Source organism: Chenopodium album, chromosome 18 (genome assembly GCF_948465745.1).
Source record: "Chenopodium album chromosome 18, dcCheAlbu1.1, whole genome shotgun sequence".
NCBI classification, from domain to species: domain Eukaryota; kingdom Viridiplantae; phylum Streptophyta; class Magnoliopsida; order Caryophyllales; family Amaranthaceae; genus Chenopodium; species Chenopodium album.
Window position 1 is genome coordinate 27,484,575 of NC_137851.1, and position 72,089 is coordinate 27,556,663.

The 72,089-nt window shown below is 38.5% G+C and overlaps 1 long non-coding RNA gene across 1 annotated transcript; it reads left to right on the plus strand.

The window, feature by feature from the left end:
- Nucleotides 1-21,713: 21,713 nt before the first annotated feature.
- Nucleotides 21,714-23,159, plus strand: LOC145590717 (uncharacterized). Its single transcript, XR_014102131.1, has 2 exons — nucleotides 21,714-22,181; nucleotides 22,813-23,159. It is a non-coding gene; the product is annotated as an uncharacterized LOC145590717 (long non-coding RNA).
- Nucleotides 23,160-72,089: the final 48,930 nt, after the last annotated feature.

A 72,089-nucleotide genomic window follows, 5' to 3' on the forward strand; every position in this document is an offset into this window, starting at 1 on the left:
TCCCATTTTTATTTTCTTTTTATTTTTATTGGGGAAGGTCGGTACCCTCCACTTATGAAAAATAACGGTTTTTTTTTTTCGCGTCATTAAATAAATACACAATCACACACAGTCAGTCTCAAGCACACAATAACATGCACACTAATTGAGTAAATAATGTCAAATACATAAAGTGTGAATAAAATTTACAAAGTGAGTCATGGTACATAAATAGCGTCAAGTGTCATCAACCAAGTACATAATGAAAACTCTCGCTCAAAACTGCTCAGATCCAGAACTGGGATCAGTGTCATCATGAGACCGCGAGTAAGGGAAGGGCGGACCAAAAAGACTGTGCATCATTCGAGTGTGAGGAGTAGCGTCCCTACTAGGACCAACAGCTCCAGCAGAAGACATACTCAAAGCAGGTCATGTCCAGCTGGTAAACTGCGTAGGCTGACCCCAAGATGTAGGAAGCGTCGGTGGAGGCATCATCCAAGACAATGGAACTGAAAATAAGCCCTGGTCCATAGGAGTAATGACCAGCCTAAACTTAGGCTGTGAAGGCTGGAATGGCTGAGAGGGCCGAGACTGCTGCCACTGAGTCTCTTGAAATGGCTGAGAAGGCCGAGTTTGTTCATTGAGTCTCTTGAAACGTCTGAGAAAACTGAGATTGCAGTCATCGAGTCTGAAGCTCCTGAAATGGCTGAGAAGTCTGAGGCTGCTGCCACTGCGTCTGAGAATGCCGACGAACCTCAGGGGATCGTCTGCGGTGACTAGGCTCCCCCTCGTCCGAGCCTCTATGCCACGAGCGCGAGCGAGACCTTTGTCGCCTCCGTCGCTCTTGAAAGACACAAAATGAAAAGATATCAGTGATGCAGGAAAAGGTAAACATGAGAAAGAAGATGAATATACCTCATGAGTATCATCTGAACCACTCCGACAACTCGCACCACGTCGTAGCTTGATGACACAATACTTCAAAGCATCAATCAACTTCATAAAGCCTATCATATCCGAATGAGTGACCTGAAACGAAAGAGTCAGTAACAAGCAGTAATAAGAAGAATGAAAGATGTGTCAGAAAGCTTACCGGGTCGAACTCATCAGGCAGGGACTCCTGCGCCTGTCTGAAACCCTCCGGTGCATCAGCAATATGATCCTCAGTCATGCCAATCGGCCCCAGGTAACGAACGGACTAAGGCGAGACCTCGATCTTCCCCCTATGACGAACAGTCGTCTAAAACATGATCGAATAATCAGGTTATTCGACGGTTTAAACAGGAACTAAGCAAAATAAAATTCTAAAAGAAAAGCAAACCTCGGGAAGATGGGGCGGAGGAGCCAAGTAAGGAAGCAAGTCCTGGGAATAATCGCGCGTCCGTGCGCACCAACTCCTGCTAAGGAAAATAGTAGTGCTCCCTGTTGTCCAACAGCTCCCCCAGCAAGCGTGAGTGCAACATAGACTCAGGCGAAGGCAATGGCACCACAAAGCGATCAGCGCTGTGCGGACAAACAACACGCTCTCCAAGGTACCAAACAAAGCGTAATGTGCCAAAGAAGACAGTACGGCACGCCGAAAGCTCCAAAGCCTTGGGAAGGTCAGCCATGCCAGCCCATGGCCGATACTGGATCTCGACAGCAACCTGAAAACCATAAGAGATTGCAATGAATGCCGAAGAATAACATCAAAGTAAAAAATAATACACTGTGAAATCGACCCTTACACCGACAGTAGAGGTGCCCCGACGCAGCAGCTCCTGCAGACTCGATACAGACTCCACTAGTGACTCGCCTCGGTCAAGCCAGCTGGCACCGACAGGAAAATTGTGGACCGCTCCACGACGCCGTCAAGGGGCTAATCCCAAAAAGTACTCATAGAACCACAGCTGCAACAAGAATAATCTCTAAGCACATGAGCTAAACCGGTAAAAACAAAACATGAAGAGGAAAAGATCGTCACCTCTACGACTCTCCACAGACCATAAACAGCAACAGGGGCCTGATTGTTCAGCTGCCTGCAGCCATGACTGTAGACACCCAAATGTATCTCCCCATAACCAAACCCAGTGATGAATACCTTTTGCGTCGAATGGTTATCGAATAAGGTGAAAGTGTGAAAAGTCAAGTGTTGCGGTTAGTTTTTATTAAAATTCTTTCTTTTTGTTTTCGAAAAATAACTCTATTTTATGAAAACAGCCAATCCAGTTTAGTTTAATCCACGACAAGGGTCCAATAATAGTGTAGTTGGATGGGGCTGGCAAAGAGCTTTCCAACAATATATTATAAGCCCAATTCCGATAAATAATGAGGAAGTTATGGCCAAAATACTAAATTGGGCCCGGTTTGATCTTTACATGCGGCCCAATGATCTGGGGGAGGGCCCAATGTTAATTATTATTCCTAAAGTTATTAGAATTAATTATAGTCTTCTAGAATTCTCTAGAAGGTTCTCTTTAGTCCTAATAAGATTAGAATTAATAATTATATTTTAATAAGTTTTATTTGGAATAAAATATTATTTTATGAAAAATACGATTTCAGTTTTCATACGGACTTTACAAATCGATTTTGATTGATAAGTGGACTCCGTGTTTGAAAGCGCGTAGGAATCCAGGCTGTCGCCAAACGAAAGGCTTGTCGCCACGCGACAGACCTTGTCGCCTGGCGACAAGGTCGGTTTTGCAGCGACATAGTGGAGTTTTATTCCTTATCAAATTCTACCTATTTCTGGACTGTTTTCTTATAAATAGGGTCCTGAACCTCCGTTTTTATTCATCAACGATCATCAATTCACAATAATCAATTCTCATTCATCAATCAATCATCTTCTCTCTCTATGCTCTCATCTCTCTAGCTTTTTACAAACAAAATTCCGCATTCACGAGATCTAGACACACCTAGTCGAGTTCGAAGTTGCCTTCGCCCTAGACGTGAAAGGTTATAATTTCTGAGGGTTTGGTCCCAAATCTCTCTTTCAATTATTTGATTTAATTGTTTGATTTTATATTTTCCTTAAAGTTACTAACGCGTGTATTTTGTTATTAGAAAGAGGTAGAGGCATTAAAGTATGTAATCTTGTTGCTCTATTCTTGTAGAAAGCATGTTTAAATTTGTTTAATTCCTAGTATCATGTTAGGATGTTATTATTGCTTTATAGTATCATGTTTAGGGTGCCTTTTACTCTTTTCTAATATCATGTTAGTACCATGTTAGGTCTAAAGCCTTGATTCTTAATGCTTAGTGACATGCTAGGGTTTGTTATTAATCTTGTTAATATCATGCCTAGGATCTTACTAATAATATTATGCTTTAACATGATTATTATTGTTATAATTATTGTTTTTATGATTACCATGTTGCTTGATGTTTATTTATTGTTGTGCTTGATCACGCCTTTTATGCATGTTTAAAGGGAATTTGTACTTGTAATCACGCTTAATAAGATAATTAATAATCTTGTTTAGGCTTATTTGATTATAATTTAAGTGATCGCCAATAATAGTTTTGTCTGTGCATTAAGTTCAACCAACATAGATAAACAGGTTTAGGGTTAACCTAATGTTTGCATGTTAGTCAGAAAGCGCACATGAATACGAGAAGAATGAAGTAGAGGCCTATTGAGGGCAGGTTCAATCTCTTTTAGGTTGGATTTGTACCTTCATCCCCGAACCCTATTTGGTTTAAAACCTTTTGGAGTTGACGATCTCCTGGATAGTTAAGGGGTGTAATCTTCACCTTGTGAACGGTTTACAAGTTCCTAAAAACTTGTTGGCGACTCTTGTGCTCTAGCTTCCTTCCCTTTGGACGCCACCATGCTTAAGTGTATGATCACAGTGGGGTTCAAGCTTGGGGTTAATGGCTTGAAATATTCCCTACAGTTTTTGGCGACTCCACTGGGGAGGATTTCTATTTTAATTCCTGAAATTTATTTTGGCAATGATTTAGAATGAGCGGATGAGACTCGAAAAGTTCTAAGTATTTCATGTGCGTAATTTTGATTAGCATTATTGTCATATGCATAAAAAAAAGGTCCTCATTGGATAGACCATCCGAAATGAGTCAAAAACATAGGATTTTTAAACGTAGGAAATTTGAGAAATATCTTTCACAACTAGAATTGAAATAATGCTGCGAAATCTGGAAAATTCTAAGAGCGTAGATACCTGCTGAGGCATGTAGGAACTAGCGCCTAGAAAACAGGGCTTGTCGCCTGTAAAGTGCTATTGTCGCTTGGCGACGGGGGTACTTTTGCGGCGACAGTCCATGTAGTCTGGCGCCAAGTTCTTCCAATACCGAGCCTGAACTCTGCCTTCTTGTTTTGACCATTTCTAGCACTGTTGGCTCGATTCTACTTCCTGATTGAGTTTTTCTCTCTTTTCTGAAACCCATATGTGTTCTACATGTGGACATAACCCTCTGGGGGTTCACGCTCCATCTACCCAATCGAACGCTCCTGGCAACGACGGGTACATCCGAGTTTGTGAATCCACCAAACCGTGGAGGCAAGTTTTTAACTTGCGGGGTCTCATCCACTCGCGCCAACCCTTCCAAAGGTAAGGCTTCCGCGCGGTGCATCCGGGCTCATAACCATGGACCCTCTTTGACTAACCCATATCCTGAACTTTAGAGAACTAGAGCCATGGTTAGGTTGCAAACTCATTGCATCATGTTGTGACTACTTGACTACTTGTGCATTCTTTACTTATGCATACCTTATATGTGCTAACTGTTTGTTTGACTTCTGTTTAAGTCTAAATAAACCAATTAATGACTAAAAAGGACTGTGTCTAATTAATTGATTCATTAATTAATTTGACTAATTAAAGACTAATAAAGTAATCAATCTGACTTAGTACGACTGTAGGCATGTCCCTTTAGAGTAAACTTACTGGAAACAGTCCCAGATTAATGTTCCAGCAATGGCGCAGGAGTTTGGGCTGTGGCGCCGCATTTTAATGTTTGTCGCCTGGCGACAAATTTGTCGTTTGGCGACAAGCTTCAAACTGTGGCGACAGTTCTGTTGTTCCGGCGACAGTCCAGATTCTTACTCGGGTCATCACGACGAGTCTAATTAAACAGTCTGCTAATCAGTTTAACCAATTTGTTAATGGCTTTAGCCATGTTTAAGTCCTTAATTGAGTCTAGACACTTAGTCCCATGGTCATACATAAGAGTCAAAGCATGTCACGTACACTCACTAGTGTTAGCACTCACTTTATATAGTCACCATGACCATGTCTTAGGTTCATGCATGAGTCGGTTTTTTCCGTCATTTGAGTGTGGGGTACATTCTATTCCTAATTTTTTCATATCTCCCCATCTACATCATCTTCCCATTCTCTACATGCTTTCCCCATATCACAATATTCATTCTTCCATCTATTGCATGTTGAATAGAGTTGAGTCAAATAATTAACAACGAATATCCCTTAATTTCCCTTTCCACAGTACTTGGTCAAAGAGAGAAGAGCACTTAACCAAGACAACACTTTTGATAAGGCATCACTTTTTTATAAAACAAAAGGGTTGTAGTAATGGCCGACGAAAAAGAAATTCTCTTAAGTAATATTAGTGAAAGCTCGTCAAGCCTGGAAGAGGATGTTCAGGAATTACGAAATACCGTTGTCACGCTTATGGGTGCAATAGAAGGACTAAAAGATTGGATAATGGTTATCGAACAGCGTTCTCATTACCAACACCATAGGGGCCATGATCACACTACCGAAGGACGCTTCATCCTCAAAGATCGCGTTCAAGGCCTCATTGATTCAAGTCTCCTTCATGTCCCTCCGCGCAACAAGAAGGCCCGGATTAGTAAAAATAAAAACAGTGGCTGCAAAGGAAAGAAGAACGACTATCCTTCTTCTTCCGAAAGCACCTACTCTAGCAACAGTGTTGATACTTCCGACCTTAATGAAATCTTAACCATGGATAATCGAGGATTTAGAAAGAAACTAAGAAAGGATTTCACCCCTATTGGAATTAGCTACGATGATGCTTTCGATCGACTCCATGCAGAGAAACTCATTACTCCTATTGGACCCATTCAAGATCCCCCACTTGAGAAAAGATTGCCTAGTTGGAACCCAAATGTACGCTGCAAGTACCACCAAGGTAGGGGTCATACTACTGAGAGTTGTTGGAAGCTAAAGGAAGCAATCCAATATTTGATCGACAATAACAAGCTTCCTATACCTCCAGTCGGCAAGAAGACCGAGTGATGATAAGGCATAAGACAAGAGGCGAGCTTCAACGACAAGATTTCGTGACCTCTTTTTCTATTTCTTTTTTATTCCTTTCCCCAATAAGTCTAGCATAGGCACCGTTTTATTCTCCTTAGATTTATTTTGTAGGATCATTATTTCTTCCCCTTTTAATAAAATGAGCATTTATTTTCTTACATATGATCATTGCATTGCATTCATAAAATAAAAAAATAAAAAAAATAAAAAAAATAAAAAAATAAAAAATAAAAAAAAAACATGTCGAACTAAGCATAAGGTATACCAATGATTTGAGGCACCCCTTGTAGCCACATCATATCACCTTTCACCCTTCAAATATGCTATCCTTGTTTGATAAACCACTTTGAGCCTCGTCTAACGATAGACCTTTCATTTTTCAACCCATATCTACCTAACCTTGGGATGGGATGGTGTGCAATTTATGCAATTTTCAATTTCATAAAAAGCTTGAGTGACTTCAAAAGATTAAAATAGCAAAATAGAAACAATAAAAGTGTAAAAAAGGGCAAGTGTTCCAATGTCATTGACATGAACATGTCTTTGATATGAACACGTCTCATATTGCGTTTCTTATCGAGTGCTCGGTACCATGCCTGAGAAACATGAATGCCAAGTGAGTGATAGACCGCATGATCGGGATTGCCCACACTTATAAAAATAAAAACAAAAAAAAATGCAAAAGCAAAAAAGAGTTAAAACACTCAAGCATAAAAATACAAAGATTCAAAAGCAAGGTTGCACACCTTGGGGGCTTATGTAGGGTCTTGAGCCTTTATCCCTTTCTTCTTCAACCTTTAGCCTAACCACTACAACCCTCAAAAGACCTCTTTGAGGTATACACACACTTGTGCGAGGTTCGGCTAGAGCTACGTTTGGCCTGATTCCTAACGGATACGTAGGCAACCTCACAAAGGGGTGTGGCCGTAATAAAAATGCATTCATATTTACGTTCATAATTGATCATATCAAGGGATTTCCAATGCTCATCCCTAACCATGTAGAGATAGACTTGGGGGCTTGATCCCTACATTATTAGCCTACCCAGCCTAAGAGTCACCATCATTTGACTCTTTTTAATATATTTTTCCACACACTTAGCCCTTGCGGCCTAACTTTAGTGTCACTTTCACACACTACACAGATACATGACCAAATATACTTCCCTTAGGAACCCTTTGTCATGAAATCTTAACACAACGTTGGAGCATGCCTTGTCATGTCAAAATCAAAATCAATCATCATTGCATCACAAAGTAAGAAGCACTTAGCCTCCGCGCCTAAGCTACCTAAATACTTTCATCTTTAAGTCAACTAGGATAGTCTAAGATGTTACAATCCTTGTACTGTGAGGGACAACGTTAACGGGATAAGCTCATTCAACATGAACCATAAAAAACTTCGCTTCTTTCTTTTTTCGCGTCTTTCTTTTTCGGGAGAAAGTCGGTACCCTCCACAAAAATGACGGAAATTTTTGCTTTTTTTGCATTTTCGAGTCGCACAATCACATTATAATGCACACACGAGTCATGTACGTTGAGTCATGTCACCTCGAATTGAGTCTAACGCATGTGTCAAAACACATTAAGTCACATAAGAGTCATACACTTGTCAAAACACATTGAGTCAACCTCAAGTCAGTCAATCACCTTAGGTCAACCCTAAGAAAAACACCAGCAAAGTCTTTTGGCAATCTTTTGATTTTTACAGGATACAACCATTCAGCAAAGCTCCTGTTCGCAGCCAACCGAACGATCTCAACAAACATTCAAGTATCAAAGCTCTCTGTTCAGAGACGCATGGACATAAAACGCTCTTTGTTCAGAGACGCGTGGGCATATCATTCAAAGCTCTTTTGTTCAGAGACGCGTGGACATTTCTTTTCAAGATCTTTTGCTCAGAGACGCGTGGGCATCCTATTAAAGCTCTTTGTTCAGAGACGCGTGGACATTTCTTTTCAAGCTCTTTGTTCAGAGACGTGTGGACATAAAAAGCTCTTTGTTCAGAGACGCGTGGACATATCATCAAAGCTCTTTGTTCAGAGACGCGTGGACATATCATCAAAGCTCTTTTGCTCAGAGACGCGTGGGCATATCATTTCAAGCTCTTTTGTTCAGAGACGCGTGGACATTTCTTTCAAGCTCTTTTTCTCAGAGACGCGTGGGCATCCTATCAAAGCTCTTTTGCTCAGAGACGCGTGGGCATCCTATCAAAACTCTTTTGTTCAGAGACGCGTGAACATTCCTCAAAAAGAAGCTCTTTTGTTCAAAAAACGAGTGAACATCAACGGCGACAAAGCCTGTCGCTTGGCGACAAGAATAAATAGCGGCGACAAGCAGTTCCGGCTAGCGCTGGAGCGGAGACAGAGTACAGGGCTCCATAATATGGTTATGAGAACCTTGTGCAGTAATTTCGGGTTCCTTGGTACGCCAGTTAGCCCCTATAAGCAATTTGACATGATTAAGTAATCGGCTCGATTACAATCGCAATAGGTGATCGACCTGATGAAAGATCGTCTCACTTAGCTTAAAGCGCCTGATCATTGGCTCACTACAAAGGCACCGACATAATGGTTCATAAGTAGCAGAAGGCCGACATAATGGTTCATAAAGTGTCGACATACTGGCATAGCGGAAGCAAAGTTCAAGCGAACTTTAAAGGATCAACAGGCATTGGTCTTCGGTGATATTCTTCGGAGTATTATCGCAACAATTGAAGATGGCTACAAGCAGAGTTATCTTCGATCGTGTTCCCTAGGATGTGGAAGATGGTCACAAAAAAAACTGAAGATGGCTACAAGCAGAGTTATCTTCGATCGTGTTCCCTAGGATGTGGAAGATGGTCACAAAAAAACTGAAGATGGCTACAAGCAGAGTTATCTTCGATCGTGTTCCCTAGGATGTGGAAGATGGTCACAAAAAAACTGAAGATGGCTACAAGCAGAGTTATCTTCGATCGTGTTCCCTAGGATGTGGAAGATGGTCACAAAAAAACTGAAGATGGCTACAAGCAGAGTTATCTTCGATCGTGTTCCCTAGGATGTGGAAGATGGTCACAAAAAAACTGAAGATGGCTACAAGCAGAGTTATCTTTGATCGTGTTCCCTAGGATGTTGAAGATGGTCACAAGCGGCGGAGAATGACTACAAGCAGAGTCATCTTCGATGAAATAGGAGGCAGCTATAAGTAGAGCGGTCTTCAACAACAATGCAACAACAAAAATCGATTACTTTCAGAGACGTGTGCTCGACGGTGCAAGATACACATTTCTTAACTCTTTTATCTGTTTAACTAACGCTAGTTTGCAGGTATCGGCGTTACAAGAATGTTTTAGGATCGCAGAACATTCTGAATCATTCTCCGTTTGTTCTCTACTTTGACTATCGTTTTCGAAACTTGCGTTTCTCCAAACTCAGTCAAAGTGGGGGCTTCTTTAGACACCCAAATGTGTCTCCCCAAAACCAAACCCAGTGATGAATACCTTTTGCGTCGAATGATTATAGAATAAGGTGAAAGTGTGAAAAGTCAAGTGTTACGGTTAGTTTTTATTAAAATTCTTTCTTTCTGTTTTCGAAAAACAACTCTATTTTATGAAAACAGCCAATCCAGTTTAGTTTGGTCCACGACAAGGGTCCAATAATAGTGTAGTTTGATGGGGCTTGCAAAGAGCTTTCCAACGATATATTATAAGCCCAATTACGATGAATAATGAGGAAGTTATGGCCAAAATACTAAACTGGGCCCGGTTTGATCTTTACATGCGGCCCAATGATCTGGGGGAGGGCCCAATGTTAATTATTATTCCTAAAGTTATTAGAATTAAGTATAGTCTTCTAGAATTCTCTAAAAGGTTCTCTTTAGTCCTAATAAGATTAGAATTAATAATTATATTTTAATAAGTTTTATTTGGAATAAAATATTATTTTATTAAAAATACGATTTCAGTTTTCATACGGACTTTACAAATCGATTTTGATTGATAAGTGGACTCCGTATTTGAAAGCGCGTAGGAATCCAGGCTGTCGCCAAACGACAGGCTTGTCGCCACGCGACAGACCTTGTCGCCTGGAGACAAGGTCGGTTTTGCAGCGACATAGTGGAGTTTTATTCCTTATCAAATTCTACCTATTTCCGGACTGTTTTCTTATAAATAGGGTCCTGAACCTCCGTTTTTATTCATCAACGATCATCAATTCACAATCATCAATTCTCATTTATCAATCAATCATCTTCTCTCTCTATGCCTCTCATCTCTCTAGCATTTTACAAACAAAATTCCGCATTCACGAGATCTAGACACACCTAGCCGAGTTCGAAGTTGCCTTCGCCCTAGACGTGAAAGGTTATAATTTCTGAGGGTTTGGTCCCAAATCTCTCTTTCAATTATTTGATTTAATTGTTTGATTTTATATTTTCCTTAAAGTTACTAACGCGTGTATTTTGTAATTAGAAAGAGGTACGAGGCATCAAAGTATGTAATCTTGTTGCTCTATTCTTGTAGAAAGCATGTTTAAATTTATTTAATTCCTAGTATCATGTTAGGATGTTATTATTGCTTTATAGTATCATGTTTAGGGTGCCTTTTACTCTTTTCTAATATCATGTTAGTACCATGTTAGGTCTAAAGCCTTGATTCTTAATGCTTAGTGACATGCTAGGGTTTGTTATTAATCTTGTTAGTATCATGCCTAGGATCTTGCTAATAATATTATGCTTTAACATGATTATTATTGTTATAATTATTGTGTTTATGATTATCATGTTGCTTGATGTTTATTTATTGTTGTTGCTTGATCACGCCTTTTATGCATGTTTAATTGGAATTTGTACTTGTAATCACGCTTAATAAGATAATTAATAATCTTGTTTAGGCTGATTTGATTATAATTCAAGTGATCGCCAATAATAGTTTTGTCTGTGCATTAATTTCAACCAACATAGATAAACAGGTTTAGGGTTAACCTATTGTTTGCATGTTAGTCAGAAAGCTCACATGAATACGAGAAGAATGAAGTAGAGGCCTATTTAGGGCAGGTTCAATCTCTTTTAGGTTGGATTTGTACCTTCATCCCCGAACCCTATTTGGTTCAAGACCTTTTGAAGTTGACGATCTCCTAGATCGTTAAGGGGTGTAATCTTCACCTTGTGAATTATTTACAAGTTCCTAAAAACTTGTTGGCGACTCTTTTGCTCTAGCTTCCTTCCCTTTGGACGCCACCATGCTTAAGTGTATGATCACAGTGGGGTTCAAGCTTGGGGTTAATGGCTTGAAATATTCCCTACAATGACGCAGTGACTAGAGCAGATCAGTATATCCTATACTAGCCCAACTGAAGGATCCTAGCTCACCAATCCTGATCAGAGACGGCAGGTAACAAACAAGCGCGTGAGAACTTCTATCATGAGAAAGAGTCCCGGAAATAAGGATCAAGATAAAGATCCGTACTCGCTGCTCAGGTGTCATCTCAACTATGTCAAAACCATGGGCAAGAACAGAAGCTACCTCTGATCACCCACTCCTAGGACCACCCTGAGGCACCGGTCGAGTCCTGATATGCTGAACGACAGGACCTAACAACTCCGATGCTTCACTCGCTTCCCAAGTGAGGTCAGGAATCTGCCGGACGGGCCGCTCGGTGAAGCGCAAGCCACTAATCATGCTGAAATCAAGAGGAGTCACCGTCATCTCCCCCAAGCGAAGTGGAAAGTGTTGGTAGTATCCTAGAAATACTCCAACAGCGCTCGGACGACTATCGAACCACAGCCTCGGGGGTTGCGAAATCCCACACTACTGAATAAAAATCTTCCAAACCAGCAGACTCCCACAAGGCGTTGGTGGTAGGATCCCCTTTGATGATCTTGTATAGCCGGGGAATCAAGTCTTCAGCTCCTGAACCATGATGGCGAAGCACACCATCGACTATTCTGGAAAGCGGATGATGAGAAATATGGTTCTCACGATAGAAAACCAATTTGTCTGGTGTCCACGAAGGTGGAGTCCACCTAACCCTACTAGAGGGGCGAGGCTCGGTCTCCAAGGCATCGTCTATATCCTCGGGAACCGTGGGAGTGTCCTCTCGGAAAGCCTAACGCCGGCCACGAGTAGAAATATCTCGATCTCATTGTCTAGGCATGCTATTATGTTCAATAAAAAAATAAAAATCTAAATATTTGGCATCATTTCCTAAGTTATTTATTCAAAAACAGCTTAACAACTACCTCAAGTTGCATTTTCTGTTATGCGCTAAATTTTTACCTCAAGGCTAGAAATTAGCAAAATAATAGAGTTATTTCTAGTACTTAGTTTCTCCATGACAAACTAATACTACAGTTCTCCTAATCGCATGATACTATGTTCTCCATGACAACATAGTACATACATAAAAACAAAGCATGTTTCGAAGTTGCACAAAAACAATAGATCGGCACATCATAACATAATTTACAAGATCTACAACCATTATATCATCATTTCAATTGCAAAGAAACAACAAGAACAACAAGAACACCATTTCACGCACAAGTAGTATAAAAAATGGTGATTTGCTCATTTCTTCACCAAATCATGCAAACTTAGTCTCAAATTGCTCACAAACAAACATACATTCATATACAAGCTAATTCGTGGCAAGAATTTCAACATAAAAGCTCAAAATCAAAAACCCCCGATTTGATTTTTTTAGGGTTTTAAGCAAAAATGGCATTTACGACAAAATTTGAGACAAAAAGCAAAGAAAACTTACATGGATCCTTGTAGGAATTCAAAAATGGTGAAGTTTGCAAGAAGAAACGAGTGAATAGAGCTCGAAAAACCGCAGCAAGGAAGTCGAACAGCAGCAACGAGAGCAGACAGATCACCATGACACGGTACTCTACGTCGTGACACGGTAACAGGTGACGTGTCACAGTCTTGACGCACGCGACGCGGCGAAAATGGCGACGGCAAACTCGAACAGCAGCAGTGACGGAGTCGAAAACCTTCATAGATACACCATGACACGGTCAATAACGCCGCGACACGGTATTAAGCTTCGTGCCATGGTACAAGCCCGCCGGGACGCGATATTTTGAGCAAAAAAAAAACAAAAAAAAAAAAGGAACAAGAAGGGCGAAAATGGTAAACTCAAGATTGAACAGCAGCAACAAAATGAAATGAGGAAGCAGGCATTTAAAGGCAAAATAAATCCCCGTGTAACGGCTTTATTTCCCGTGCCACGGTATTCGTTGCCGCATAACGGTATACCTGACGTGGCACGGTGATTTAGCTGGTCAAAGGCACGGAAATCTAAAGACTCGGTGCACGCGCGAATTTATCAACGAATATTCCTAGCACAATTGAGTAATTCAGTAGTAAAAAAAAAATTCCCGTGTCACGAGATAAATTACCGCGTGACGGGAATAAATACCGTGTCGCGACAAACCTCCACGTGGCACGGTGCACGCGCGTGTCCTGCACACCGCATTGACTTGTTTCTAGAGTATTCCAGGCATTTTGACCAGTTTGAATAAGTTGCCGCAACTGACAGTTATTTTCTCACCGAAAATATGCGGAAAATTCTAACTGATATTTAAGTGGTACCTAAATTACCATTTTGCCCCTAGCAAGCCTCAAAATCGCATTCTCGATATTTTAAGCACCTAATATGGTCGGATAGTCGACTTGAAGGTGTAAATCATCTACAGCCCACGTTCGGGGACAAGCGAACCAATTACAGCCCATGTTCGGGGACAATCGAACCACCATCATTTCATGGCGCAAGGTGCTCGATACATAGAGACTTGCAATCTCATTAGACAAGTTTTTCCTCAAGCATGGAAAATTGTCGGTCGTTGTCATCTCTCAAAACGAAGAAGTCAGCGATTATATCATCTATTGACTTTCCTCAAGCATGGAAAGTATCTCAATCGGTGGATTTCTTCAAGCATAGAAAACCGCCAAATTAATCTGTCGACTTTCCTCAAGCATGGAAAGTATTATCGGTGGGTTTCTTCAAGCATAGAAAATCGCCAAATTCATCTGTCGACTTTCCTCAAGCATGGAAAGTATTATCCGGTGGATTTCTTCAAGCATAGAAAGCGCCCAAATTCATATGTCGACTTTCCTCAAGCATGGAAAGTATCATCCGGTAGATTTCTTCAAGCATAGAAAGCTACCAAATTCATCAGTCGACTTTCCTCAGGCATGGAAAGTATCTCAATGAAACATCATCCAGTGGATTCCTTCAAGAATAGGAAGCTACCAAACTCATTTGTCACCAATACACTGGTGTCAGATAAGCATTCGATCCCTTTACTCTTTTATCTGTGGAACTGACATTTTTCTGCAGGTATCGGCGTATACAGAGTGATTTAGGATCGCAGAACGTCTTAAATCATTCTCCGTCCCTATCGACTACTTAAAAATCTCAGTCAAAGTGGGGGCTTCTGTAGATACTTAAAAATGTCTCCCCGAAACCAAACCCGATGATGAACAACTTTTCACCGCCATTATTGGTCAGGTTGAGTATTTAATCCCGGGAATGCTTAAAATTCATATTCAATCAAACTCAGTTCATAAAATCAATCCTAATGTTTAGTCAAAGTATAGTCCAATTTTTATTTTAGCACAAACCTTTTATATTCATTTCTTATTATTTATTATTTTAGCCCAATTAATAAATAATAAACCTAAATAGCCCGAAATTATGAAACGGCGCTTAAAAATGCTGAGTGTAATTAGGGTTAAAATGTATCTGGATATAAAAATGAAAGCAGGATCCGCCGCGTCACGGCAAACTATGCCGCGTCACGGGAAATGTTGCCACGCTACAACATATTTTCCCGTGCCACGGTGCATATACCGTGACACAGGGTTGCTCCGTGTTTTCTCCGCATAATCCCTAAACGCGTTTTATCTTCTGTAGTCTGTTTTCTGTCCCGCGTCACACCAAATTATCCCGCGTCACACTATTTTCCCCCGTGTCACGGGATTCTACACCGTGTCGCAGCATTGTTTTTTAGGGTTTTTATCTTTTTAGGGTTCCGTGTGTTCCCTCTGCTCATTTTCCCTATAAATACCCCCTCATTTCTGTTGTTCGAGGCATCAATTAATTCTCTTTTCTCTTCTATGCTCTAGCCTAAACACTAGCCTTATTCTTCCAAAATACATTCCTTAAGCACTCCAAGGAGTCCGTACTTTACCTGAGCTTATGTCCTTAAACCAAGGCGTGAAAGTAGAACTGTTTGAGGGTTTGACCCTAAATCAACTCTATTTAATTTAATTTTAATTATTGTTTTATTATTTCCTTGAAGTTACTAACTGTTTGAGGGTTTTATAATAAATCAAAGTAAGGAATCATGTTCCTTTTATTTCCATTGTTTTTCTAACAATTTTATATACTACTAGAAATTCCGTGGTTTTTGGACGCTTTTTAAGCTTATTCTCGACACAAAAAAGCGTCGAAAATTTTTCTCTCGACGCTTCTAAAAAGCGTCTAGAAAACGTGAGTCAAGAAATTTATTAGACGCCAAAAAGCGTCACCCTTATCAACGCTTTTTGCTGTCCAAATTTTTATACGAAGTGTCGTATGTAGTGTCCATTCCCGCACTTTCTCAAATTTGGCAACGCTTTTCTTTGTCTATAATCTTAAAATTGGCGACGCTTTTTACTCTCTATAATTTCAAAATTGTCAATACTTTTTGGTGTACATTGTTTCATTTATTATAAAACCTATTTTTTTTTTTTTTTTATAAATTGTGGTATTTTTCAAGAAATAAAATTTAATTTTATCACTGAAAATTAATATACTGAGTATTTGCAAAAATCAAAAGAAAAGTTTACTCAAATTCAACTTCATTCATAATCAAGAAGAAGAGCACAACTTAGTATATGTACAATACAGTGCCAAAAACCAATATATTCTAACATTATTGATCTAACCTAGAATGATAAAAGAAAAGTACAAGAACTTTTTATGTATAACACATAACTTCTTAATAAACGGCTAACATTAAATAAAAAGGTTATATTGTAATTCTGCACCTATATGGAAAAAATTGCTGCTTCTCACAATTGATTTTGGAGCTACTAAAATGTCTTCATAGATCCACTTGATTAATAACTTTCACGTAGATCGACTAGGACATATAAAATAATCACAGCAATATTCTGCACCAATAACAAGCATATCAAAGCTTGAAGTTAAAATTTGCCATATATTTTTGCTGGTTGAGTAAGCTTTGTTATTAGTTAGTGGATTATATTCCCTAACAGCACAACAATAATTATACATTATATACATGCAACAATGACAAAATAAGAGCTTTAAAGATAGTAAGTTAATGGATTGCAACCCTAGCTGAACAACTTTATCCTTTATGATTAGATATATCAAATAATTACACTACCAAAATAAGAGCTTCAAAATAGGTACTAAACCATAGAGGACAAACTAACATGTTTTTTCTCAACTAAATATATAATTCATTCATTCAAATTAACAAAAATATTTAAATAGCAGTTCACAAGGATATGCACGGCAAAACTAGTACCTTACTACCTTTTAACCTTGTCGGTGTGTGTTCGTGAAACTGCAGAAGGTATAGAGAGCTTATATATATGAGTGTGTATATTATATGTTCACCAGGATGAACCGTCATAACACCGGCAGCATACGGTTGGTGAATTTCATCAAGTAAAAGAGTCTCAGTGTCGGCAACCAAGAACGGGTTTAACTCCTTAGAATTGTGATAATCAGAAAATAGAGATCAACCTGCAACTTTTTCTAATAAAAGGAATTTATATGAAACATTTATTATTGATAGGGATTGATAAACCTGTGAAGAAGCCAAGTAATAAGTAGCCACCTCTTGCTGTTTAGACCTCTTGCTAAAGAAATTCCTCTTACTCTTTACACCTCTTGCATTTGTTTACAACGCAAGAACACATCCGTACTTCTTTAAACTAATATATAATTAATTGAAGGAAAATTATATTAAAACAAATAAGAAAAGCCAGAGAATTCATTTTAGCAATCCCACCCAATAGGGCAACAACCCACATAGGCGTCAAGCATATATAACATCCCTGCTGCGATAGAATCAAGCTAGCAGACACCAAAAATTTCTAGAAGCCATAACTCCTAGTACACAATTCCAAATTGAGAAATTCTTGAGCCTAAATTGGATAACTTTTTGAGATCTATAACTTTCATGAAGGAACAAGGGGCTAAAAATGAGTGCTGATCAATGATATATGGGACGAACAGCAATGCAACTACAGGACAACGGTAAAATAACAGCAGCAGTAGCAGCAAAACATTGCTCAACATCTAAAAAACTCCAAACTATTGTAATCTACCAGCAAAAAAAATACAAAACACCAACACAACCAGATATAAATAGATACAACCTCCCACAAAAAGTAGTCCAACTTAACTCTCTTCTCATTCTTGAAAAAAATGTTGCTACCCAAAAGACATAGATTGATTTCTCATAAATAACAAGTGTTTGATGATCAAAATACTTGAGGTTTCAGACTTTCAAATGTACAAACTAAAGGGGTTTAATGTTTAATCTTGCATTGCTTTTTATTCTTGGAAATAATTGTACATACTCATGTTGCCATGTAGACTACTCTTAGGTAGAGTTCAACAATTCAACTACAACGTAGGTAAACAACAGTTGCAGAGCTTTCACCATAACAAAGCTTCTCACAAAAGCTGTGATACAGCAGCACACAATCAGATGCAAAAATAACATAACATTCATCTACGTTGCTTTAGTAACATAAGATGTCTTTCTAGGAATGATAACAAATAAATCAACAAAGGGTGTAATTCTTAATGCATTTTTATTCTATGTCTTCTTTTCAGGTAGACATGTCTATTGTTACATATAAAAGTGAGTTCCTGGCACAAACCATGAGCTACATACCACAAAGAGCTATAACCATGTAATTATTGATGGTACACAACTACTTACTGTCATAATTTAACATTTTAGCATGACTTTCCCCTCTAAAGTATGATGAAATCATAATCACGACTTTTTAGCGAGTATTGATTACTTTCCTATAAATCGGTCAATATATACATTATAAAGGTAGGATAAAATGGAAATTATGAACATTTATTGACTAGTAACAACCTTAGCAGAATAGCTTAATAACCAGACATCTGTTATGTTTTGGTAACCATTATCTAAGGGCTTGTTTGGCATCGTTTTTTGTTTTCAGTTTTTTTGAAAACAAAAAATCAAAAACATGAAATAAGAAAAAGGTGTTTCCACTTTTTTGTTGTCAGTTTTCCAAAATATCATTATCTTAATAAGTTTGACTAATTTCTTATTCATTATAAGACATATATCATATGATTTTGAAAAACAAAAAACCAAAAAACAGAAAACCACAGTGAGGCCAAACGAACCCTAAGCAAGTTTATTATTTCAGTCTAGGGGGTGGGTGCATTGGGTAAAAAAACTCTGCAACTACAACTAAACAACGCACATTTGATAACTTAGACTCACCGAGAACTCGAGAAGGGCACTAATACGCGTAGCAGCAACATTATTCTCCCAACGAATAAGAGTTGGAACACTCTTGGGCTAAAGCCTTGAGTCTACCCTTCAAGGGTGCTAAGGTGTCCTCCAAGTTGGTCTATCTCCTTCATAAGCTCTCAAAAATGTAGTCATTACTAAAATCCAATATCAATATTAAAGCAACATATGTAGAAGGGTTATTTGTCAACCAGAAAGAGGATGTGATTAGCTTAAAAAATTTGCAACTTCCTCTTCAAATTTATTGAACACCCCATTGAAGCTTGCTACTGTAGCATCCATTATCTTTAAACTCCTACTTTTTTTACCTCATAATTTTCTCAAACAAATTAGAATATTGGCATATGCTTTTGTTTTGAAATGCACAAAAAAATCTAAAATTTCAATCAATTCACACGAATATAATCAAGAGACTTCTATTCTCACTTTGAACCCATAGACATAAACATCAATAACCGAATCATACCAAAAAAAAAAAAAAGCAAACAAACGCTTAAAAAAACAGTAATATCAAACAATGTTCCCCTTTTATTTTTTTAGAGAATCAAACAAGGCTCTTCGTTTCTTATAAGTTCCAATGTGTGATTAATGGTTAATTTTACTGAACAAAAACAGTAGCACATAAAAATTAAATAAACAATATACATACAGAAACCCTAAAATCTGTATTGTTCATGAATCAAACCAATATATAACCATAATTTTGTGACATTATTGAATATGAAAGTTCTAAAAGAATCTAGAAATAAAACCCAATTTTAAAAAGGAAAAAACGAATAAAATAAAAAAGAAAGGATGTACCTCAATGTTATCGATTAGCGCAGAGATGATGAAATCGAATACACGTTATACAACTGAAGATGAGTACAGAAGGTATGATAATGTAAGGAGAACGAAGATCTATATGTGAAGTCCAAGATTTAATAAACCTCCTTGAGAATTCAGAATGAAAATGAGATAAAGTTAGGGTTGAGAAGAGGAATGAAGAGATTTTTGTGATTTTGTTGGGCGATTTAATTTTTTTTCCCAAATCTCGGAACCGAGGGTTTGGGCACTTGATCTAAATCATCTACTCACGTGCACCACACGTGATAGAATTCTCGACGCTTTTACTCGTCGGAATCAATTTCGACCCTAAAAAGCGTCGAGAAAATGCGGATACTATATTTACAAGCTGACACTCATGGTCTATCGTCGAGGCTTCAGCGTCCAAAAAACACTCATTTTGTAGTAGTAATTATATTGTTGGATTACTATTAAATTGCTTCCAATATTAATGTTGATTTTATTATATATTTGTTGATCACCATATTGCATGTTTAAAGGGAATATGTAATTGAAAATCACGCCTAATAAGATAATTTAGACGATCGGTTTAGGTTTCTTTTTAATCTTGTTATTAAATCAAGTGATCACTAATGTTTTAGAATTATATGTTGCATTAATATTCAACCAATTTAGCATAATAATAGTTTGGAGCGAATTGAATCTTTGTTTGCATGCCTTTGAGATCGCAGGAATCACTTTTCACAATAAGAATCGAGTAGAGGCCAATATGGGCGAATGTGACTCCATGACTCATTTCGTACCATCATCCCCGATCCTCCTTTCGTGGTTCCGGACCATATGGAGTTAGTAATCTCATGGATTATGAATGGGGTGTAACCTTCACGGGTCAATCGTTGTTGCCTTTCATTGTCCCTTTATCATGGTTGCCTTTTATGATCTGTGAACGGTTTACAAGTTCCTTAAAAATTTATTGGCAGCTCCCTACTTTATTTGTCCCTAATCGTATACGTCAATTCCCACTTCCTATGAGTGTCAAGCATGTTCACAACATGCTTAACGCAGGTGCACTTCGAACGACACCTACAATAATATAGACATAGCATGGCCCCTAATCCTAAGAAAACTAATAAAGTAAATGCTCCCACTTGAGCCTTCATGGATCTCATCCACCTCGCTCCTTTGAGCCTTCACTTCATGGGCTTCTTGGATTAACTGCAACCTGTAATTCTATTCTATTCTATTTACTAGTTAAATAAAATAAATAAAATTACAAAAATACTTTATCAGTACGTAGACTGTACTTTAGATTACAAAAATACATCACGATGCGCAGATCGTATTTAACAATCTAATAGGCCATGCTAGTCATTACATAGCAACATAATATCATATATTATAAAATTGCCACGTAATAAATCACTCATCATGCTTTCCTAAACTACAACATCGAATGTTCATAATTAAGGAAACACGGCACCTAAATATCTCATATTTTAATTACTGCAATTAGATAATATCATATATTATTCATAACCATCAATAAAATATCATATATTTTAAATTAGGCATGAGATAGAATCAAATCTTATTTTAATCTAAAAAGATAAATCATATTTATCCTCAAAGATTATCCTAACAAAATTAGGAAATTTTATCCTAATTACTAACTGTAGGGAATATTTCAAGCATTATCCCAAACTTGAACCCCACTGTGATCATACACTTAAGCATGGTGGCGTCCAAAGGGAAGGAAGCTAGAGCAAAAGAGTCGCCAACAAGTTTTTAGGAACTTGTCAACCGTTCACAAGGTGAAGATTACACCCCTTAACGATCCAGGAGATCGTCAACTCCAAAAGGTCTTGAACCAAATAGGGTTCGGGGATGAAGGTACAAATCCAACCTAAAAGAGATTGAACCTGCCCTAAATAGGCCTCTAATTCATTCTACTCGTATTCATGTGCGCTTTCTGACTAACATGCAATCAAATGTGCACAATCTAGTCACAAGTAGAAATGCAATCTGCAATAAATTATTACAGAAACTACCTGTTTAGTGCTGAAGAGAAAATTAAAAGAAGCTAAAAAAAAAATTAAAAAAAAATTCTTTTCCTCAAATAAATTTACCTAGAAAGAATTTTTTTTATTTTTTTAATTCAAGCAAGGTTTGGTCTGTGACTTCGGTCATGAGATCCAAATCCACTAGTAGCTCTTCGGCGGTGGGGATGCCCTCCTCTCATTCCTCTTCCCATCTTAATTAAATCGTTCCATTCCTCTTCCTTCGATTTCAACTCTTTCTCTGTTTTCCTCTTCCACTTTCTTCCTCCATTATTGCAAGAAGAACCACGAAAGTCAGCTCCAGGCATAGGCGGCGTCAAGAAGCCCCACTACTTCCAACCTATATATAATCATCGCTCTCCATCAGATCTGGAATTCTTTCGTACTTCAAGAGGTCACTTTCTATCTCCTAGAACTCCATTGTCATAACCGCCCTTCAAGATGCCGCTTAGGGAATATAAGCGTATAGGCGATTTGAATTTGTCCCCAACAATTCGCGTTGGCTACCATAACAGTGCTCCTTTCGATTTGTTTCCATTTTCTACGAAACCCTAGTTTTAAAATCTCCCCATTTCATCAATGTAAGTGATCCTACTTTCTGCAATTAATTCAGAGTTAATACTAAACTAAATTATCTACAATTGAATGTTGGTACTTTTATCTCATCTTTTTCATTGATTGTTTTTGTTCATGGTGTCGGTTTTTGCATTATAATTATACTTCGTTTTTTTTTTGTAATATAATCGTTTAATTACAAAATTGTCTATGATTTATAATCTATTATTTTTCAATAAATTATTGAATTACATTCCACTTTTAATTTGGGTTAATGTTGAGTTGTTAAGAGTCACAATAGTGAACCTTGAATTGTTCTTCGATTGCTAATTTTAGTGGTTTTATTATTATTGATTTTGGGCAAATGTCTTTATGGAAAATGTCTTTGTTCTTATCTCTGATAGATGATGATAGAAGCATTCAAGGGAATTGAGTCTTTATATGACAGGATCAATAGTGGAACCTTATGCTGTAGATATCTTTGTTCTTATCACTGATTGATACTAATAGTAGGTGGATCCTCATGTTGTTGCAATCATGCATTTCGGAAGATGTGTTGGATACACATTAAGAATTTTGTACATGAAAGGTTTATTTCTCTATTACTTTCAGTTGGGGGAAGGTAAAATGACTTAGGGTATTGGTTTGTTTATGTAGATATGAATCTGTGATATGAAGATTTTTGCTGCTCGAAGGTGGTAAAGCACAGAGTTTTGCTTCTGGTTTTATGTTGGACTTGTGTCTGCCGTCCCCATATTGTCTTCATTATGCATGCTATTATTATAGTTACTTTTGTCACTTGTCTTAGTTACTTCTACAGGACTAAGTTTTTAGACTTAATTTTTTGTTGAAAGATAGGTTATCTTATTAATCAATGTTATGATTAATCGCATTTAGCTTATTAAAACAATAAAACACATTTCTATATATCTACTTTTATTTAGCCTATTGGTTATTGTTATTACATTTCTAAATTATATATCAATGATTTTTTTTTTATTCAAGTTTTAATTGTTTTTTTTTTTGGAAAGTATAGTTAATTCTGCTGTATTGTATTGTTGTGGATAAATTCAAGTTGTGTGGAATTATTTAGAGTGTTTGCATTGTATGTTGTGGGTGAATTTAAGTTATAAGGAAGTACTCGGAGTACGTGTTTTGTTGGTTGTATTGTAGCAGGTTGTAACCCATTTGACGATGGGTCGTTTGGTAGGATATACTACCATTCTTGTATTCGAATCAAATATTTATAAAAAAAATTATTTATTTATTAGTAACTGGCGTAATCTAATGCCAGTTACTAATAGTATTTTTTAAAAAAATAAAAAAATATATTCGTATCCGGCGTTAAGATTTGCCAGTTACTAATAATACCCTAATTGTAACCGGCGTAACTTAATGCCAGTTACGAATAGTATGCTTTCTAACTTGGAAAATAGACTTTTTGTAACTAGCTTTAGATTTAGCCAGTTACGAATAGTACATTATTTGTAACTAACATTAGTCGGTTACAAATAATTTTCACTAGTTGTAACGGTGGCATTCGCAACCAACAATGTCAGTTACAAAAAGTCAATTTCGCCAATTACAAATAACATTTTTTCTACTATTGAGGTTTAGAGTTAATATAATGATTGCATGTTGATCGAAAAGCACATATGAATATGAGAAGAACAAAATAAAGGCCTATTTAGGGCGGGTTCAATCTCTTTTAGATTGGATTCGTACCATCATCCCCGAATATCCAGTCATGGTTCAGGGCCACTATAGAGTTAGCGATCTCTGTGATCGTGAAAGGGTGTAACCTTCACTTCGTGGACGGTTTACAAGTTCCTAAAACTTATTGGCGACTCTTATGCTCTAGCTTCTTTCCCTTTAGACGCCACTATACTTAAATGCATGATCACAATGGGGCTCAAAGTTGATGCTTGAAATATTCCCTACAGTTTTTGGCGACTCCACTGGGGAAGATTTCTATTTTAGTTCTTAAAATTTATTTTGGCAATTGATTTAGAATGAGTGGAGGAGACTTGAAACAAACTAGAATCGAAAAAATACTACAAAAATCAGAAAATCCCAATAACACAGAAAGTTGCCGAGGAGTGTAGGAATTGTCGCTAGACAGTAGTATCCATTGTAGTGCGTTGGTCTCATCGCGGCGCGATAAGGTCATCGATGCGCGATGAACCCTATTTTCTTGCGCCAAGTTCTTCCAACACCGAGCCAATAATCTACCATCTTGTTTTGACCAGTTCTTGTACTATTTGATCGATTTTACTTCATGATGGAGTTTTTCCTTCCTTTCTGAAACCCATATGTGTTCTACATATTGCTTTAGCCCTTGGGAATTCACGCTCCATCTACCTAATCGAACGCTTCGTGCAACGATGGGTATATCCGAGTTTGTGATTTCACCAAACCATGGAAGCAAGTTTAACTTGCGGGGTCCCATCCATACGCGCCAACCCTTCCAAAGGTAAGGCTTCCGCGTGATGCATTTGGACTCATAACCATGGACCCTCTTTGAATACCATAATTCTTGAACTTTAGAGAACTAGAGCCATGGTTAGGTTGCAAACTCATTGCATCATGTTGTGACTACTTGACTACTTGTGCATCTCTTGTTTATGCATACTTACATGTGATTAAACTAACCGTTTGTGTTGACTTGTGTTTGTAAATAATTATTAATTAACTAACCAATGACTAAAAGGACTTTGCTTAATTAATTGATTTGAACTTATAAATATGTCTAAAATCGAGTCATAGTTCCTTTGAGTCAACCCGGATTTTTATTCTCGTATCCTGCACAAGTGTCAGCTTGTTTTGGTCATAGGTGGAGTTCTAGAAAGAGTTACGTGTCGTGCCACCTATGGATCTGTATCCCAGTGTTTTATATTTCATTTGGATTTAGTTTTGTCCAATTCGGAGTCAACGATAAAAAGTTATGACTGAAATACTACAGCTTGTCCAGTTTAGTGTATATAGATGAAGTCTTAACTTAGTCTTTGTACAAGACTAATCACATTTGTAGTCCCATGGTCATCACACGAGTCTTGAACATATCTCTTTCACTCACAAGTCTTAGAATATGCCTTGTACATATATTTTTCACACCATAACCATGTCGATGTATGAGTTGTCCTTTCTGTCATTTGAGTTGAAGGTCCATTCTATTCCCAAATTTTTCCATACACACATATACCTTCCTGCATATCTTCCTACATGATTTCTCACATAATTTCCATCATTACATACCTCACACTTTCCACATTCACATTCCTTCATCTTACATGTTTTTCCATACATATCATTCACCTCATACACTATGATCTTTTCCCATTCATGCATGTTGAAATGAGTTTGAGTCATGTGATTGACAAGAAAACAAAATAATGATGAGACAAAGCACGATGTAAGCTTCTCACCAAGATTTCATGCTTTCTTCTATTTTCAAACCCTTCCCCAGTAAGTCTAGCGTAGGCACTCTCCATCATTTTTTACATTTATTTCATGAGTTTGAGTTTTACACCCCTTTTCCATCTTTAATAAAATGAGCATTTATTTCCTTGCATATGATCATTGCATTACATTTTACATAAAAAAATAAATAAAAAAAAATCTTGTCGGACTTAGCACAAGGTATACCAATGATTTGAGGCACCCCTTGTAGCCACATCATATTACCGTCACCATTTGGATTACATAATCCTTTCTTGATAAACTATTTTGAGCTTTGTCTAACGATAGACCTTTATTTTTTCAACCCACATCTACCTAACCTTGGGATGGGATGGTGTGCAATTTATGTAATTTTCAATACAAAGGCTTGAGTGATTTTACCAAGAATTCAAAAAGTATAAATAGCAATAAAAGTGTGCAAAAGGGCAAGTGTTCCAATGTCTTTGATATGAACACGTCTTTGATTGCGTCTCTTATCGAGTGCTCGGTACCGTGCCTGAAAAACATGAATGCCAAGTGAGTGATAGGCCGCATGATTGGGATTTCCCATACTTATAAAAAAAGATTCGAATATGAAAAAATGCAAAACCAAAAAAAGAAAGAAAAAAAAAATAATAAACAAAAGAGAGTTAAAAAGTGAGAAACCTCAAGCATACAAATAGAAAGATTCAAATGCAAGGTTGCACACCTTAGGGGCTTATATTGGGTCTCGAGCTTTTATCCTTTCTTCTTCAACCTTTTGCCTATCCCTGTTACAACCCTTTAAAAGACTCCTTTTGAGGTATACAGACACTTGTGCAAGGTTCGGCTAGAGCTAAATTCTGCCTGATTCCTAACGGATACGTAGGCAACCTCACATTGGGGTGTGGCCGTAATAAGAATGAGTTCATATTCACATTCACATTCATATATACATTTATAAATGATCAAATTAAGGGATCTCCAAAGCTCATCCCTATCCATTTAGAGCTATACTTAGAGGCTTGATCCCTACTTTATTAGCCTACCTAGCCTAACAGTCACCATCATTTGGCTTTTCTTAAATTATTTCTCTACATCCTCAGCCTTTGCAGCTTAACCTTAGTGTCGCTCTCACACACGTCACAGATACATAGCTAATTATTTTTTCCCTTAGGAGCCCTTTGTCATTAAATCTTGACACAACTTTGAAGTATGCCTTTTCCTCTTAGAGTCATTCATACTCATATCATCATTGCATCACAAAGTATGAAGTACTTAGCCTCTGTGCCTAAGTTACCCAAATACTTTCATTATCGAGTCATCAATCGAGATAGTCTAGGATGCTACAATCCTTGCACCTTGAGATTCAACATGCACCGTCACTTGATTAAACCCATTCAACTTGCACCATCACTCGATTCATTCTTCTCATCTCTTTTCCTTGTGAGGAAGTTCAAAAATTTAACTTTTCACCAACACTTCGCCTCTTCATTTTTTCGTCTTTCTATTTCGGGAGAAAATCGGTACCCTCCACAGAAATGACGGAAATTTTTTGCTTTTCTTCCGTAGTCGAGTCATGTCGTGTCATCACATCAAGTTGAGTATGCACATTGAGTCATGTCATCACATCGAGTAGAGTCTGCACAGTAGAGTCTGCACAGTACTTGTCAAAACACATTGAGTCAAGTTGATTGAGTTACACAATAAGTTGAATAAAACCAAGCCTAAGGCAACCTCAAGATAATTATAAACATGAGCAAAGTTCTATAGTCCAAAATATAGATGCAGGTACACTAAGTCCCTAATCGACGAGCAATCTTTATAAGAGAATTGAGGTTGAGAACAAATGACCAAAAGGCGTGAGCAAAGGCGCAGAAGCCGAATGAACGAGCAGAGAGAGTTTTAAAACTTTGATCTTGATTCCAGTGCAGCACGACGGAAACAACACGGCGCGACAACATTATTGCCTCACGATGAAACCGGATATGATACGTCGGACTTGAATTCCTGCAGATCAATTTGCTAGACGTCAATTATCTACTCAAACCTTGTGATGAGTAAATCGATTCCTTCCAAAGCAAGTGATTATGCTTTTGAGCCTTTCGAGCATCATGATGAGCGATAAATGATTCGATTTGTATTCAGCCCGATTTCGATCACATTTGATTGATGATCGGCCTGATGATCATATTGGTTAATTGAGCAGTGATTGATTATGATCATAAAGAGTTCCTAGGATGGAAGATTTCTACAGAAATTAATTTGAAGTTCGGAAAATCTTGAGATGGATTTTTCAAAGCCATAAAAGTCTAGTGTTTCTAGGAGTACAAGAAGATTTAAGAAGATTACTCGAAATGAGGAAAAAGAAGGATTTAAATCCGCAAAATGCAAAAATATCGCTAAGCAATGCGACCATCGCAACGCGATGGGGATAAAAGTTGCATGATGCATTTTCCACTTCCAGCGACAGAGTATGTGGGCCCCACAGATAGATTATGTGGACTTTTTTCAGCATTTGAGCGTGTTGGTACGCCATTTAGCTGCTAAAGCAATTGACATGATTAGTAGTCGGCTCGATTAAAATCTCGATTAGTGATCGGCCTGACGACGATTATCTCATTGACTTAAGCGCCTATATATCGGCTCATTACAAAGTACAAGCACCTGAGTATTGGTTCACAAGCAAAGCACAAGCGCCAAAGTACCGGCTCGTTACATCTAAAAACGCGTCGAGGTATTGGCGAAGCAAATTCCACCAAAGTAATGGTTAAGTCTCCGAAGTATTGGAAGAGCACACATTCGACATAATAAAGCATCAAAAAACTGAGGGTCACAAGGTACTAAGGTCTTCGACGACTTTCGCTAGGGTGTAAAGGTTGTCAGTATCAATCGATCAAGTAAAGGTAAATACAAGATTTAGGAGATGGCGACATATAATGATCTTTGACGGTGTCTTGAAGTACAGAGGAGATTATCTACAGCGGCGAATCAATGTCATGGTGAGGTACGGCCACAACAATAGCAAAGGAGCGGCGAAGCACTGCCGTGGCGAGGTACTACCATAAAACTGAAGATGGCGAAACATGGTCACCTTCGACGATGTTCCCTAGGATGCAGAAGATTGTCACAGCAAACGAAGATAACGAGGTTACCTTTAGATGGCATTCACGAAGCACTGTGGGGGTTGTCACTTGATTTAAGAAGATGGCACAACCTAGATTTGAGAAGAGCCGTTCGTAATGAGGAGGTCTTCAACGACGTTCTCTATGATTGTAGAGGTTGTCATCTTGATTTGAGAAAATGGCTTGTGATGTAGCAGTCTTCGACGACTTTTGCTAAGATTATAGAGGTTATTACCTATGTATTGGGTATTTTTACCATGTCATGTGGTCCTCTCAGAGCGTGACACGTGTCACCCTAGGAAGGCCTCCAAATGGATTAACCAGGGTACAACACGTGGCACGCATATACCCCTTTAGGAATTAGCGCCTTTTAAGGCCCAATTTCCGAGGCCGCCGCAAAACGGCGCAGCCCAAGTCCCTAGGTCATCAAACCCTAAGACATGGGCACACCTTTCTAGGACCCTATAAATAGGGACATTCCCCCATTAGTGGGAGACCTTACAATCATTACATCATTTACTATTCTCGAAAACAGAGAAAACACCTGATCTCGAAATCCGAGAAGATATTTACTTTCTGCACGTTTTCACTCCAAACGTTTACTAACTTGATCGTTGAAGGCGGAACTCTGACCATCCGGAGCTTCCATGTTTTTGCAGGTACAGGCGGCCCCGAACCAGTCTTGGTGTTGTAACTCTCCCGTAGGACATAAAAAACTCTGAAATATTCGGTGTCATCTGTGGGGAGAGTACCTCTAAGATTGTTCAAAAGTGTACCGCCTCCTAATAAGAATCAGCCTCGGGTTGAGGCAGAGGTCTTTTCAGACCATGACACAGACAACGATGTTGAAGTCGAAACTCATGTGGCTCATGATGGGTCACTGATCTCTAGATGCATCCGCCCCAGGGATAACTTGGAACGGAACAACAATGAAGCCGGTCCAAGTAAATCTACTGGACCACCGGCTGGGGAAACCCAATCGGCAAGAGGGACTACTCCTGTCACTAGGGATGAACTCATGAAGTTTATGACTAGTTTCAAAGGGGAGATTAAGGACCTCATCAACAAAAGGACGGTTGGTTCTAATAAGGGTCAGTCGGCCAAGAAGACTCCTCAGGCTGAGAGGAGAAAGCCATTCAGGGACAAGCAGCCTACTCCACACCTAAAGGAGAAGGTGGCGGCTGCGATTGAGTGGTCTAGAGTCTTTTTGCCTCAGACGGGCACAAGGAAGGTCATCCGACACGTTCAGTCGGATGGCAGCAAAAAATCTTTCTCTGATGCCCGACACATCATCTAGCAGAAGAAGAACCAGCAGCTGGGGGAATCAGCCTCCACGACGAGCTTCCCAAAGATCTTCAAGAATACCTCGGTAAGGTATTCCCAATTAGTTCATGAGAGCCCCTCAGATGGCAAGACCGTCCACATAGGCCCTTAGATGATTGGATCAGCCCTGTATGTGCCTTAGATGCCATACGGGCAATATGCCTCACCTTACTTGTAGCTGGCCCCCTTTGGAGGATAAGCGGCATACAACGTCCAGCCCCTAGACTAGTAGCTTCGTTTGCTAAAATTTGGTGAACAACCCTCTGCGTTCACCAAGGAGACAACTGAGGCGACACAGCCAGCCAAGGTTAAGAACGTCTTGGTTGGTACCTATGATGGTACCACCAACCCTGAGGACCACCTCACGGCTTACACCAACCTCATAAACTTACAGGGGTTGGATGACGCTTGTTGGTGCAGGTGTTTCCTGGCTACATTGAAGGGCGTTGCCTAGCAATGGTTCGACAACTTGCCGGCCAGATATCTTGATAGCTTCAAGAGGCTAGTCTTCTTGTTTGCTTCCACCTTCTCAATGAACATCCCTGCTAAGAAAACAAGTCTTGAGTTGAGCACCTTCCAGCAGGGGAGAGAGAAGGGCTCCGCTCCTACATCAGGCGGTTCAATCTTGTAAGAATCCAAATTCTAGGACTTTTTGACGAAGTGGCTTACACTGACTTCTTCAAGGGTCTAAAGGACAGGTCAACTTTTAAGTTTGACCTCGTTCAAAAGAGAGTCTTAACTCTCCAAGAGGTGCCGATGGAGGCGGAAGCCTAATACAGGCGACCGACCTCTGCCCGCCTAGTAACCAGTCAGACTCTAAGAAGTCTGACAAACAAAAGGAGAGTCGGCTTGCTCAGTCGGCTCCCAAAGCTGAAGAGAGCAAAAAGAGAAAAGAGATCTAGGCGGTTGACGACTTTGATCAGCCGTCCTAGAAGAAAAAGAAAGAATTTAAACAGTACGTCCCCAAGTACGAGTTTAATAAGGACTGCTACTCCATCCTTATGGATATCAAAGACCAGCTGACCATTAAGAAGCCAGCTGCAAGCCTATAATTAAAGGTTCCACCAAAAATCGGAACAGAAACAATTATTGTGATTTCCATGAGGACATTGACCAGACACTAACGACTGCTATAGCCTCAAGCGGCTGTTGGATCATCTAGTTGATCAGGGGGTGTTGAATTCCAACATCCTCAATTACAAGGTTACCTTGAAGACAAACCCTAGGCAGTCGTCCAAAAAGACTGCCCAGCTTACTAGTAGTTTGGACACTGACAAAGAGCCAATCTACACCATAGCAGACGACTTTGCTGGAGGGGGCCCTACCATCCGGGGCACCAAGGACCATCTGAAGAAGATAGACGTCAACTATGCTGATGAAGGTCAGGCGTCTACCAGTGTATTTCCTGAGGTCATCATCACTGAAATTAGTCCGCCGGCCGCGTGATGACCCATTCGTCATTGAATGCAAGGTCTCCAATCAGTTGGTTGGCCGGATCCTAATAGATACTGGTAGCTCATCTGAAATCACTAGATACAAGTGCTTTTTAAGGCTGAAGTACAAGCCTAATAGCCTACGTAAAGTCTCCCACCCCTTAGTTAGTTTTGGGGGTAGGGTGGTACAACCAGTCGACCAGATTGATCTGCCTATCCGATTGGGAGAAAAAGGAAAAGGAGGCCATATGGTAGTCCGGTTCTTGGTCGTTAAAGAGCTGACCGCCTATAATCTAATCTTGAGGCGTCTGACTCTTAACGAATAGGGGATGATGGCTCTATTGGCTCCCTAAACGAGGACTAGAAGATGGCTAGGGAGTGTTATCTCTCGGACGTCAAGCCCATAGCGGCGGCAACCGGCCAAGGGGAGGAGCTAATTGACCTTGACGACGTCAAGAAAGCCGAGCCTGCTTTAGCAGTATCCGAAAAAAAGAGAAAGGTCAGCCAATTGGTGGCCGTGAAAAAAGAGAAGCAATAGCAATCACTAACCAGGGAACGGTTAGATAACTCGGTCCCCAGCCGGCTGGTGATCACATTGATATTGCTCTGGATGACAGCCATCCAGAGCGTACTGTTAAGGTGGGGACGGCTGCTTTTGCAAACCTGGGTGTAGACTTGCACCACATACTAAAGCACTGAGGGTCAACAAGTGGTGGTCTTCGATAATTTTCCTCGGAAGATTATCACTATGAAACTGAAGATGGCTACAAGCAGCGGTCTTCGACGATGTCCCAAGGTAGAGAGGAGATTGCCTATAATGACGAGGCACAGACGTGGCGAGGTACTGCCATAACCATGAAGGTGGCAAGGCACAATCACCTTCGACGATGTTCCCGAGGCACTTTGGAGGATTGTCACAGACAAGTGAAGATAGCGAGGCACTGTTACCTTCAGATGGCGTTCATGAGGCACTGTGGAGGTCATCACCAAAATAAAGCAACAAAATCGGTTACTTTAGAGACGTGTGCTCGACGGTGCAAGATACGCGTTTCTTAACTCTTTATCTGTTTAACTAAAGCTAGTTTACAGGTATCGGCGTTACAAGAATGATTTAGGATCGTAGAACATTTTGAATCATTCTCCGTCCCTATCGCTACTTTGACTTTCGTTTTCGAAACATGCGTTTCTCCAAACTCAGTCAAAGTGGGGGATTCTTTAGACACCTAAATGTGTCTCCCTAAAACCAAACCCAATGATGACTACCTTTCACGTCATTTGATTGTCGAAAAAGGTGAAAGTGTGAAAGGTCTAGTGATGTGGATGTTTTTATTAAAATATCTCTCTTTCTGTTTTTTGAAAACATTTCTTTTCTTACACTAGAAAATAGCCAGTCCAATTTAGTTTGGTCAATGATAAGGGTCCAATATTAGTGTTGTTGGGTTGGGCTCGAAAAGAGCTTTCCAACGATATATTATAAGCCCAATTCCGATGAATAATGAGGATGTTATAGCCAAAATACTAAATTGGGCCCGAAAAGAATTTTATATGCGCCCAATGATCTAGAGGAGAGCCTATTAATTATTATTCCTAAAGTTATTAGGATTGATTTTAATCTTCTAGAATATTTAGAAGGTTCTTTTTTAATTCTAATGGAATTAAGGTTGGTAATTATATTTTAAAGAGTTTTATTTAGAAAAAAATAGGAGCTTTATGATAAACCTAATTTTAATCTATAAGACACGAAATTTGTTGCTTAATTATATTAAGAAGAGGATTCCGTACAAAGCGCGTTTTATCTTTTAATTAGCGCCAAACGACAATATTTTTCGCCAGGCGCTAATCCTGTCGCCTGGCGCTGATGTCTGTCGCCTGGGGTTAGATGCCAATTTTATCCGAATAGGACTTGATTTGTTTCCGGACTATTTTTCTATAAAGATGGTCCTAGACCTCCGTTTTCACAAACAACAATTCACAATCAACAATCATCTCTCTCTAAAGGTAGAAGCTTATTCTCTCCCTATTCTTTTTCAAAACCTTCCCCTCCTACAAAATTCCACATACACAAGTTCTAGACACACCTAGCCAAGTTCGAAGTTGCCTTCGCCCTAGACGTGAAAGGTTTATAATTTCTGAGGGTTTGGTCCCAAATCCCTATTTCAATTATTTGATTTAATTGTTGGTTTATTATTTTGCTTGAAGTTACTAACGCGTGTATTTTGTTATTAGAAAGAGATACGAGGCATCGAAGTAAGTAATTTAATTGTTGTTATTTTGATATAGAAATCATGCTTAGATTATTTTGTTAATTCCTAGTATCATGTTAGGATGTTTTATTGTTTCATAGTATCATGTTTATGATTAACTAGTGTTTCTAATATCATGTATGATGCTTCCTATTCTTTCTTTATATCATGTTAGTATCATGTTAGGGGTGTTGATTTTATTTTTATTGCTTAGTGACATGCTAGGGTTTTTATTAATCTAGTTAGTATCATGCCTAGGATCTTGCTAATATTATTATGCTGTATTGTTAACATGGTTATTATGATCATTATTAATTTATTATGTTACTTGATAAATATTGTTTTTATTTCTTGATCACGCCCTCACTAGCAGGTTTAAAGGGAATTTGTACTTGTAATCACGCTTAATAAGATAATTAATAATCTTGTTTAGCCTAATATGATTATAATTCAAGTGATCGCCAATAATAGTTTTGTTTGTGCATTTAAATTTCAACCAACATAGATAACCAGGTTTAGGGTTAATCTATTGGTTGTATGTTAGTTAGAAAGCGCACATGGATACGAGAAGAATAAAGTACAGGCCTATTTAGGGCAGGTTCAATCTCTTTTAGGTTGGATTTGTATCTTCATCCCCGAACTTCTAGTCATGGTTCCAGACCTATTGGAGTTAACGATATCCTGGATCGTTAAGGGGTGTAACCTTCACCCTGTGAACGGTTTACAAGTTCCTAAAACTTGTTGGCGACTCTTTTACTCTAGCTTCCTTCCCTTTGGACGCCACCATGCTTGAGTGTATGATCACTGTGGGGCTCAAGTGTGGGATGCTTGAAATATTCCCTACAGTTTTTTGGCGACTACATTGGGGAGGATTTCTATTTTAATTCCTAAATTTATTTTGGCACTGATTTTAGGATGAGTGGATGAGACTCGAAAAGGTCTAAGTATTTCATGTGGTAATTTTATTAACATTGTGGCATATGCATAACAAGGTTGCATTGGAGAGATCATCCGTAATGCGTGAAAAACATAGGATTTTTACACGTAGGAAATTAGGGAAATATCTTTCACAACTAAAGTCGAAATAACACTGCGAAAAACTGGAAAATTCAAGAACAGAAAGCTGCCGAGGCATGTAGGAATTAGCGTTGAGAAAACAGCGCCATTTCCAAGCGGTGGCTCTGTCGCCAGGCGACAATAATTGTCGTCTGGCGACAGTGCCATCGTCTGGCGACATGCACTGTTGTCTCGCGCTAAATTCTTCCAATACCGAGCCAGAAATCTACCTTCTTGTTTCGACTAGTTTCTAGTACTGTTTGCTCGGTTTTACTTCCTGATTGAGTTTTTCCCTTTTTTCTAAAACCCATATGTGTTCTACATATGGCCATAACCCTCTGGGGATTCATGCTCCATCTACCCAATTGAACGCTCCTGGCAACGAAGGGTACATCCGAGTTTGGTGAATTCATCAAACCGTGGAAGCGAGTTTTACTCGCGAGGTCCCATCCACTCGCGCCAACCCTTCCAAAGGTAAGGCTTCCGCGCGGTGCATCCGGACTCATAACCATGGACCCTCTTTGACTAACCCATATCCTGAACTTTAGAGAACTAGAGCCATGTTTAGGTTGCAAACTCATAGCATCATATTTTGAATATTTGACTACTTGTGCATCATTTGCTTGTGCATAACCTATATGTGTTTACACTAACCGTTTGTTTGACTTGTGATGAGACTAAATGAACTAATTAATGACTAAAGGACTTTGCTAAATTAATTAATTAATTAATAAATGATTAAAGGCTAAATAAATTGATCAAACTTGACTTAGTACGACTTTAGGCTTGTCCCTTTGAAGTAAAAATACTAGAAACAGTTCCAGACCAATGTTCCAGCAATGGCGCAGAGGTTTGGACTGTAGCTTCACGCGCTAGTAATTAGCGCCAGGCGATAATGTTGTCGTCTGGCGGTGATCCTTAGCGTTTGGCGACAGTCCATGTTTTTGGTCGAGTCTTCATGACGAGTCTAATTAATCAATTTACTTAATTAGTTTAACCAGTTTATTAATGAAAATAGTCATTTTTAGTCCTTAATTAAGTTCAGTCACATAGTCTAGTCACATGGTCATGACACAAGTCAAACATGTCATCTACACTCACTAGTTCTAGCACACACTTCGTGAATATGTCACCATGACCATGCCTTAGGTTCATGCATGAGTCTGTTTTTCCGTCATTTGAGTTGGGGGTACATTCTATTCCTAATTCTTCCATATCTCTCCATCTACATCGTCTTTCCATTCTCAACATGCTTTCTCCATATCACAACCTTAATTCTTCCTACCTCCTTCCATCTACTGCATGTTGAATAGAGTTTGAGTCAAATAATTAACAAAAAGTATCTGTAACTTCCCTTTTCACAGCAATTGGTCAAGGAGAGAAGGGCGATTAATCAAGGACAACACCTTTGTTCAAGTACTACTTTTTGAAAAACCAATTAGTCGGAAAATAAAAGCTAAGAAGATAATGACGTCTCAAGAAGAAGTTAACGAGCTTAGGAAGGACGTGGCCAACTTAACCGAATTAATAAAGGCTATGGCTTTTCAAATCAATGACCCTGTGAAGCAACAACAAATGGAGCTCATGCAAGAAAGCTTGAGCAAGCTCTCCAATGACTATAGGTTCCAAGGCATTAGATCACAAGGGGTCTCGGTGGACAGGGAGCTTCTTTCGCAGAAGTTTAATGCCAACGACATCCCTAAGTTCAAGCAAATAGACAATCCTTATTTTCACTCAAGGGCTTTTGAAACCATAATGAATATTAAAGGGATTGACAGGAAAGTCTTTCATTCTTTGTTTTCTTTATCTCTTGAAACCGTTTGTTAACAATGGTTCTTTTCCCTTGACAAAGAAAAAACCTCTACTTGGGACGGAATAGTAAATGCTTTCATTGATAGATACAAATGTAACATTCAAGTTGAAACGGACCATAGACAACTCGAGATATTAAAGCAAAAAGAAAACAAAGGGTTCATTTCTGTCTTCAACAAGTGGAGGAAAACTTCTGCTAATATGATTGAAGTTCCTACTGAAAAGGAGTCCGTAAGGATGTTCATCAAGAACCTTCAAGACAAGTATTCGAAGCATTTGAAATATCAACATAATTTGAATACTTTCAAGGCCGTCTACGACATAGGTATTGAAATTGAAGATGACCTTGCGAAACAAAAAGCTACTAACAATAATAACAACAGTGGCTGGAAAGGAAAGAAGAACGACAATCCTTCTTCTTTCGAAAACACCCATTCTAGTAACAATGTTAGTACCTTCGACTTAAATGATGTCCTAGCTATGGATAATAAAGGATCTAAAAAGAAACCAAAAAGAGAGTTCACACCCATTGGAATGACCTATGATGTTGCTTTCGATCGTCTCTATGATCGAGGATTAATCAAACCTATTGGCCCTACTGAAGATCCAATGCCAGAAAAGTGATCTTCGAGATGGAATCCCAACTATTATTGCAAGTACCATCAAGGAAATGGTCACACCACAGATGAATGTTATAGATTTCAAAATCTCATTCAAGATCTTATAGAAGCAAACAAGATCCCATTGCCTCTAGCTAGCTAGAAGACTGGGTGATGATAAAACAAATGACATGAGGCGAGCTTCAACGACAAGATCTCGTGACCTCTTTTTCCATCTTTTTTTGTTCCTCCTTTCCCCAAATAAGTCTAGCATAGGCACCCTTTGTTTTCTTTAGATTTTATTTTTTAGGTTTTTTCTTCTCCCTTTAATAAAATGAGCATTTATTTTCTTGCATATGATTATCGCATTGCATTGCATAAAAAAAAAATTATAAAATAAAAAAATAAATTAATAAATAAAATAAATAAATAAAAAAAATCCATGTCGAACTAAGCACAAGATATACTTATGATTAGAGGCACCCCTTGTAGCCATATCTTATTACCTTTCACCTTTCAAAAATATAATCCTTTCTTGATAAACCACTTTAAGCCTCGTCTAACGATAGACCTTTCTTTCTTCGACCCACATCTACCTAACCTTGGGATAGGATGGTGTGCAACTTATGCAATTTTCAAAGAACAAAAGCTTGAGTAATTTCAAAAAGTTAAAATAAGCAAAAAATAAAAGTTTACAAAAGGGCAAGTGTTCTAATGTCTTTGATATGAATATATCTTTGATAAGAACACGTCTCAGATTGCGTCTCTTATCGAGTGCTCGGTACCGTGCCTGAGAAACATGAATGCCAAGTGAGTGATAGACCGCATGATCGAGATTGCCCACACTTATCAAAAAAGGGTTCAAAATTAAAAATGCAAAAGCAAAAAAAAGAGAGAAAAATATAAACAAAAGAAAGAGAGTTCAAAAGTGAGTAACCTCAAGCATAATAATACAAAGATTCAAAAGCAAGGTTGCACACCTTGGGGGCTTATCTGGGGTCTTGAGCCTTTATCCCCTTCTTCTTCAACCTTTAGCCTAACCACGTTCCAACCCTTAAAAGACCTCTATGAGATATACACACACTTGTGTGAGGTTCGGCTAGAGCTACGTTCGGCCTGATTCCTAATGGATACGTAGGCAACCTCACATCGAGGTCCTGCCGTAATAAAATGCATTCATTCACATTCATATTTACATTCATAATATAATCATATCAAGGGATTTCCTATGCTCATCCCTATCCATTTAGAGCTAGACTTGGGGGCTTGATCCCTACATTATTAGCTTACCAAGCCTAAGAGTCACCACTATTTGATTCTTTTCAAAAACAATTTCCATACACTTAGCCTTTGCAGCCTAGGTTTAGTGTCACTTTCACACACGTCACAGATATATATAGACAAATAATCCTACCCTTAGGAACCTTTTGTCATGAAATCTTAACATGACGTTGAAGCATGCCTTGTCATATCAAGATCACTCATTATCATAATTCTTATTGCATCACAAAGTATGAAGTACTTAGCCTCCGTGCCTAAGTTACCCAAATACTCTCATCATCGAGTCAATAATTGAGATAGCCTAGGATGAACTAATCTTTGCACTATGAGATATAACGTCGATGCATGCATTTGACTAAACTCTTTCAACATGCATCATCGAACACTTCACTTCTTCCTTTTTGCGTCTTTCTTTTTCGGGAGAAAGTCGGTACCCTCCACAAAAATGACGGAAATTTTTTTCTTTTCTGCATTTTGAGTCAAACACATCACGACACAATGCACACACGAGTCATGTACACATTGAGTCATGTCGTGTTATCACATTGAGTTAAGTCTATGCACACGAGTCGATTTGAGTACATCGAGTTACACGTCGAGTCAGGCAATAACATTAAGTCACACAAAGTCAACCTTAAAAACATGAACAAAGTCCTATAGTCCAAAATATAAATGCAAGCACACTAAGTCCCTGACGGATAGGTGATCTTTACAAAAATTTTGAAGCAAAAGGACGCAAACAACTTAGCAAATCAACTAAAGTCAAATGGTCATATTGATTGATTGGGTTCCTTGGTACGCCAGTTAGCCCCTATAAGCGAATCGACATGATTAATAGTCGGCTTGATTACAATCGCAGTAAGTGATCGACCTGACAAATGATCGTCTCACTTAGCTTAAAGCGCCTAAGTATTGGCTCATCGCAAGCACCGAAGTAATGGTTCACAAAGAAGCACATCACCAAAATGACAATATTTCCAAGAGTGAATTGTCGAGCATCAATTCTTTGACAATATTTCCAAGATTGGATTGTCATCTCAAACTGGAAATGTTTCCAAGCATGGATTGTCGTGCTCCTTCTCTATGTGGCAAGTTTTTCCAAGTTCGGATTGTCAAACATTCATCAAATCCTTGGCAATATTTCAGTGATTGGATTGTCATGCATCAAGTTCCCTATGGAAAAATTCCCAAAGGATTGTCATAGGTTGCTATTCATCTTAACATTTCGGTAAAGGTTCCCTAACGTGGATTGTCATTCATTTCAGTAGTGGCAAATTTTCCCGAGACGGATTGTTAGTAGACTCTTTTTTGCAAATGTTCCAAGACGCGGATTGTCAATTGTGGCCATATTTTCATAAAAGGATTGTCGCATAATATTAGCGAATTTCCAAGGTGGATTGCTTTCAAGAGTTATATTCCAAGACGTGGATTTTCGACTGTAGCAAGGTTCTTATGACAAACTGTTACGAAGCATTGGCAACTTTCCCCAAAATTGGATTTTGGCAAAATTTCTGAGATACGGATTGTCGCTTCATCGTGGCAACATTTCCTAGGATGGATTATTACGTGGCATTGACAACTTTCCCTAAATCCGATTGTCGTACATCATTCTAGAGTTGTGTTGGCAACTATTCCTAAAGAAGAGAGGATTGTCATCACCCCCAAGACATCTGCACAGTAAATGTTCAAGCAAAGCACTAAGGGTCAACAAGCGAAGATAGCGAGGCACTGTTACCTTCAGATGGCGTTCACGAGGCACTGTGGAGGTCATCACCAAAATAAAGCAACCAAATCGGTTACTCTAGAGACGTATGCTCCATGGTGCAAGATACGCGTTTCTTAACTCTTTTATCTGTTTAACTAAAGCTAGTTTGCAGGTATCGGCGTTACAAGAATGATTTAGGATCGTAGAAAATTCTGAATCATTCTCCGTCCCTATCGCTACTTTGACTTTTGTTTTCGAAACATGCGTTTCTCCAAACTCAGTCAAAGTGGGGGCTTCTGTAGACACCCTGTGTGTCTCCCCAAAACCAAACCCAATGATGACTACCTTTCACGTCATTTGATTGTCGAACGAGGTGAAAGTCTGAAAGGTCTAGTGATGAGGATGTTTTTATTAAAAATCTCTCTTTCTGTTTTTTGAAAACATTTCTTTTCTTACACTAGAAAATAGCCAATCCAATTTAGTTTGGTCCATGATAAGGGTCCAATAATAGTGTAGTTGGGTTGGGCTCGAAAAGAGCTTTCCAACGATATATTATAAGCCCAATTTCGATGAATAATGAGGAAGTTATGGCCTAAATACTAAATTGGGCCAGAAAAGAATTTTATATGCGCCCAGTGATCTAGAGGAGGGCCTATTAATTATTATTCCTAAATTTATTTGGTTTATTTTAATCTTCTAGAATATTTAGAAGGTTCTTTTTTAATTCTAATGGAATTAGGGTTGGTAATTATATTTTAAAGAGTTTTATTTAGAAAAAAATAGGAGCTTTATGATAAACCTAATTTTAATCTATAAGACACGAAATTTGCTGCTTAATTATATTAAGAAGAGGATTCCGTACAAAGCGCGTTTTATCTTTTAATTAGCGCCAAACGACAATATTTGTCCCCTCGCCTGGCGCTGATGTCTATCGCCTGGCGACAGATGCTACTTTTATTCCGAATAGGACTTGATTTGTTTCCGGACTATTTTTCTATAAATAGGGTCCTAGACCTCCATTTTCACAATCAACAATTCAAAATCAACAATTATCTCTCTCTATTCTCTCTCTAAAGCTAGAAGCTTATTCTCTCTCTATTCTTTTTCTAAACTTTCCCCTCCTACAAAATTCCACATACACAAGTTCTAGACACACCTAGCCAAGTTTGAAGTTGCCTTCGCCCTAGACGTGAAAGGTTTATAATTTCTGAGGGTTTGGTCCAAAATCCCTATTTCTATTATTTGATTTAATTGTTGGTTTATTATTTTCCTTGAAGCTACTAACGCGTGTATTTTGTTATTAGAAAGAGATACGAGGCATCAAAGTAAGTAATTTAATTGTTGTTATTTTGATATAGAAATCATGCTTAGATTATTTTCTTAATTCCTAGTATCATGTTAGGATGTTTTATTGTTTCATAGTATCATGTTTAGGATTAACTAGTATTTCTAATATCATGTATGATGCTTCCTATTCTTTCTTTATATGATGTTAGTATCATGTTAGGGATGATGATTTTATTTTTATTGCTTAGTGACATGGTAGGATTTGTTATTAATCTTGTTAGTATCATGCCTAGGATCTTGCTAATATTATTACGCTTTATTGTTAACAAGGTTATTGTGATCATTATTAATTTATTATGTTACTTAATATATATTGTTTTTATTGCTTGATCACGCCCTCTCTTGCAGGTTTAAAGGGAATTTGTACTTGTAATCACGCTTAATAAGATAATTAATAATCTTGTTTAGCCTAATATGATTATAATTCAAGTGATCGCCAATAATAGTTTTGTCTGTGCATTTAAATTTCAACCAACATAGATAAACAGGTTTAGGGTTAATCTATTGGTTGTATGTTAGTCAGAAAGCGCACATGGATCCGAGAAGAATAAAGTAGAGGCCTATTTAGGCCAGGTTCAATCTCTTTTCGGTTGGATTTGTACCTTCATCCTCGAACTTCCAGTCATGGTTCTAGACCTATTAGAGTTTACGATCTCCTAGATTGTTAAGGGGTGTAACCTTCACCCTGATAACGGTTTACAAGTTCCTAAAACTTGTTCGCGACTCTTTTACTCTAGCTTCCTTCCCTTTGGACGCCACCATGGTTGAGTGTATGATCACAATGGGGCTCAAGTGTGGGATGCTTGAAATATTCCCTACAGTATTATAATGGGCTAAGCTTAGTTTCATGATTTTAGGTGGATCTTTGGGGTGATTTGTGTGGATGGTGCTGCTGTAATTAAACTAGGGGCTGTAACGTTTGTGATTTTATTTAAGCATGTTAAGTCATAAATTAGGAGTCCAAATTGAGTTTATATGTTGCCTATTGAGTATGTGTATGTACCCTAATTTTTATTTCGCATTTGAAGCATGTTTGGTTGGGTTTTTATGATGATTGTCGGAGTTACATGTTGCTGTCCCGTTTTGGTTGTTTTAGGAAATTCTAGTTTGGATTTTTTGTTTTATAAAATGAATTTATGGAATTTTTATTATAACTATTATATGTTAGTTGAATTATATTTTAAATAAGTGATGTGTGAATTTTTTAGTATTATAAACCCCTAAGGTTAAATACTTTGTGTAGGATATATTTCAAGCCATCCCAAACTTGAGCCCCACTGTGATCATACACTTCAGCATGGTGGCGTTCAAAGGGAAGGAAGTTAGAGCAAAAAGAGTCGCCAACAAGTTTTAGGAAATGTAAACCGTTCACAGTGTGAAGGTTACACCCCATAACGATCCAGGAGATCGTTAACTCCAATAGGTCTGGAACCATGAATGGTGTTCGGGGATGAGGGTACGAATCCAATCTAAAAGAGAAAGAACTCGCCCTAAAAATAGGTCTCTACTTTATTCTGCTCGTATTCATGTGCGCTTTTTGACTAACATGCAATCAACATATTAACCCTAAACCTGTTTATCTATGTTGGTTGAATATTAATGCACAAAAAAAACTATTATTGGCGATCACTTGAATTATAATCATATTATCCTCAACAAGATTATTAATTATCTTATTAAGCGTGATTACAAGTATAAATTCCCTTTAAACATGCATAAAAGGTCGTGATCAAGCAATAACAGTAAATAATCAATATCAAGCTACATAATAATAATCATCATAATTAAAATAATCATATTAAAAATAAAGCATAATAATAGCAAGATCCAAGGCATGATACTAACAAGATTAATAACAAACCCTAGCATGTCACTAAACAATAAAAATCAAAGCTTTAGCCCTAACATGATACTAACATGCTATTAAGAAAGAAAATACGAAACATCCTAGAAATCATAATTGATATAAGCAAATCACCCTAAAGATCATACTAAGGAAAGCATCCTAACATGACACTAGGAACCAAAATAACAATCTTAACATGATTTCTACATCATAAGACCAATTAAACAATTAAAGTACTTACTTCGATGCCTCGTATCTCTTTCTAATAACAAAATACACACGTTAGTAACTTCAAGGAAAATTATAAAACAAACAATTAAATTAAATAATTGAAATAGAGATTAGGGACCAAACCCTCAGAAATTATAACCTTTCACGTCTAAAGCGAAGGCAACTTCGAACTCGGCTAGGTGTGTCTAGAGCTAATGTATGAGGAATTGTGTGTGAGGGAAGGTTTAGAAAAAGAATAGAGAGAGAAGGAAAGCTTTTAGCTTTATAGAGAGAAAGAGAGAGATGATTTTAGAGATTTGATGATTAAAAACGGAGGTTCAGGACCCTATTTATAAGAAAACAGTCCGGAAATAAGTAGAATTTGATAAGGAATAAAACTCCACTATGTCGCTGCAAAACCGACCTTGTCGCCTGGCGACAAGGTCTGTCGCGTGGCGACAGCTTTGATTCCTATGCACTTTCAAACACGGAGTCTACTAATCAATCAAAATTGACTTGTAAAGTCCGTATGAAAACGGAAATCGTATTTTTCATAAAATAATATTTTATTCCAAGCAAAACTCATCAAAATATAATTATTCTAATTTTATTAGGACTTAAAAGAACCTTCTAGAGAATTCTACAAGACTATAATTAATTCTAAAAAATTTAGGAATAATAATTAGTATTGGGCCCTCCCCTAGATCATCGGGCCGCATGTAAACATCAACTAGGCCCAGTTAAGTATTTTGGTCATAACTTCCTTATTATTCATCGGAATTGGGTTTATAATATATCGTTAGAAAGCCATTTGCAAGCCCTATCCAACTACACTATTATTGCATCCTTGTCGTAGACCAAAATAAACTGGATTGGCTACTTTCATAAAATAGAGATGTTTCTCAAAAACAGAAAGAAAGAATTTTTAATAAAAACTAACCGCAACACCTGACCTTTCTCATTTTCACTTCATTCGATTATCATTCGACGCAAAAGGTATTCATCATTGGGTTTGGTTTTGGGGAGACACAAATGGGTGTCTACAGAAGCCCCCACTTTGACTGAGTTTGGAGAAACGCAAATTTCGAAAACGAAAGTTAAAGTATCGATAGGGATGGAGAATGATTCAGAACGTTCTGCGATCCCAAATCATTCCTGTAACACCGATACCTGTAAAATAGCGTTAGTTAAAATAGATAAAAGAGTTAAGAAACGCGTATCTTGCACCATCGAGCACACGTCTCTGGAGGTAACCGATTTGTTGTATTTTGTTGAAGACCGCTCTACTTGTAGCTGCCTCCAATTTCATCAAAGATGACTCTGCTTGTAGTCATTCTTTGCCGCTTGTGACCATCTTCCACATCCTAGGGAACACGATCAAAGATAACTCTGCTTGTAGCCATCTTCAGTTGTTTGTGACAACCCTCCACAAGCTAGGGAACGCTGTCGAAGATATCTTCGCCTGAAGTCATCCTCATTTGTTGCGACAATACTCCGAAGAATATCAACGAAGACCAATGCCTGTTGATCATTTAAAGTTCGCTTGAACTTTGCATCCGCTATTGTAGTACGTCGGCACTTTTGCTTGCTTGTGAACCATTATGTCGGTGCCTTTGCTGTTTATGAACCATTATGTTGGTGCCTTTGTAATGAGCCAATGTTCAAGCGCTTTAAGCGAAGTGAGACGATCTTTTAACCAGGTCGATCACTTGATTTAATCGTAATCGAGCCGATCATTAAATCATGTCAAGTTGCTTAGAGGGGATAACTGGCGTACCAAGGAATCCGAAATTGCTGCACGAGGTTCACATAACCATATTATGAAGCCCTGTACTCTGTCGCCGCTCCAGCGCTAGCCGGAACTGCTTGTCGCCACTATTTCTGCTTGTCGCCAAGTGACAGGCTTTGTCGCCGTTGATGTTCACTCGTTTTTGAACAAAAGAGCTTCCTTTTTAGGAATGTTCACTTGTCTCTGAACAATGGAGCTTTTAGAGGGATGTTCACTCGTCTCTGAACAAAAGAGCTTTTAGAGGGATGTTCACGCGTCTTTAAACAAAAGAGATTTGATAGGATGGCCACGCGTCTCTAAACAAAGAGCTTGAAAAGAAATGTCCACGCGTCTCTGAACAAAGAGCTTGAAGAGAAATGTCCACGCGTCTCTGAATAAAAGATCTTGAAAAGAAATGTCCACGCGTCTCTGAACAAAAGAGCTTTGAATAGGATGCCCATGTGTCCTTGACCAACAGAGCGTGAAAAGAAATGTCCATGCGTCTCTAAACAAAAGAGCTTGAAAAGAAATGTCCACGCGTCTCTGAACAAAAGAGCGTGAAAAGAAATGTCCACGCGTCTCTGAACAAAAGAGCTTTTGATAGGATGCCCACACGTCTCCGAGCAAATAAGCTTGAAAAGAAATGTCCACGCGTCTCTGAACAAAGAGCTTTGAATAGGATTCTCACGCGTCTCTAAGCAAAAGAGCTTGAAAAGAAATGTCCACGCGTCTCTGAATAAAAGAGCTTTAATAGGATGCCCACGCGTCTCTGAGCAAAAGAGCATGAAGGAAATGTACACGCGCCTTTGAACAAAAGAGCTTGAAAAGAAATGTCCATGCGTCTCTGAACAAAAGAGCTTGAAAAGAAATGTCCACGCGTCTTTGAACAAAAGAGCTTGAAAAGAAATGTCCACGCGTCTCTGAACAAAAGAGCTTTTGATAGGATGCCCACGCGTCTCTGAGCAAAAGAGCTTGAAAAGAAATGTCCACGCGTCTCTGAACAAAGAGCTTTGAATAGGATGCCCACGTGTCTCTGAGCAAAAGAGCTTGAAAAGAAATGTCCACGCGTCTCAGAACAAAAGAGCTTTAATAGGATGTCCACGCGTCTCTGAGCAAAAGAGCTTGAAGGAAATGTCCATGCGTCTTTGAACAAAAGAGCTTGAAAAGAAATGTCCACGCGTCTCTGAACAAAGAGCTTTAAAGAGGATGCCCAGTGGAGTCGCCAAAAACTGTAGGGAATATTTCAAGCCATCCGAAACTTGAGCCCCACTGTGATCATACACTTCAGCATGGTGGCGTCTAAAGGGAAGGAAGTTAGAGCAAAAAGAGTCGCCAATAAGTTTTAGGAACTTGTAAACCGTTCACAGGGTGAAGGTTACACCCCATAACGATCCAGGAGATCGTTAACTCCAATAGGTCTGGAACCAAGATTGGAAGTTCGGGGATGAGGGTGCGAATCCAATCTAAAAGAGAAAGAACTCGCCCTAAAAATAGGCCTCTACTTTATTCTGCTCGTATTCATGTGCGCTTTCTGACTAACATGCAATCAACATATTAACCCTAAACCTGTTTATCTATGTTGGTTGAATGTTAATGCACAAAAAAAACTATTATTGGTGATCACTTGAATTATAATCATATTATCCTAAACAAGATTATTAATTATCTTAATAAGCGTGATTACAAGTACAAATTCCCTTTAAACAAGCATAAAACGTCGTGATCAAGCAATAATAGTAAATAATCAATATCAAGCAACATAATAATAATCATCATAATTAAAATAATCATATTAAAAATAAAGCATAATAATAGCAAGATCCTAGGCATGATACTAACAAGATTAATAACAAACCCTAGCATGTCACTAAACAATAAAAATCAAAGCTTTAGCCCTAACATGATACTAACATGCTATTAGGAAAGAAAATAGGAAACATCCTAAAAATCATAATTGATATAAGCAAATCACCCTAAATATCATACTAAGGAAAGCATCCTAACATGATACTAGGAACCAAAATAACAATCTTAACATGATTTCTATATCATAAGACCAATTAAACAATTAAAGTACTTACTTCGATGCCTCGTATCTCTTTCTCATAACAAAATACACACGTTAGTAACTTCAAGGAAAAGTATAAAACAAACAATTCAATTAAATAATTGAAATAGAGATTAGGGACCAAACCCTCAAAAACTATAACTGTGCACGTCTAGGGCGAAGGCAACTTCGAAATCGGCTAGGTGTGTCTAGTGCTAATGTATGAGTAATTGTGTTTGAGGGAAGGTTTAGAAAATGAATAGAGAGAGAAGGAAAGCTTTTAGCTTTAGAGAGAGAAAGAGAGAGATGATTGAAGAGAGTTGATGATTAAAAATGGAGGTTCAGGACCCTATTTATAAAAAAACAGTTCGGAAAAAAGTAGAATTTGATAAGGAATAAAAACTCCACTCTGTCGCTGCAAAACCGACCTTGTCGCCCATCGCGTGGCGACAGCCTGGATTCCTACGCACTTTCAAACACGGAGTCTACTTATCAATCAAAATTGACTTGTAAAGTCCGTATGAAAACGGAAATCGTATTTTTCATAAAATAATATTTTATTCCAAGTAAAACTCATCAAAATATAATTATTCTAATTTTATTAGGACTTAAAAGAACCTTCTAGAGAATTCTAGAAGACTATAATTAATTCTAATAAATTTAGGAATAATAATTAATATTGGGCCCTCCCCTAGATCATCGGGCCGCATGTAAAGATCAACTGGGCCCAGTTAAGTATTTTGGTCATAACTTCCTCATTATTCATCAGAATTTGGCTTATAATATATCGTTAGAAAGCCCTTTGCAAGCCCTATCCAACTACACTATTATTAGACCCTTGTCGTAGACCAAACAAAACTGGATTGGCTACTTTCATAAAATAGAGATGTTTTTCAAAAAACAGAAAGAAAGAATTTTTAATAAAAACTAACCGCAACACCTGACCTTTCACATTTTCACTTCATTCGATTATCATTCGACGCAAAAGGTATTCACCACTGGGTTTGGTTTTGGGGAGACACAAATGGGTGTCTACACTTTGATGTGTATTTTAATATGTGTGAGTTGTAATTATATTGTCGACGTCGTAATGCTTTTGAGAAGGATAACACTGTCTTTAGCATTACTTTGCCAAGAGTTGTGAATGCACTTAATTTTTGATTCCGATAATTAATTATATTCTCGAACTCAGACGATACCTTCTGTGGTTTATTAAGTTGAAATGTGTTTTGAAATAAAATTTCGATTGAATTTAAGAAATATGATTTTCTTATGGAGTTTTAATTGAGTGTAAGACCATTTGGGCTTCTCTGCAAATTTCTGAGTGAAATATATTATATTAAGTATTTTAAGTGATTTTTGAATTGTGTGTAGGGCATAGTCGAGTGTGAGGCCGAGTTGCTTCTCGATGGTTAATGAACATGCTAACTACCTGGATTGCGAGTCTTAGGTAGCTCAACCTGGGTTAATTGTTGTCGTCCGGGGGTGTGTAAGACCTTATAGGCATCTACCCATAACCGGGAGTTGGCCAATCTTAGACACGGTCACTGCAAGATGGCCGGGGGTTCGTCCTGACAAACCCTAGGAAGTGGATTGCGAGGCCACTAGCGTTCCCTCCATGCCAGTTCTGCTATTTTGAATGTTTTGAGTTTGAAATATTAAAACTACTGAATTATTACTTATTTTGAAGTTTGTATATTATGATTGAAATTAAGTGATTTAATATCGATATTCCTGTTTTAATGTTTATTTTGAAATATTTCATTGTTTGTATGGTTTGGTGGTTTTAAGTGATTTCATTGGAGTTTTCGAGTTGTTTGTGGTTGTGGTTTCTTTCTATTAATTTAAGTCTAAAATCTTTCATTTCTAATTTGAGGGAGAACTGCTAGTTGCTCTTCTAATTGTGGAACGTTGTTATAATTTGCAGTATCTATTTGTTTATTTGATCTATGTGACGATGGGTTGGAAATTGAGAGTTCAGAAACCAACCTTTGGGCTTGTATGCTTTTGTTGTTAGTTGATTGTTTAAGTACTTTTAAATTGGTTTTAGTTTGATTTCAATTTGGCCGATAAGGGTTGTTCTGCTCTTGGCTTTTGAATGTACTTGATTTGTCTATGTTTATGTTCTTTTGTTTATCTCTATTTCATCACTAAGTTCGCGCTTAAGTTAAATCACTTAATTTGGATGTTTGAATGACTTAATTTAACTTTTAGACCTAGGTAAAGCTTGACCTTGCCAATCGAAGTTAAGTAGCCTCCCGTTCAGGTGTATTTCCGCTAACGCTTCCAAATCTAAAAGGACGGGGTGTTACAGGATCCATGAAGAAGTAAGAGGCGGTACCTACCGGCTGGAAACACCATACTGCAGACACCTAGCCTGAACTTGGAATGTAGACAACTAAAAAAAGTAGTACTTCCGAGACTTGTAAATTTTTGTAAAATGAAAAGCCTATTAATGAAAAAGTTGCCTTTTGTTTTCCTTTTTGTTGTCCATTTTGTTTATTGCAAATGTCTCCCATTAGGAGTACCGCTTGTAAAAAGTACAGGTGGCTACATTACATGCGATTACTTAAGCTAAAGATCAAAATCTTAGCAGCTGAACCTTTGGTTCAAACAATATGAGGCTAATGACCGGATAAAATGTCGTTTGTGTAACGTGCAGACGGTCCGATTTCACATATCAAATTTAAGTTAAGTTAAAAAACTTAACGGCTTTGCATTCGTGATAAGATGCCTAATGAGGCCAAATGGCCGGATGATATTAATTAGTAAACGTCTGCTCCAACACGAGTTTGACATCCGTCGACACCCATCCGGGTGAATACCTTTCATATAATTTGATTATCGAACAAGGTGAAAGTGTGAAAAGTCTAGTGATGTGTTTGTTTTTAATAAAAATATCTCTCTTTCTGTTTTCAAAAATATTTCTTCTCTTACTCTATTTATGAAAAATAGCCAGCCCAATTTAGTTTGGTCCATGATAAGGGTCCAATAATAGTATAGTTGGATTGGGCTGAAAAACAAATTTCCAATGATATATTATAACCCCAGTTCCGATGAATAATGAAGAAGTTATGGATTATATTAAATTGGGCTCGAAATTATTTTTATATGTGGCCCAATGATCTAGAGAAGGGCCTATTAATTATTATTCCTAAAGTTATTAGGATTGATTTTAATCTTCTTGAATATTTAGAAGGTTCCTTTTTAATTCAAATGAGATTAGGATTTATAATTATATTTTAAAGAGTTTTATTTTGAATAAAATATGTGATTTGACACAAATATGATTTTAATCTGCTTAACGCGGAATTTGCTGCTTAATCATATTAAGAAGAGGATTCCATACAAAAGTGCGTTTTATCTTTAAATTAGCGCCAAACGACAAAGCCTGTCGCCTGGCGCTAACATCTGTCGCCTGGCGCTAAGCTTTTTGCCTAGTGCTGATGCCTGTCGCCTGGCGACAGATTCCAGTTTTTTTTCCGAATAGGACTTAATTTGATTCCATATTATTTTTTCTATAAATAGGGGTCGTATCTCCTCCGTTTTCATGGATTCAATAACAATCAATAGTCATCAATAATCATCTCTCTCTCTAAAAGCTAGAAGCTTTCTCTTTTTCTATTTTTTTCCTAAACCTTCCCTCTCTCAAAATTCCTCATATACAAGTTCTAGACACACCTAGCCAAGTTCGAGGTTGCCTTCGCCCTAGACATGAAAGGTTTATAATTTCTGAATGTTTGGTCCCAAATTTCTATTTCAATTAATTAATTTAATTGTTTGATTTATTATTTTCCTTGAAGTTACTAACGTGTGTATTTTGTTTTTAGAAAGAGATACGAGGCATCCAAGTAAGTAATTTAATTACTTTCTTTTTCTATAGAAATCATGCTTAAATTATTTTAATTCCTAGTATCATGTTAGGATGTCTTTATGATACCTAGTATCATGTTTAGGGTAATAACTAATATTTCTAATATCATGCATGTTTCAATGATGCTTCCTATTCTTTCTTAATATCATGTTAGTATCATGTTAGGGCTAATTGATTTTTAATGTCTAGTGACATGCTAGGATTTGTTATTAATCTTGTTAGTATCATGCCTAGGATCTTGCTAATATTATTGTTTTGAGCTCGAGAATATTATTATGATGATTGTTGTTGTTATTATTATGTTGCTTGATATATTTTTGTTGTTATTGCTTGCTCATGCCTTTTATGCAGCTTTAAAGGGAGTTTGTACTTGTAATCACGCTTAATAAGATAAGTAATAATCTTGTTTAGGCTAATATGATTATAATTCAAGTGATCGCCAATAATAGGTTTGTGTGTGCATTAAAATTCAACCAACATAGATTAAACAGGTTTAGGGTTAACCTAATGAATGTATGTTAGTCAGAAAGCGCACATGAATATGAAAAGAATAAAGTAGAGGCCTATTTTAGGGCAAGTTCAATCTCTTTTAGGTTGGATTTGTACCTTCATCCCCGAACTTCCAGTCATGGTTCCAGACCTATTAGAGGTAATGATCTCCTGGATCGTGAAGGGGTGTAACCTTCATCCTGTGAATGGTTTACAAGTTCCTAAAACTTGTTGGCGACTCTTTTTCTCTAGCTTCCTTCCCTTTGGACGCCACTATGCTTAAGTGTATGATCACAGTGGCGCTCAAGTGTGAGATGCTTGAAATATTCCCTACAATTTTTTGGCGAATCCACTGGGGAGGATTTCTATTTTAATCCCTAAAATTTATTTTGGCAATGATTTAGAATGAGTGGATGAGACTCGAAAAGTTCTAAGTATTTCATGTGCGTAATTTTGATTAACATTGTGGTATATGCATAAAAGGTCCGCATTGGAAAGACCATCCGAAATGCGTAAAAAACATAGGATTTTTACACGTAGGAAATTAGGGAAATATCTTTCACAACTAAAATCGAAATAATGCTACGAAAAAGCTAGAAAATTCAAGAATAGAAAGCTGTCGAGGCATGTAGGAATTAGCGCTGAGAAAACAGCGTCAGCGCCAAACGATGGCGCTGTCCCCTAGCGACAGTTTTTTCGTCTGGCGACAGTTTTTCGTCTGCCACTGAGAAATTTACGTTCTTGTTTCGACTAGTTTTCTAGTACTGTTTGCTCGGTTTTACTTCCTAATTGAGTTTTTTCCTTTTTTCTGAAACCCATATGTGTTCCACATATGGCCATAACCCTCTGGGGATTCACGCTCAATCTACCCAATCGAACGCTCCTGGCAACGAAGGGTACATCCGAGTTTGGTGAATTCATTAAACCGTGGAAGCGAGTTTTACTCACGGGGTCCCATCCACTCGCGCCAACCCTTCCAAAGGTACGGCTTCCGTGCGGTGCATCCCAACTCATAACCATGGACCCTCTTTGACTAACCCATATCCTGAACTTTAGAGAACTAGAGCCATGGTTAGGTTGCAAACTCATTGCATCATATCGTGACTATATGACTACTTGTGCATTATTTGTTTATGCATAATCTATATGTGTTTTCCCCTAACCGTTTGTTTGACTTGTGAATGATTTACATAAATTAATTAATGACTAAAGGACTTTGCTAATTTAATTAACTAATTAACAAATGATTAAAGTCTAATTAAATTGATCAAACTTGAATTAGTATGGCTTTTAGGCTTGTCCCTTTAGAGTAAAATACTGGAAACAATCTTAGATCGATGTTCCAGTAATGGCGCAGAGATCTGGCGACAAGCGCCAGGCGACAATATTCTTGTCTGGCGCTGACCTTTTGCGGCTGGCGATAGTACTGTCGTCTGACGACAGCCCGTATTTTTGCTCGAGTCTTCACGACGAGTCTGACTAATCAATTTGCTAAAACGGTTTAATCGGTTTTTTAATGACAGTAATCATGTTTAGTCCTTAATTGAGTCTAGGCACATAGTCTCATGGTCTCATACAAGAGTCAAAGTATGTCACTCACATTCACCTATAAAGCACACACATAATATGTCACATTTTGACCATGTCTAGAGAGCCTTGTATGTGCGTATTTTCCGTCATTTTTTTCAGGGGGGTAAGTCGGATATTGATCCTCCAATTAAACCATACTTGTTTGAACCCTTACTTGATCCTCAAAAATACACCCTATTTGACCCTATTTTTGTTTTTTGTTTTTTAAAAAAACAAATAAAGTCAAAGTCCATTTTAGTCAAATCATTAAAACAAATAAATGGTTTAATTTACAGCGCTTGGTCAAGAAAGGAAGGGCGGTTAATCAAAGATAACACATTTGTTCAAATACTCCTTTTTGACAAACCCATCAGTCGGAAAAGAAAAGCCAAGAAGATAATGGTGTCTCAGAAAGAAGTTAATGAACTCAAGAAGGACGTGGCCAACCTAACTGAATTGATGAAGAGTATAGCTCTTCAAGTCAATGACCTTGTGAGGAAATAACAAATGGAGCTCATGCAAGAAAGTTTGAGCAAAATATCCAGTGACTATAGATTCCAGGGCATTAGCTCACAAGGGGTCTTAGTGGACAAGGAACTTCTTCCGCAGAATTTCAATGCTAATGACATCCCTAGGTTCAAGGCAACAGATAATCCTTACTTCCACTTAAGAGCGTTCGAGACAATAATGAACATTAAGGGGATAGATAAGAAAGTTTTTCATACACTATTTTCTTTATCACTCGAAACCGTTTGTCAACAATGGTTCTTTTTCCTTGACAAAGAGGAAACCTCTACTTGGGATGTCATTGTAAATGCTTTTATTGATAGGTACAAGTGTAATATTCAAGTTGAAACTGATCATAGGGAACTTGTGATACTTAAACAAAAAGAGAATGAAGGTTTTACTTCTTCCTTTAATAAGTGGAGGGAAACCTCTGCTAAGATGATTGAAGTCCCTACTAAAAAGGAATCTGTGAGATTGTTCATAAAGAATCTCCAGGAAAAATATTCTAAACATCTCAAGTATCAAAGCAACTTGAATACTTTCAAGGCCGTCTATGACATTGGAATTAATATTGAAGACGACCTTACAAAACAAAAAGCCGCTAACACTAACTCCAACAGTGGCTGGAAAGGAAAGAAGAACGACAATCCTTCTTCTTCCAAAACCACCCACTCAAATAATGTTAGCACCTTTAATCTAAATGAAGTCCTCTCTATAAATAATCAAGGACAAAAGAAACCATTTAGGAGAAACTTTACTCCTATTGGTATTAGTTATGACATCGCATTTGATCGTCTTCATGCAGTCTTATAACTCCTATTGGACCATTTGGGGATCCACCGGCCGAAAAGAGAACGATTAATTGGAACCCCAATGTACACTGCAAGTACCATCAAGGTAAGGGACATCAAACTGAGAATTGCTGGAAGCTAAAGGAAACTATCCAGGACTTGATCGACAACAATAAACTCCCAGTGCCTCCTGCAAGCAAGAAGCCAAGCATCAACAGTGCGCCACTTTCTGACTCCTTTGCTATCTCTGATGAGGAAAGTTGTGTTGATCCCTCATCTTTAATCAAACCGGTCGAAGAAACTCATGCCCTTGAAGAAGAAGAAGAAGTATTATTCGACACCATGAGTGAATTGTCCCCAATGCAACGACCGCCCACTAAAGAAGATATGTTGCTCCTCGTATATTCGGTAGAGAGAATGATAGGTATGTGTAGAAGAGTTCTTGAACGCACAGAACAAGAACAAAATAAACATGTCAATAAAGAAATAACACCTATAAAGACTAATATGAAGAAACCATTTTCTTTTCAAGTAGTCGAAACACCCAAAAGGAGCCATAAGTCCTACACTCCAATTAGGACCACCTATGCGATTATGTTCAAAATGCTCTCCGAGAGTAGCAAGATTAAACCTCTCGAACCGAGACCATTTGAATCACTAAAGAGGACGGATAGATTCTACTGTCCATATCATCAGTCAGGAGGACATACAATAGAACACTGTTTTAAATTTAAGGATTTAATTCAAAAACTAATTGATGATAAAAAGATAGTCCAAATTCCACAAGAGAAAGATGCTATTATTAATGGAGTTTGGGACAGTGACGATGAGGATGTCTACCTTAAGGATATGGAAAAGACCCCACTCTCCACAATATATCCAGTGGACGACATTTGGGATGAAGAAGATTCGCCCATAGATGTCCTCACAAGATCCGGGAGAATGCAACCTCCTATTATTGTGCAACAACCTATTCCTACCACTCAGCAAGTTCCTATACCCATTATAGAAGACAACGATGTTGTCAAGCAATTAAAGAAGACTAAAGTTGATATGAACGTATGGAAACTCTTAGCAACATCCCATCAACATAGATTGGCAGTGATGAATGCTTTGGACAAAATAGGAATACATTCTGAAACCACTCTTGAGGGGTTGGCTAACTTTCTCACGAGTGATCTTCCTAGTCCCATCAATTTGATCACCTTTTCTGGCAAGGACCTACCTCCAGAAGGTGATAAACATAACAAAGCACTAAACCTCACAGTTATCTGCAAGAGGATGAATGTCCCAATGACTCTTGTAGATAATGGATCAGCAATTAACGTCTGTCCACTCCGAACTGCGAGAATGTTACGGATAAAAGATGAAGATTTATCTCCGTCTACACAGGGAATAAGAGCCTATGACAACACTCGCCACCAAGCTCTTGAGACTATCACCATGAATATAACGACAGGAGTCATAGAACATGCTACTACTTTTCAAGTGGTAGACATTAAAGCATCTTTCAACCTATTATTGGGACGCCCTTCGCTTCACGACCTAAAGGCCGTCCCTTCATCCCTTCATCAGCAAGTGAAGGCTATAGTTGGAGGAATCCCCGTCACAATTGATGCTTCACCAATGAGAATCAAGGCTATCGAGAATCCCATCATAAATGTGGAGCACGTTGAAGATGTCGAAGACTTATGGGGCTTTAACGAAGAGGTCTCCTTAATTGAGGAGGATGAAAGGACCCCTCTTCACTACGACCTCCACTCTAACATGACGGTAAATGCTATCCTCAAGAAACAGGGACACTTTCCTGGAATGACCCTCGAAAGAAGAAAGGGATAGCAAAGAAAATGGGACTACCTGGCCTCCCTAAGTTGGACACTTTTGGAATTGGTTTTGAACCAACTCCGGAAGATCTTAAGCGAGCTCGGGAAAAAGAAAATGAGCGTAGGAACACTCGTACCCAAAAGAAAGCAATTCCAATGGATCATTATCCTCTTACCCTAAATGGACAATTCATAAAAGAGGGAGAGGATTATCCATGCTATGAATTTCCTGAACCCTTTATCAAGAATGGGATAAGACAACCTGGGTTTGAAATATTTTTGGACTGTAACTTTCTAGATGATGTCCCAACTCCTACCCATAAGGAGAAAGCACCCCCATGCTTTGACTTCAAAGTCATGGGACTTCTCTTTGGGTATGAAAAGAATGAGCCCCATGATGTCCCAACTCCTACCCATAAGGAGAAAGAACCGATTTTATTAATCTATTAAAAGAATTTATCGATGTATTTGCTTGGTCATAAGAAGATATGCCAGACATTAATAGAGAAATAGCTCAACACACAATTCCACTAATTCCAGGAATGAAACCTGTAAAACAAAAGTTATGACAAATGAAACCCGATGTAGCCCTTAAAATAAAAGAAGAAGTACAAAAACAGATAACAACGGGTTTTATCATGGTATCTAAATACCCCGAATGGGTCGCAAATGTAGTCCCAGTTCCGAAGAAGGATAGAAGGGTACGAATGTGTGTCGACTATCGAGATCTAAATAAGGCAAGTCCAAAGGACGACTTCCCTTTACCACACATCGTTATTCTAGTAGATAGTATAGCAAACCACGCACTTCTCACATTTATGGATGGATACGCAGGGTATAATTAGATTTTCATGGAAGAAGAAGACATGGAGAAAACAAACATTCATAACACCTTGGGGCACTTACTGTTACACGGTGATGCCATTTGGGTTGAAAAATGTGGGTGCCACTTACCAACGAGCAGCAACTGCTTTACTCCATGACATGATGCACAAGGAAGTCGAAGTCTATGTAGATGACATGATCGTGAAATCAAAGGATCGCCAAGGGCATTTGGTAGCCCTAAGAAAATTCTTTGAAAGGTTAAGAAAATACAACATGAGGTTGAACCCAGCTAAGTGTGCTTTTGGAGTCACCTCAGGCAAACTCTTGGGATATGTCATTAGCTCTAGTGGAATAGAGATAAACCCAACCAAGATCAAAGCAATCATGTTAATGCCACCGCCCAAAATCGAAAAGCAAATTCGGGGATTCATTGGCCGGTTGCAATACATAACTAGGTTCATATCTAAATTGACAACAATATGTGAACCAATATTCAAGAAGCTTAAAAAGAATGTACCAGTAATATGGGACGATGAGTGTCAAAAAGCCTTTGAGAGGATCAAAGCCTACCTTGCTAATCCTCACGTATTAGCACCAACACTCCCAGGAATCCCTCTTAGGTTGTACTTAACAATCACCAAAGAGACAATGGGGGCTATGCTCGCACAAGAAGTAGAAGGAAAAGAGAACGCCATCTACTATCTAAGTAAAAAGATGCTCGAGTATGAAATACGCTACATACCACTTGAGCAATTGTGCCTCGCATTAGTGTGGGCCACAACCAAGTTAAGACATTACATGCTCGTTCATACGGTCTTTGTAGTATCTCGAATGGATCCACTCAAGTATCTTTTCAAGAAATCTACACTAAATGGGCGAATATCAAGATGGATAGTCAACTTAGCCCAATTCGATGTAAGATTCATGCCCCAAAAGGCTATTAAAGGATCTGTGGTTTCAGATTTCTTAGCAGATTTCCCAATAGAAGATTCCACGCCTATACACGTGAATGATTTTCCAAACGAAGACTTGATGGTCACAGAAGATGATACTTGGACTCTCTACTTCGATGGAGCCTCAAACCAAAAGGGATGTGGTGTAGGAGTACTATTGGTATCACCTAAAGAAGAACATGTTCCAATCTCCATAACGCTAGATTTTGACGTTACCAACAACGCTGCATAATATGAAGCATGCGTGGTAGGCCTCGAAACAGCATTAGCGTTTGCAGTAAAGAGACTTCGAATTTTCGGCGATTCTTCGTTGATCATCAATTAAATATCCAAGAGATGGAAAGTAAGGAGTGAAAGCTTGGCCCCTTACCAAACCTACCTGGAAACTCTCACAAATCAACTGGAAAAGGTAGAATACACATATCTACTTAGAGAGGAAAATCAATTTGCTGATGCCTTGGCAAAACTAGCCTCAATGGTTAACATTCCTACAGAAATTGAGAAAATGCCTTAAGAATAGAAAAAAGGCATAAACCAGCTTATATCCAAGCAATAGAGGATGATGAAGTAACCCAAGAAGAAGAAGAAGAAGAGGAAGAATTTTGGTACACAGACATCCTCAACTATGTCACAAAGGGAGAACATCTACCCCATGCTGACAAAAGAGCAAAACGAGCTTTAAGACTTCTGGCTTCCCAATATGTGCTCATCAACGACGAGTTACACAAAAGGGTACCTAAAGGTCGAGCTATTCTATGTGTAGGAAAAAAGGAAGCCCAAAGGACTATGAGAATAGTCCACGAAGGAGTATGTGGAACACATGTAAATGGCAAAATGCTAGTCCAAAAGATAATGGGCGAAGGATGTTATTGGACTACCATGAATAGGGACTGTCATCAATATGTCAAAAGATGCCCTAAATGCCAAATATATGCTAACTTGCAACATGTTCCTCCGTCTCTCCTCTACACCTATATATCACCATGGCTATTCTCAACATGGGGAATAGATATCATTGGAAGAATCACTCCTCCAGGGACAGGAGGCCATGAATACATATTAGTAGCAATTGATTACTTCACTAAATGGGTTGAAGCAGCATCATACGTAAAGCTCACTGCAAAGCATTTAGCACTCTTTATCGAAAGAAACATTATTTGTCGATATGGAGTCCCACATGAAATAATAAGTGACAATGGAACTCACTTTCAAGCAGAATGTGAAGAATTGCTACAAAAGTATGGCATTCAACACCATCACTCTTCTCCATACAGACCTTAGGCAAATGGTGCAGTTGAGGCAGCTAATAAAAATTTAAAGACGATCATCGAGAAGATGACAGAAAATTACAAGGATTGGCCTGACAAACTCCACTTTGCTCTTTGGGGTTATTGCACGTCAATTCGCTTGTTAACAGGAAATACACTATTTTCTTTGGTTTATGGAATGGACGCCGTACAACCTGTAGAACTAGAAATACCTTCCTTACGCATTGCGTTGGAAAGTAAACTCGATGAAGATGAATGGACTAGAGCAAGATATGAGGAGCTAGTTCTACTCGATGGAAAGCGACTAGAAGCTCTACATCATACCCAATGCTATTAAACTCGTATGGCTAGACACTTCAACAAGAAAGTCAAGACAAGAAACATCAAAGTAGGAGATTTGGTGTTAAAAGCATTAAGGAAAAATGTGTTGGATCCAAGAGGCAAATTTAGGCCCAATTGGTCTGGACCATATGTTGTCAAAACCATCCTATCAGGAGGTGTTGCAAAACTAACGGATATGGATGGCAATGAATTCTCAAACATGACAAATCTTGACCAACTTAAGAAGTACTACCCATAATTACTTGAGTAGGATAACTCAAGAGAGCTATGTTTGGCCTGATTCCTTAGGAAAGGATACGTAGGCAACTCTTATAGGGTGCGGCCACTTTAATTTTTACAAATCTCGCATCCCAGCGTCGACAAATCAACTCAGAGCAATTGGCGCGAAAATTTTCAAATGCTCCCAAAAAAGTTGTCACCTGACGACAAACGTCAGCGTCGGCCGACAGCAGCAGTGTCTGGTGATAAGGACAGCACCAGGCGACGAACATCAGCGCTTGGCGACAGACCTAAATTAAGAAGCCAATTTTTCCGCATTAAACTGCGCAAATTTCGGTGTATTTCGGAAATTTTCGACTTCCGTACTCGAATATTTTTAAGAAAAATAATTAAGTGTTTTCATTGCTTTAATGGAAAGTATAATGTAAATGTTGATTTTATTTAGAAAGATGAAAATTGAATTAATAAAATAAAGTAAGATTACATTATTGATGGAATTTAAATGAAAGCTTAAAAAATAAATTAACTTAAAAATTAAAATTGTCTAATAAATTGAAAGTAAAGCAATGCTCTAATCTTTCTTCTCTTTCTTTGCTCTCTTCCAATTTTTGTCAGCTTCTTCTTCTTCATCCATTACTTTTGCTAGAAAGCATCCTTTAGAGGATCTGCATTCAATTTTGGTGCCAATAGTTTCTCCTTTAGCCATTACACCATGTTTCTTTTTTACCCACACTTTCTTTTCAGAGTCGGCTTTTCTTTTCTCCTTACCCTTAGTAGTATGTTTCTTCTTAGGCATAACAGGAGTCTTGAATTCAACTTTTTAACCTAGGCGTTCCTTAACAGGAGCTTTCTTATCTCTAAGACGATTCTTCACATTGGTCTTACTTTGAACTTTGTTCTGGTCCTTTTTAGATCTACCAAGTATCCATTGCTTCACATCTTTAGACAAAGAAGGATGAACCTTTTGGGTAACAACTTCCCATAAAGGCCTAGCACTCCAATAATTATCAAATCTCTCCATGTCTTGTGAAACAGGAAATTCATAAGGACAACGAAGATCACCAGAAGGAATAGTTTGAGCAAGGCCATACTATCTTTTTACCCTGCAGGGGTAATAAAAGGTCAACTTTGATAAGCTAGGAAGATGGAAAAAGGGTTTCTTGTTGACACCAACCATCTTCTCAATTTTCCACCAAGAAATGACCCACTTGATCGCAAAATCACAAGAGGCAAATATTTTGCTCCATTCCCAACGACCCATCTTTATGGAAAAGCGTTTCTTTCGCCTTACAAAGCAATTTGGCGTATACTTGTTAATGTTATCAGGAGGATTAATTAATTCTAGCCTCTCCATTAGCCACATATGCAAAAATTCAATGCAAATAATTAGTATTACTATACAAAAATATATATTTTTGATTGCTGTAATTAAAAATATTGTTTTTCTACCTGTAATAAAATTGGAGAACCTCGAAGAGGTGCTTTTGGATTTTTCTTTAATTCATCTAAACTAAGCATAGTTTCTCCAACGATTAAAGGCATTAGATTCCTCCCTAATTCAATTTGTTCCATGACAGATACTAAAATTGCTTGTCCCTCACGAATACTACCACTAGTGAGGAGATATTGGCTAAACATAAAAAAGAGGAAAGCCCTCCTCCTATAAACATGAAAAGACTCGGAATGTGGTCTATCAAAATAATGGCGTGCAAATTCTTTCAGATTAACTACATTTCCTTTTATGATAGTTGTTAGATCCCTGTTTTTAAGATTAAAGAAACGCTCAAAGTCTTTATAATAATATTCACTCACATTATGAATTACTGCAAGATCTAAAGAGGGGAAGCCTAGAATGGCACCAAATTCTTCCAGTAAAGGACTAATTTCATCATAGCCTAGTCTAAAGAAATGGGTGCCTGTATCCCAATATTCTAAGGCGGTATGAATAAAATCTATATCTATATCTACCCCCTTAATACCATAAATACCTCCCAAGTTAAAAAGTCAAGTTCTTTTCCCTCTTTAGCAGTTAAAGATCGGCACCACTAACGAGTAAAATCACTAAAACTCTTAGACATGATCACTTGATGAGAATTAAAACTTTAACTTTTTGATTTGTTCGAAATTTTCAAAATCGACAGATTTGGGGGCTATTTATGCACAAAACTGGTACAATTCGAATCCCGAAAGGATTCGGAGAAAAAGAGATTAGCGCCAGGCGACAGGTGCAGCGCTTGACAACAAGGCCTGTCACCTGGCGAAAAAGGTCTGCGCCTGGCGAAAGAAAGCCGACACGAAGCCAGCTTGACGCGCTAAGCAAATCGTGTTTTTTTCGACTATGACTCGATTTCGTACATTGACTTTACAACTTTTTGACCTTTTGTCTTAAAAACCTTATCCAACATTACTTTAAACACTTTTTTTTTATTAATTTGAGCTTAATTAATTTTAAGCTTATTTTAGTCAAAGTTTATTTTATTTTTCATTTCTTTGGGGGAGAAAGTCGGATACCCTCCATTGATAATAAAAATGATGGAACTTTTTGCGCAAAATTGTTAAAATTAGTCACAATTTTTCACACACTCGCGTGCACATAAAATGGAAAATAAAAATGCAGAGATAAAATAAGCATAAACAGATAAAAGTTTGTATATACAGCGTGTCTAACAAAGGGTCATATAATAGAAACTAGCAAAGTCCTACAAAGTCAAATAAAAGTAAATACAGGCACAGCTACGGTGTCGGAGGACGCAAATGAGGAGGAACTCCCAAAGCGTCAAAGAACAATGTAGATCGTGGAGTATGCTCCTCACTACCTCCAAGATCACCCTGACACTGAATCGCTAACGGCTGAGGCTGCTGTGGCTACTGCGACGACGAGCCAACCTCGTACGTCCCACCACCCCCTATAGGAGCCGATGTCACGCCTCCTTGGCCTGTCGGCCTAACAGGTGCACCCTCAGACGAAGAGCCCGAACCCTCCGATCTCTCGATAGGAGCCGTCTCCGACCGGCCACCCTGGCCACCATAAGAGGCACGAAGACGTCTCGAGCCGGACCCAGATCTCTCCCTACTAGCCTCGGGTCTCATTCGAGTATGTGGCGAAGGAATAGGCTGCCCCTGCCAAAATAAATCAAGTCAGATGCAAAAATAAACAAATAAAACATATGATAAGAATAAAAGAAATACCTCTGTAGCAGTGTCGTCACGACAACAGGAGGCTCGGTCCCTCAATCTCACCAGCTGGTAGAGAAAGGCGTCCATACCCCTCGACATCCTCGTTACCACTTCGCGAGTAAACTATCAAGAGACAAAGTCAATAACAATCAAAGATATATAAGTACACAATGAACAAATGACTCACCCAAGTCTGATGCCGAGGTATAGACTGCTCGATGAAACGATGTTCTAGAGAAGCCAGTGGAATCATCTCCTCGACCGGACCATACACCCCCTGATAGGTAATGGATACTGGTGGAGGAACGAACTTTGCACGTGTATCCTGGCAAAACAAATCCAAATTATTAGCATCTACTTGGGGGCTATTTAAAGGACAAGCACAAGAAACGAGGAATACCTCTCCTCCCTCTAGCAAAACAGGTGGTGGAGCCAGAAGCGGCAACATCATCTCCCCATTACACTGCTCCACTCGGGCGTGAGTCCACTACGGAGTACCCGTTGGTGACCTACTCGCCAAAGTCCTCAATCTAGTCTGGTCAAATATGTGCCGAGGAGGGCGAGCAGGAATGACAAAAGCCTTCGAGGACTGCTAAATAACCACTCTCTCACCTAAGTACACTACAGCATCGTACGTCCCTTGAAAGTACCGACGCTAAGTAGTGTACTGCGCTGCAAGCGTGGGAATCTCCAGATCGGCCCACAGTCGAAACTCTACAGCAGGCTCCTACAAAACGCATATTCCCGAGATAAAATCCTACTAAAAGGTACTAAGAGACAAGTATTCAAGGAATATACCGAAAGGATCAACTCTCGAACATGAGCGGTAGTAGCCTAGTCATTGAGACGGCCTCCCCAACAGGCAGCAACGGGAAGCTCACGAGGCGTAGGTCTCGCCGGCGCAAGAGACGGAAAGTACTCGTAGAACCAGATCTACGAGGATAAAGAAGCGTCAATAAACGCCAATGCAGTCTAGAGCTAACATTAGTAAGGGAAATAAAGTATACCTCTACGAGTCTCTAAAAGCTGGAAAGTGAGATATTTCCCTCGAAAGAGCTATGACGACTGGAAAGTCGCAATCTGACTAGGAAGTCCGCATAGGCCAAGCTGGTCCAATCATACGACCCGACCATGTGAAGGTCGCGAAGAGCAGGCAAGTAGTAGAGTAAAACTTGACTACCTCTGTTAGGAGAAAAGGTCCCTGACAGCAAGTTAAGAGCAAAGATGCGCACCCGCTGTTCTAGGGTGGTCGCACCATCATGAAAAGCCGCTACGAGCGTGGACCGGCGGATACATCGCGAGCTGAGATGTGTCGTCTCAGCCTCACTACGAGCCCGAACAGTGATAGGGCTCAGCAGCTCCATTACCACTGGAGGGAAGACTGTGATCTCGCTATCAAATGGAAGCGCGACCGAACAAAACTCTAACCCTGTAAAGAGACCGAAGTCGGTAGGGGTAATAGTCATCTCACCCTAAGGAAAATGGAATGTGTTGGTGGTGTCCCAAAAAAACTCCACCAAAGCTCGAACCTCGTAACGGCTCGACTTGAAAGAATACAGAGCCCAAGTGGCCCGGAGCAGAGGCGTCAATCCACAAGACTCCCACAGGCGACGTAAACCGTCATGGTCGCGGAAGTAAGTATCGTACAAAGAACCAATAACATCATTGCCAGAACCATGGCTACGAACTCTCCCACTGTGAATCCCACGTCGAACGCGCTTCGAGATATGGAACTCGGGCGCAAAGCACAGAGTGTGCTTGTCCCACTCTGGGAAATCCCCTAGAGAAGAAAAGGTCCCTACGCTGGCATCAACGGGATCGTCCTCCAGATGAGCCTCCCTAAAACGAGAATTGGAACCTCGTCGTCTAGCCATGCTATGTTATGCAAAATAACATGAAATTAAGGTTCTATAATATCTAAGGTTCGTCTAGCTGCATGATACTATGTTCGCAAAAAAAAAAAAAAAAAAAAAAAAAAAAAAAAAAAAAACAGAGTACCTAGTACTAAAACAGAGCATGATTTCAACTAAAGCATAAATGGCGATTTTCAGCAATCAAACAGTTTCTTGCAATATTGTGACAAATTTGACAAGAATGGCTAGCCAAAACACGAGAAACAAGTCACATTGTTCTCACGAACTCAAGGGGTTCAACAATGGCAATTTGCTTATTTCTTCACCAAATTGAGTCAAACAAGTCTCAAAATGCTCCCATGGAAATGTATAAACATAATTAAGCAATTTCATGGCAAAATTCAGCAAAACTGAAGTGAGTTTGGAGAAAACTTACATGGATCGGGAAACTAGATGAAATAAGCTTTGATTTGCAATAAGTTTGAGCGAATTTGGTGGACAAACGAGCAAGAACGATCGAACCGAAATTTTCGAGCGCAAACACGAACAACAGTAACAGCAACAACAAAATGAAGACGACAATTTTGTCGCCAGGCGCTAATGCCTGTCGCCTGGTGACAGAGCTAAATCCTGGCGATAGCAAGTAGCGGCGTGCGCTGGTACGGCGATAGGATGTGTGACCCTCATAAATGACTATGTGGTCATTATACAGCAGTTTTGGGTTCCTTGGTACGCCAGTTGGCCCCTATAAGAAACTTGAACTGATTAAGTAATCGGCTCGATTACAATCACAATAAGTGATCGACTTGACAAAAGATCGTCTTACTTAGCTTAAAGCACCTAAACATTGGCTCATCGTAAGCACCGACGTAATGGTTCACAAGCAGCAAAATGCGCCGACGTACTGGCACCACGGTAATTTCAGCAAATATCACAGCAGCAAAGTTCAAGCGAGCTTTGAGGATCAACAAGCGTTGGTCTTCGGTAATTTTCTTCGGAATATTATCACAACGACTGAGGATGACTTCAAGCGGAGTTATCTTCGACGGCGTTCCCTAGGATGTGGAAGGTTGTCAGACAATTGAGGATGGCTTCAAGCGGAGTTATCTTCGATGGCGTTCCCTAGGATGTGGAAGATGGTCATAAAACAGCGGAAGTTGAAGGCAGCTGCAAGCGTAGCAGTCTTCAGGCAATATCCCCTAGCTTGAGGAAGATCGTCAAACAAAAATTGGTTACTCCAGAGACGTGTGCTCGACGGTGTAAGATACGCGTTTATTAACTCTTTTATCTGTTTTAACTAACGCTAGTTTGCAGGTATCGGTGTTACAAGAGTGATTTAGGATCGCAGAACGTTCAGAATCATTCTCTGTCCCTATCGCTACTTTGACTTTTCGTTTTAAAAACTTGCGTTTCTCCAAACTCAGTCAAAGTGGGGGCTTCTGTAGACACCCAAATGTGTCTCCCCAAAACCAAACCCAGTGATGAATACCTTTCATATCATTTGATTATCGAACAAGGTGAAAGAGTGAAAAGTCTAGTGATGAGGTTGTTTTTAATAAAAATATCTCTCTTTCTGTTTTCAAAAATATTTCTTCTCTTACTCTATTTATGAAAAATAGCCAGTCCAATTTAGTTTGGTCCATGCTAAAGATCTAATAATAGTATAGTTGGATTGGGCTCGAAAAGAACTTTCCAATGATATATTATAAGCCCAATTCCGATGAATAATGAGGAAGTTATGGATTATATTAAATTGGTCTCGAAATTATTTTTATATGTGGCACAATGATCTTAATTATTCCTAAAGTTATTAGGATTGATTTTAATCTACTAGAATATTTAGAAGGTTCCTTTTTAATTCAAATGAGATTAGGATTGATAATTATATTTTAAAGAGTTTTATTTTGAATAAAACATGTGATTTGGCACAAATATGATTTTAATCTGCGTAACGCGGAATTTTCTGCTTAATCATATTAAGAAGAGGATTCTGCACAAAAGCGCGCTTTATCTTTTAATTAGCGCCAAACGACAAAGCCTGTCGCCTGGAGCTAACATCTGTCGCCTGGCGCTAAGATTTTCGCCTGGCGCTGATGCCTGTCGCCTGGCGACATATTCCAGTTTTATTCAGAATAGGACTTGATTTGATTCCGTGCTAATTTTTCTATAAATGGGGGTCGTATCTCCTCCGTTTTCATGGATTCAATAACAATCAATAGTTATCAATAATCATCTCTCTCTCCAAAATCTAGAAGCTTTCTCTTTCTCTATTCTTTTTCTAAACCTTCCCTCTCTCAAAATTCCTCATACACAAGTTCTAGACACACCTAGCCAAGTTCAAAGTTGCCTTCACCCTAGACGTGAAAGGTTTATAATTTCTGAGGGTTTGGTCCCAAATTTCTATTTCAAATATTTAATTTAATTGTTTGATTTATTATTTTCCTTGAAGTTACTAACGTGTGTGTTTTGTTATTAGAAAGAGATACGAGACATCCAAGTAAGTTATTTAATTACTTTCTTTTTCTATAGAAATCATGCTTAAATTATTTTGATTCCTAGTATCATGTTAGGATGTCTTTATGATTCCTAGTATCATGTTAGGGTAATAACTAATATTTCTAATATCATGCATGTTTTTATGATGCTTCCTATTCTTTCTTAATATCATATTAGTATCATGTTAGGGCTAATTGATTTTTAATGTTTAGTGACATGCTAGGATTTGTTATTAATCTTGTTAGTATCATGCCTAGGATCTTGCTAATATAATTGTTTTGAGATCGATAATATTATGATTGTTGTTGTTATTATTAAGTTGCTTGATATATTTTTGTTGTTATTGCTTGATCATGCCTTTTATGCAGGTTTAAAGGGAATTTGTACTCGAATCACGCTTTATAAGATAAGTAATAATCTTGTTTAGGCTAATATGATTATAATTCAAGTGATCGCCAGTAATAGGTTTGTGTGTACATTAAAATTCAACCAACATAGATTAAAAAGGTTTAGGGTTAACCTAATGACTGTATGTTAGTCAGAAAGTACACATGAATACGAGAAGAATAAAGTAGAGGCTTATTTTTAGGGCAGGTTCAATCTCTTTTAGGTTGGATTTGTACCTTCATCCCCGAACTTCCTGTCATGGTTCCAGACCTATTAGAGTTAACGATCTCCTAGATCGTTAAGGGGTGTAACATTCACCCTGTGAACGGTTTACAAGTTCCTAAAACTTGTTGGAGACTCTTTTACTCTAGCTTCCTTCCCTTTGGACGCCACTATGCTTAAGTGTATGATCACAGTGGGGCTCAAGTACGGGATGCTTGAAATATTCCCTACAGTACTCTATTTATGAAAAATGTGCGATACAATTTAATTTAGTCCATGATATGGTTTCAGTAATGGTGTAGTTGGATGGGGCTTGGAAAGAGCTTTCCAACGATACATTATAAGCCCAATTCCGATGAATAACGAGGAAGTTATGGCTAAAGTTGGATCTTCAATGTGTTTTATGGGCGACCCAATGATCAAGTGGAGGGTCCTTTAATTATCATTCCTAAAGTCATTAGGAATTACATTAATTTTCTAGAATGGTCTAGAAGGTTATTTTAAATTTTAAAGAGATTAAGGCTAATAATTATTTTTTTTTATATATTTTAGAAAAGATAAAGAATTTTAGATGGTATAAAACAATTGTTTTAAAGAAGATTTAATCTGATTTTAATGATAAATACGGATTCTAATTACCCAATTATATTGGAAGAAGGACTTCGTACGGTAAATTTTATCATGCAGCACCATCGCGCTGCGACAAGTCCCTCGCGTCACGACAGGCTGTCGCATCGCGACAGATGCGACAGGCGCATCGTGTCACGATAGTCCTGTTGCGCCGCGATGGGCGCAGTTTTACTCCGATTGGAATTCGATCTTCTCTGATCGTTTCCAGATTTTTTCTCTATGAATAGGGTCATATTTCCCTGTTTTCAAATCATCCACAATCTTCTATTCTATTCTCTCTCTCTAAAAGCTAGAAGCTTATTCTTTCTCCCTCTTTCTAAGCCTTGCCTTTTCAAATACAATATTCCTCCATCACGAGACTTAGACACACCTATCCAAGGTCCAAAGTGAGTAATCTTATTAGTGTCATGTTAGGGATGAATCTTTGATCTTTGTTGTTTAGTGACATGCTAGGATTTGTTATTAATCTTGTTAGTATCATGCCTAGGATCTTGCTAATATTATTATGCTTTGATGAGAATATTTTGATGATGATGATTTGTTCTATAAATAATGTTATGTTGCTTGATATTATTGTTATTGCTTGATTATGCCCTCTCTTGCACGTTTAAAGGGAATTTGTACTTGAAATCACGCTTAATAAGATAATTAATAATTTTACTTAGGCTAATATGATTTTAATTCAAGTGATCGCCAATAATAGATTTTCTTGTACATTAATAATCAACCAACATAGATCAAACAGGTTTAGTGTTAATATATTGATTATATGTTGATCGAAAAGCGCACATGAATATGAGAAGAACAAAGAAGAGGCTTATTTTAGGGAAGGTTCACTCTCTTTTAGGTTGGATTTGTACCTTCATCCCTGAATATCCAGTCATGGTTCAGGACCACTATGGAATTAGCGATCTCATGGATTTTGAAGGGGTGTAACCTTCACCCTGTAAACGGTTTACAAGTTCCTAAAACTTGTTGGCGACTCTTTTCTTCTAGCTTCCTTCCCTTTGGACGCCACCATACTTAAGTGTATGATCACAGTGGGGCTTAAGTGTGGGATGCTTGAAATATTCCCTATAGGTGGTACATTGCTCTATAAACTCTGAACAAATAACCCTACCCGCTGTCTGGATTAAGATAAGATCGCAGCTGTTTGACTTAATCTAAATTGAAACTTAAGAAGCTAAAATTACCACTTGTTATATAACAAACGGTAAACGGCTACTTTTTCAATTAGAGGCTCCGATGTAGATTATTATAACCCGCTTCTTAATGCCCTAGGACAGTGCAGGCGGCCAAATTTTACTTAGTAATTTGAAGCTAAGTCATAAAACTTAGCAGCTTAGAGTTTGTTTTTAAACAACTTTACGAGGCCAATGGCCGGATAATATTAGTACTCATCCGTCTGCTCGATGGCTGATTATCCACTTGGTTTGGTGCAATCACCATAGTGATTTATTGATTTAGAAACCAATCATACTCTTCTAAGTATCAATAATTTCTAAGTCAATCAATTCACCTTTGAAACCAAGCGCACATCCGGCCAAAAGCAAAGACATCAGGTACAGTCACAATTGCATAGTATACAAACACTTAGCTTAAATCTTTGCATATTAAATAAATTTAAAGGCTTTAAAATTTTTAAAGCAAGAAACTCATAATGATAAAAACCAGACGCATAGCCAGATGATTTATAGATAAACCAGCCGACCCCAGGGTCGACTATAAAAGTTAACCGGTACAACCAGCAAAGATTGTTAATTTACCCGACCCCTTGTTCAGTATAGAGACAAAGATACTCGGAACACAGGCCAGAAAAGCATTATAAATGGCCATTCGACTGCAAAAAGAACAAAAAATCTTAAGTATCAGGGGAGAGGTTTTCATTATTGGCAGCCGCACCATCCTTGTTGCCCTCGGGCGACTGCTCATCAATTTCCTTATCCTCCTCCTCATCCCTAGAAGACGACTCCTAAGTAGAGTCAGATGACTCAACCTCGGCCCTAGCTGCCGCCTTTTCCTCGGCTTGCTTCAGAAGTTGGGCATTGAACTCATCATTGGCTGCCTCGAACTTCTTTTTCCAACTCTTATACTCGGCATTCGAATAAATGGATTCCCAAGTCATTTGCATGATGGCGTCATAGTCTTCTATCATTTACTTGACCAAGGCTTCCTTTTTTTCCTCAGCCCATGACTTGTATTTCTTCCCAAGTTAGGCCTCCTAGTTCCCCAGCTGGTTCTTCTACTTGCGGACGATCTCCTTAAGCTTATCAGCCTTCTTGTCCGCCTCTTGGAGGGGCTTGAGTTTTGATTTAAGATTCTTGACCTCATTCTGAGCTTAGTTATCCGCCTCCTCGCTGCGTCCAAATCGGTCTTTACCTGTAGGTTGGCCGATGCCTGGGAATACATCATATCAAGTGTCAGAAGCTCGTTTTGAGCAATCTTAAAATTTTTCGTATCTAGAGTGGAGGCGGTCCGAGCTTTCGCAGCCTTTACCTCTTTAGACTTATATAGAATCGGCTTCTTAAGGCCGTTTACTCACAGCATAGTCTACATTCGGCAAACTCCATGCGGCGCGAGGCCGATGGCTCGGTCCAACCGTCGCCCTTGTCAACTAACAAGGACTCCCTTGCCGTCTCTAGCCGGGATCCCGACTCCTCTGAATCAATAGAGCCCCCTTCAAAAGTAGACTGCTCGGAATCACCATTAGAATCCTCAGACTCCGAGTACGAATTTTGGGTTTGATGGCTATAGCTAGCGGCGTTCTCCCTCAACTCCTCTTCCGAAACCAGATCAATCGGCGCAGAAGTTCTCTGTTCTAATTCGTCCCCAGACTCCTCCAAAATTAAGGAGATAGGGGTACTTGGAGTACCAGGCAGATGTTTTGAAATTTAACTTACAGGCGCCCTAAAGGAGCCGTCAGAATTTTGAAGCCTGGTAGTCCTCTTTGTTCTGGCCATTGTGTCCTGCTCAGACATAGAGACGGTCGGACTTGGGGAAGTTCTCGAAGGGAATTCTAACAAGGAGCAGTCGGCACTCAAAATTCTAGATTCAGTCGTCCCCGGTGATCGGCTGATCGCTAACCTAGGTCGTGCCGTGCGCGTTTGGGAAACCATTTTTGAAAAGTAAAATAAAAAGGAAAAGAAAAGAGAGAGGAAAGCAGACAGTTACCTTTTAGCCAGTTGTCGAAAGACGCTTGAAAGGTTCTTGGTCGTCTGTAGGAACAGGCGGTCAGTAAGATTCTTCTCAGAAAAGGACAAACTCTATCAGAAGTCACAGATTCTCTCTCAAAGACTT